We start from the raw sequence: 72,089 nt of genomic DNA on the forward strand, positions 1-72,089 counted from the left end.
ATGACTGGAGAAATACTGGTGTTTTGCCAGTCGTATTGCCACAGAGTAGCCCTGATAATGGGCTCTAAGCTGTGTTTGGTCATAGTCGCAGCAATATTTCCTCCATCTGCGCTCAAGCCGTCTCCCCAACCGTTTCATGGCCAAAAGCTCCTCTGTGTACCATGGAGCCCTATAGGCTCTGCGGGCAGGGAGAGGGCGCCTAGGTGCGATCGTGTCAACCGCCCGGGCCATCTCCTTGTACCACAAGGCGACCTGGGCTTCGACAGGAGCGCCGACCATATCAGCTGGAAACTCCCCTAGAGCATTCAGGAATCCTTCAGGATCCATAAGTCTCCAGGGGTGGATCATTTTAATTGATCCCCCACCCCTGCAGAGGGTAGTAGTGGTAGAAAGTCTAAACTTTACCAAGAAATGGTCCAACCATGACAACGGGGTCAAAGATAAATCCACCACATCTGGACCACCATCCCCCTGTCCTGTTGAGAATACTAGGTGAAGTGTATGGCCTTTCTCATGAGTCGGGCCGATGACATGTTGAGACAGCCCCATGGTTGTCATAGCGGCCATGAAGTCCTGAGCTGCCCCTGATAAAGTGGCCTCGGCATGGAGGTTGAGGTCTCCCAGTACCAAAGGTCTGGGGGTCCTCACCACCAGATCCGAGATCACCTCTGTCAGCTCAGGTAGGGAGACTGTTGGTAAGCAGCAGGGTGGGCAGTACACCAACAGAATCCCCAGTCTGTCTCTTGAGCCCAACAGACAATACAGGCCCTCTAGACCAGTGGTTCTTAACCTTTGTTACTCGGATGTTTTTGAACTGCAACTCCCAGAAACCCCAGCCAGCACAATTGGTGGTGAAGGCTTCTGGGAGTTGCAGTCCAAAACTCCTGAGTAACCCAAGGTTAAGAACCAGTGCTCTAGACCATTTCCCAAGGGGACGGGGGGTCTGGAAAACTGGAAGGAATCCTTGTAGACTATTGCTACACCACCTCCCTCTCCATCCGGGCGACCCTGGTGTTGGACCAAGTACACAGGGGGACATAACTGAGATAGAGGAACTCCTCCTTCTTCTCCCACCCAGGTCTCAGTAATGCATGCCAGGTTGGCCCCCTCATTCAAAATTAAGTCATGGATGAGGGCAGTCTTATTTTTTGCTCACCTGGCATTTACCAACAGTACCATGTGGCCCGGAGTGGTGGTGGTGGCTGCTTCCTCTAACAGAGTCTTTACTGTATATTCACATCAACGGGAAACACTGGTTTTGCATTTTTTTTAAAAAATAATGTCTTTATTCAGCCTCATGCAGGGTTCCTCCAACGTCCAATGATGTTTATTTGTTCTGAAGTTGTAATAACTGGAGAGCACCACCAGACGTGTGGTTTTTTTTTCTTTTGGGAATGAAGGCACACCAACCACTCACTATTAGAGTATTTATTAGTTATAGATACACGTTGTGGTGGGTATTCAGTGTGGTGTAGTAGATAGAGTAGGTTTGATTCCCTGACCATGACATGGAAGCTCACTGGGGGTGTGAAACTGGTAAATCCCCTTCATAAATACCTCACTTGCCTTGAAAACTCTATTAGAGTTAGTTCTGACTTGATAGCACATAACACAACAACCATTGTGGTACAAGGTAGAAGAAAAGTGTTGCTTATATAGTTAGAACTAGTAATAGCTCTATATATACTGCTCCTCAAGTGTGTACAAGAAGTGGTGAATGCCTCTGGCAGCAGGATAGGATCCCAGCATGCTTAAAGGAGGCAGTAGTAAGACCGCTGTTGAAAAAAAAACCTCCTTGCATCCCCCAGGATTGGATAATTACTGTCCAGTCTCTAATTTTCCATTCATGGGAAGATGCTAGAACAGGGGTCTCAAACATGCGGCTCAGGGGCCATTTGTGGCCTGCCGGATGATAGTTTGTGGACCCTACCTTGCCTGCACCCCCGAAGCGCCCACGCATCCTCTGCTGTCAAGAGTCAAAAAAAGGCCTCACCCCGCTCGCCGGCTCTCTCCCAAGACAGCGCCTCTTGCACCCTCCATCTGGAACTGGAGCCTGCCAGCCAGCCCGCCTGCCGGCCAGCTGGCAGGCTGTAGTTCCAGATGGAGGGTGCAAGAGGTGCTGTCTTGGGGGAGAGCCGGCAAGCAAGGCGTGCTGCTGGCCCTTTTCCCCGAGAGTCCAAGCCGCCGCCGCGTGATGCCTGAGAGCGGAACTCGCTCCTGGCCCATCTTCGAAGAGCACCTCCAAGCCGCCAACAGCAGCTGCCACAGCTGTCGCCACTTCCAGGGAAGCGGCTCTCTGGCTCTCTCTCTCTCTCTCGGTACCCCCAGAACCAGCCCAGCCAATGGCCACCTCAGCACCCAGCGGTGCTTCCTCCTCCTCTTCCTCTTCGTCCTCCTTCAGCCACCTCAGCTCTGGAGGCTGCCTCGGCTCACTTCGCACAGTTTGCTCCTCTGTCGTGGTGGGGGTAGCTGCTGCTAAGTGCACCTCTTTTTGAGGGGGCCCTCAGAGGAAGGTTGCCGGACCTCCGTGTGTGTTTGTGTGTTTTTTTGTGCATGTGCACGCACCTGTGGGGGCCCCGCCCCATTCTGTTTAATTTCACAGGTACCGGTGGGGGCTTTTCTCCTTTCGCAAGGCTAATTCTGTGAGAGATTTTTAAAAATTTTATGTCGTGCCCTCCTCCCCCTGGCTAGGCGGTTGCCGGCACTCCCTCCCTTCTCTGCTTCTTCATTTTGCTGCTGGTGGTGGTGAAGAAGTAGCCGGAGGGGATCATGGCCGGGCGACAAGGGCTCGCGCACCCCCTCCTCCTCCTTGGAGCCCCAGCCAGGCTAAGGAAACTCCCAGGCAGCTTCCTTGGGCTCTTGCTCCACTTGGTGGAAAATCTGATGCAGCCCAGCCTCACCCAGCCTCTGCTTCCAGTGGCCCCCAGGTAAATTGAGTTTGAGACCCCTGTGGTAGACTGAGTTGTGGCTTCTGAGCTCCAGGGGTTCCTGGATGAAACTGGTTATCTAAAGTCATCTTATTCTTATTCTTAGCCTAGTTATAGGACAGGAACTGCTTTGGTCACCTTGGTGGATGACCTATACCAGGAACTGGACAGGCAGAGTGTATCCCTATTGGTCCTCCTGGACCTCTCAGTGACTTTCAATACCATCAGCCGTGGTATCCTTCTGGGTCATCTCTCTGGGATGGGACTTGGAGGCATGGAGGGGTGAACTCAGAAGGTGATGCTGATGGAATCCTGTTCAGCACCCTGGCCTTTGGCCTCTGGGGCCACTCAGGGTTCTGTTTTTTCCACTATGCTATGAAACCACTGGGACAGATTGTCCAGAGTTTTGGGAGTCGGCGTCACCAGTGTGAGGATGACACTCAACTCTGTCTCTCCTTTCCATCTTGGGGGGCAGCGTATGTGAGAAAATTGAATGTGGCTTTAAAATTAAAATAAATGTTTCCTCTAATTATACAGTGGATAAAATGTTAGAAACCTACAGCGCAGATTGGCTTCAAGTCTCACTCAGCAGATGTCTCTTACAGTATTTGTATTCTCCAAGGCTTTCATGGCCGGGATCTGATGGTTGTTGTGGGTTTTTCAGGCTATTTGGCCGTGGTCTGAAGGTTCTTCTTCCTAACGTTTCGCCAGTCTCTGTGGCCGGCATCTTCACAGGACAGGAGACAGAACTCTGTCTGCTCTGGTGCAGTTTGTTTGGATACTTGAGTATTTATAGCTGTGGGATCAGCTTTTGTCCTTTTTCAGGAGATGGGTGTTTATGGTGATCAGTGTGTTTTTGTTGTGGGTGTATTGTTGTGATAAGGGAGAGAGATTATCTATCACTGTGATTGATGGGTGTCATTAGCTGGTCTTTTGTGTGCAGTGTTTACCGGTCCTTGTGGCTGGGTAGAGCTCGTTGACCTTTTGCAGGCTGTGTTTTTCAGTGCTGGGAGCCAGGCTTTGTTGAGTTTTAAACTTTCTTCTTTTTTGCTGAAGCTCTGCTGGTGTTTATGGATTTCAATGTCTTCCCTGTGCAGTCTAACATAATGATTGCTGGTATTGTCCAGTACTTCAGTATTTTGAAATAGAATTTCATGTCCAGTTTGTCCCTGTAGCGAACAGCCCTGCCCTCACCTGTTCGTCACAGCAGAACAGTGGAGAAGGAGCCAATGAGAGGATGGAAGGCGGAGCCAAGGGGGGAGGTGGCTGAATATAAAGGCTGGTATATGGAGTATGAGGGGAGATTCTGGTAGAGAGCGACTGTGTGAAACTTAAAGGTGAACTAAGAGTGAGTTAGAGATCTGTAAGACCGATGAACGGAACAGAGAGTTAATGGAATTTTAAAGTTAAAGTAGAATTGACTTAAATACAAGTGATTAGCAACTTGTGATTGACGTATTGATTAATAATCCTATATGAACTTCCCTGATCTAATAAATGACTTAAGTTTTAAAAGCACACATGTCTCCGTGATTAAATGGTATTGAGGCAGCAATACCTGGTGGCAGCGAAGAAAGAAGAAGGGCGAGAATCTTGTGAAGACCTGAGGGGATAGGGGCTTCAGAGGAAATCACCACAGTCCTTTATTTGTTAACTTACCTCAACTGGCACTTGTTGTCTCAATATATTCACTTAAAAACTCTGGTAATGATAAAGAATAAAATGTTTCCATTTACTTACAGTCCTTCATAGATACAATCAAACATAATTTTGTGTAAAAGTGTTGATTTGTTACATCATGGACCTTAACTGTTTAACTAGCTTCATTGCTGACTAACTGATTTGTTACATAGTTGAGAACACTTCATTCTAACTATTCATTTCTGACAGAATCCTGACTAAGGCAGGAAAATGAAGGAATCTGAGGTAGAGAGGGAACTATTGGCTGTTACTGAGTTGACTGACATCCACCTCAGTCCCAGCCAAAATCTCTCAAAGCCTTCATATGTAGGTTGCAATATATCCAGCAGCAAGCTGTTTAAATTTTATATCATTTTCTGATGTCAGTAATGGACCAGATGAGAATGAATAAACCAAAACTTAATCCAGACAAGACAGAGGTTCTCCAAGTCAGTCAAAAAGCAGATCGGCGAATAGGACTGCAGCTGTGCTGGATGGAGTTACACTCCTTTTGGAAAACACAGGTGCTTAGCTTAGGGGTGCTCTTGGATTTGTCTCCAAGCCTGGATGCTCTGATTTCAGAGTTGGCCAGGAGTGCATTTGAACAATTAAAACTAATGTGCCATCTGTGCCCATTCCTGGAGAGGTCTGATCCAGCCGTGGTGACACATGTGAGATTTAATATTTCTGTTTAGTGCTTTTTGATGTTGAAATAATTTATTATTTAGCTTTTAACTTTGTTTTTTTTAATATTGTAAACTGCCTTGGATCCATTAGGAGAAAGGTGGCATATAAATATTTTAAATCAATCAATAAATTTGTTTTTATATATTTTTAAAGCCGAAAGTCTTGTTAAATGTCACTGATTATCACCAGAAAGGTAACCTTGCTTTTCTGGGCCTGATGGATCCACAGTCCTCCCCTGACATATGATAACATGTACACAATAAATTAAATGATATCTGGGGCATGCTTTTCTTTTCACACCAGCAGTGGTTAGTTTTGGATTTGGAGCATGAGGAAGGTAGCAAATGTAGACAACAAAAGTATGTCTGGGAAAACACTGGATATAACAGTGGCAAAATCTGTATGCCTACTATACAAATTTGCACAATAAGCATGGGCTTAAGGTGCAAAGTGATTTGTGCATTGATTTATGGTGACATTTGTTGCATATACGAGTGAACCATGAAGATTTTGTCTACCTCTTGAGCATGGAGAAGCTTACTGCATTTTCTAAAAATCACCACACTATCAGGAGAATAGTGGGAAATACTGCCCCTAGTTTTGAGAGAGAGAGAGACATCTCTACATGGTGAATGAATGAATTCTATTCATACCAGCAAAGAGTCTGGAGGTACTTTTAAGACTAACAAGTTTTATTTAGCCTGAATTTTCATGGATTTCAGAGTGCAGTTGTACATCATAATACTCCAGTTTTTGTGTCAGGTTATCACACTTGAAATTGATTTATCAGTTTCCGACTATACATTGCAGAGCTAAGCATGCAATTTTGGGGGAAGGGGGGCTGGAAAACAAGTTATTTCAAGCAATCACAAGGAGGTTGTTTCTTCTAAATTGATAGTGAATGTGATTAATTTTCTTATTTACATTCATTATGGCCTGTGTTGGTGTTGGTGTTGGCTGCCAATTCCAATGAGTTTTGTATACCTTGCCGTCTGAACTCTTCCTTTTTCTCCCTATCTGTTTCTATTTCCAATCTAGTGCTATGTCAGTTTACAGGTCAAAATTATATAAAAGTAAAGGATGCTGAGGATGCTGTCATCCCTCAGCTGTATTTTGTTGCAGGGAAAGATAAGAGAAACCCACGCAAAATACTGTAGTGACGGGAGTGGGGAGCAGACAAGAGCACCAGGGGCTGGGACCAGAAGGACAGGTTGCACTTGCCTGGCACAGAAGCCAGTGAGGAGCCAGGTCACTGCACTGGGCAAGGTGGAGTGGCGTATTTATTTACAACAACAAATTGAAGATCTTGGGTGCCCTTTCTAGGCAAGAGAGAAGCTTTGCTCTTTCCCAACTGACTAGCCTTTCTTACTGCTCAAGCTCATAGGCCAAATACAGCCCAGGATGCTACCACTACTACCACTCTGGGTGACCAGGAAGACGCACATAGTGGAACCAAAACCATGTAACATTAACTCAGTTTATAAAACCCCAGTCCAGTCCTTGATTTACTGTATTTCAATAGTGTGATCGCACCCTCAATCTCCTTCTTGAGGTGCATGATCTATAGTGGAGTACTTCTTCAGCTGGAAATAAACCACAGCTAAATCCATCTTAAAAAGCCAGCTATGTCTGTGTGAGTTTATGCAAAATAAAACTTGTTTTAGAAATGACACAAGACTCTTTGTGAGGTTTGTTACAATAGAGTAAAACGGCCACCCTACTGCCTTATGGATGGTAAACTTTTGGAAAGTACTGCTGCCACCTATTGGCATAAGTCTGAGAAGGATAGGGTTTATATTGCTGTTGTTTGTGTTACTGTATGTTGTTGTTGTTTAGTTGTTTAGTCGTATCCGACTCTTTGTGATCCCATGGACCAGAGCATGCCAGGCCCTCCTGTCTTCCATGCCTCCCAGAGTCGGGTCAAATTCATGTTGGTAGCTTTGATGACACTATCCAAACATCTCATCCTCTGTTGTCTCCTTCTCCTCTTGCTTTCACATTTTCCCAACACCAGGGTCTTTTCCAGGGAGTCTTCTCTTCTCATGAGATGGCCAAAGTATTGGAGCCTCAGCTTCAGGATCTGTCCTTCCAGTGAGCACTCAGGGTTGATTTCCTTCAAAATGGATAGGCTTCTTCTCCTTGCAGTCCAGGGGACTCTCAAGAGCCTCCTCCAGCACCACAATTCAAAAGTATCAATTCTTCGGCACTCAGCCTTCTTTATGGTGCAGCTCTCACTTCCATACATCTCTACTGGAAAAACCATAGCTTTGACTATACGGACTTTTGTCGGCAAGGTAATGTCTCTGCTTTTTAAGATGCTGTCTAGGTTTGTCATTGCTTTCCTCCCAAGAAGCAGGCATCTTTTAATTTTGTGGCTCCTGTCACCATCGGCAGTGATCATGGAGCCCAAGAAGGTAAAATCTCTCACTGCCTCCATATCTTCCCCTTTGATTTTCCAGGAGGTGATGGGCCAGGGGCCATGATCTTAGTGGGTGTGTTTGTTTGTTTTTTGATGTTGAGCTTCAGACTGTTTTTTGCACTCTCCTCTTTCACCCTCATTAAGAAGTTCTTTTCCTCCTCGCTTTCTGCCCTCAGAGTGGTACCATCTGCATATCAAGAGGTTGTTGATATTTCTTCCGGCAATCTTAATTCTGGCTTGGGATTCCTCCAGTCCGGCCTTTCGCATGATGTATTCTGCATATAAGTTAAATAAGCAGGGAGACAACATACAGCCTTGTCGTACTCCTTTCCAAATTTTGAACCAATCAGTTGTTCCATATCCAGTTCTAACTGTTGCTTCCAGTCCCACATACAGATTTCTCAGGAGATAGATAAGGTGGTCAGGCACTCCCATTTCTTTAAGAACTTGCCATAGTTTGCTGTGGTCCACACAATCATAGGCTTTTGCATAGTCAATGAAGGAGAAGTAGATGTTTTTCTGGAATTCTCTGGCTTTCTCCATAATCCACACCTTCTGACCTGAGGGGCTCATCTTCCAGCGTCCTATCTTTTATCCTTTTGTTTCTGTCCATGGGGTTTTCTTGGCAAAGATACTGGAGTGGCTTGCTAGTTCCTGCTCCAGGTGGATCGCGTTTAGTCAGAACTCTCCACTATGACCTGTCCGTCTTGGGTGTCCCTGCACAGCATAGCCCATAGCTTCTCTGAATTACTCAAGCCCCTTAGGCACGACAAGGCAGCAATCCATGAAGGGGCAACATCCAATTACTAAGTTCAATTTAGAACAAAATAGTAGAGAGGTCTATTATTTTTGCATTATCTTAGACAGATTGTGAAATTTGTAGCAAAATATTCCAAAAGGCACTAGTGAGCTGATACTGCATGTAGACAATGTACATAAGGATTATAGCTTTTACATGTGTATAAGTTTAACACAAGGCAGTGGAGGTTTGGCAGCATGTGTCATTCTGCCAACTCCTGCGACATTGCTGGAACCAGTTGTATTGGCTCTTGCCTTTCCATTGGACCATTTCAGCAATGTTGAGAGGGGGGATCTGCTGCTTGGGTAACAGCCTATCCTCCATATTACCTTACCCGGCCTTCATGCTCTGGAGAGGACACTCCTCGATTCAGAGCATGTTACCATAGTCTCTCGAGACTGAAGGATGCCTATGCAAGTTTAACAGCTGTGCAAGCTACAGTATCTCTTTAATATGAAAGAAAATACCTTAAGAGTCAAGGAAATTCCTGCTTCATCCAGCAGGTGCCATTCTAAGCCTTATGAGTTAGTTTTTGTAATTGTTATGTGGAACAATGCTGGGGATGTCTGCAATCTGGGTGAACTTTTCCTAACTGTTTCTCATTAGATGAAATGATAAAATTCTGGAGCTGTTGATGCAAAGCTATGAGATATTAATAAAAATTTAAAAAAAATTAAGCCAGTTTAAACCATGTTTTTATTTTCAAATCTCATACCACAAAATTGATTCAAATTCTTTATCAAGTTTATCTCTGATTTTAAATTAAAGGTTGAATGTTCTGATAAAAAAAAAGGACTGGATCATGGTAGAGTAGAGATCGTGAGGCAAGAGAATTTTAAAAAATCAAGAAAGCACCATGATGCTGAACACTACTGCATGACATGGAAACAAAGAACATAAGGTGGGAATAAAATATTTGATATGTGCTCGTATGTTAATCTTCTACAACTTTAATAATGGGGCCAAAACTTTGATTTCCTTCTCCAAATGCCATTCAAGGCCATAAAAAGAACAGATCCTTATAGAAACTGAAATGTTGCAGTCCTATAGCCACGTTCCTGGAAGTAAAGCCTATTAAACTAAAGGAGACTTACTTCTAAGTAGACATGTACAAGATGGTGTAAATATCAAATGTAGTGTGGTATAGGTTTTGAGAGATAGAGGCTTCCTCAGCAGACCCGTTGGTCCAAGTCCTGTTACTTAGTGTAACCCAAAAGTAGTAACTTTTGGTCCATTCCTCCCAATGTGATTCTTGGGGCGGGGGGGACATGCACACGTGCCAAGCCAGCACGCATACACTCCCTCTCTGAGAATTGCAGCAGAGACAGGTTGTTTACTGGGGTGGAACACAACTGTAAAGTATTATTTGGCTTACGCTAAGCAACAGGATTTCAGCCATGATATCTTATCCTCAGTTGGTAGATGCACACATGTGTGTGCATATACATATGTGTGCAGAAATGGTTAATTATAAATTGTTAGCAGTGGAACTAAAAACGCATGTAAGAAACAGCAGCTGGTATCTGACATTTTGTACAGGGCCAAAATTAATGCAAGACTTTGTCACATCTGTAATGTTGCAGGTCATAAAACAGAATGTTTATGATTTCATGACATTCCCATTGTGAATGGGCAAAAAGACCCCAAACCCTAAATAACAACCATAGTAAAGGAAATGTTTATCTGCAGAAAAACTAGCTATGCCACAGTTGTGTGCCTCTTTAATTTTACTGTATGAGCCAATATAATATCTCTAAAGCACAGGAGAAAGCATGATCAAAAACCGACACCCAGCGATCCCAAGGCGTTTCCTATTGCTCTCAGATCTCTTGGTCATTATGCCATTAGGAAAATCTTCTGTATGAAAACTGTAAATGCAGATCCTGTTCCTTTCCTTTAATTTTACCTCCATGACACTTGCACCTCTTTCAGAATAAAATGCCTCCAGTTATTCACTTGTGCATGAAAACATATAAATATAGGAAATTTCCCAGACAGTTGGTGTGAGGAGGAGGATACATGATTGTTGCCGATAAAGTGGTCCTTTCTACTTTTATTGTTCGAATGCCTGACTTCATTCATAATATTTCACCCAGATAATGCATCGTCATATTTTTCTCATCTCTTCCAACTCTCTCTTTCTCTCTTTTAACTAGAAAAACTCAGCTGAAGAGGGACATACAGTATGATATATGCACACTGCCTGTAGGCTGCCAGTCTGGAAACATCCAATGAAAGAGTTGTACAGTCTATGTGTCAGGTATCAAGGCAGTCCCTAGACATTGACTGGATAGATTGTGAGATTCATAGATCGGTGAGTATTTTACCTGTACAACCAGCAGGTATCACCTTCCTGTTGTATTTACACATGTTTTTCTAGAAAGATTTTTGTACAGTTATTAATGGAGATAAATGTCACAACAGCAGCCCTCCTTAGCTATGTTTTGTACTAGCAATTTTTTTTAATTACCTTCTGATCATTGACTGGGGTCACAGGTAGACTAAAACAGCTAGAAAGCACTTGCTTGAATATGGCTATTCTGTAACAATGAGCTCTTGTTGATGAGAATCCTGCATGGAAAGGGGATATCCTACTGGGTGTCTAAGTGCATGCCTACCTTCCTTCATCTTCTAGTCTCTGTTTCTGATCCACTCTTTCTGGTTAATGTGAAGGGGGAAGAAGAATGGAAAACGAGAGCTGGATTCTTGTCCCGCTGTTAATCAATAACTCCTGCAGTCATCATGCCATGAGAAAAGATGTCACTTTATGAGTAGATTAACCAAGGGAAGCTAATGGTAGCCAGTAAGTTATTTGACATTCAAAACGGAAAAATTCAGAGAGCGAATCACAATTCAGTTGTGTGATGCAAGTCCCACTGAAATTGAGTCGGCCACATCCAAACCCTCTTATTTTGCTGTCAGTAGGACGCAATGGCGGCTAACTCTTGCTAAATGCTAGCACGAAGAAGGAAGAGAACAGCTGGTAGAATCCATGCTGGGTGTCTCATACCTACAAGTGTTTCTCATAAAGGAATTCTCATTTACACCTGGTGTCCCTTTGTCCCTTCTTGTTACTTTCTTAGTGTGGTACAGCCATTGCTACGTGCTTCCCAATTTAAAAGCAGCAGTTAAGGAATCATGCCTTCCTGATGGGTAGCTGTGAAATGTACTTGTTAGGTAGAACAATTCTTGCTTCAGAAAGTGAAACTAATGTTTTTATTGTCATAATAGCATGTTTATTGTCGTATGAGCTACCCATCAGATTGTTGTATGAGCTACCCATCAGTTTGTCACTGACATCACTGAACATTTTTCCTGTATACAGTACATGCTTCATCTTGAGGGTCCTGACAGTTCAAGAAAACAACAAAGATTCCTTCAAAAAGGGAGTGGAGAAATAGTCCATGAAAATCTAAGCCAGACAAAACATAGAGGTGCTACAAAACATCTTTAGGTGCAATTACACTGCCTTGTACCCTGCGGTTTGTGCCACAGTTGTCATAGTTAAATTCAGTGTATTTCTTGCTGGTTACATGATGTAAAGCTAATTGTGTGAAAACCTGCTCTTTTCCCAGAGAAACCCGTTTCTTTTTGTTCAGCCAGTAGGAGGTAGTTATTTGGCACCAGTTCTGCTCACATGGCTCCCCCCCCCCATTTTCTGGCTTATGTGACCAGCTTGCCTCCATTCAGAAGGGGAGTTGTGGGCATGTCCTATAGTGATGATGATGTCTTCAGTGAGTTATGGTATGTCATTACAGTGAGATAACCCCCCCCCCAAGTGAGATCCTGTTGTCTTTCCTCCTCCAACTATTTTTTAAAAAATCATTCTTGCCAAATCTAGCGCTGTATTAGATAAGCACCACACTGCTAAGGCTGCTTTGTTTGCTCTCTAGTCTCTTTATTTAGGGCTTATCCATATGAGGTGTGTAGCTGGGGCTGATATGGGCTGGAACTGTGGTTCCTTTCCCCCATACATCTGGAATCACTCACTCCAAGCATCCGTACCTGTATTAGAATCAATCTGGGTGGAAAGAACCCCTCCCCCTGCTTTCTTGCCATAATTTGAAAGCCTGCTTGGGGACCCACATGAAACTGACAACACTAGTCAATTTAATGAGAAAGCAACAAGAAGTTACATTAGGCTGATAAACTGGTAAATCAATTTAGTGTTACATCATTGCGGGGGGGGGGGGGGAGTGTGTGTCCAAGTAAGCACACTTCAGGGATATGACTGTTAAACCTCTGCACTATGTTGAAACACAAAAGTTACCATTTGCATGTGGAAAACAGGGATTAATTCTTCCATCTATGAGTACAGCCATAAATACTTGCTTATCTTGTTCCTTCCTGTCTCAAAGTTAAATGCTCCATGGAAACCCAGATGAGACAACAAATACAGATTCGAAAGTACAGTACAGTATATCTAGCAATTCTGCCAGAGAAGATATAGATTATAAGCAATGTACAACCAGGATTCTGTACCAATGTTTGACATTTGTATACCACTATACTGATGGGAACTGGGTACTAGCAATTGATTTAATCACATGAGAAATTATTATGGTGAATTATTAGGGTTGCCATACCACCTTTTGGCTGGGTAATCACCCCTCCAGATTTTAGAAGTGCCACCTGCTGCTTGTCCTTCTGGCCCAGAGTCCTAGCTTTCGTTTAAAAAAAAGTATATAGCCCATATGCTATCAAAGATAGAAGGTAAAATGTGGAGTCAATTCCTTGAGCTAGGTTTGTGAGAAGCAGGTCTTTCTGTGTGATCAGACAAGATGTGAAGCCATTCACAGGTTCATGGCTAAATATTGCAAAGTCGAGAATTATATGCCCTTCTGGAGTTAGCTGATACCTATAGAGGTGCCTCTCCTGTTTGAATAAAGCAATTAACCCATAGCAATGAATGCCAGCCGGGGAGTTATGGGAACTATCATCCAAGAAAAGGAACTATTCAAAACTTTGACATTCTGGATCTTGTGGTTTGGCAGGGAGTTGAACTCAATGGGCCCTGCATTCCCTTCTAGTTCGAGAATTTTATAGGTGTACAAGTCTATGGTTCTAGGAACTTCCAGTTTACTTCTCCAAGGCCTCTGGAAGCTTAGCTAGGTGTTGCCCCAGGGGAAAGAACTCTGTGTGTGCGCGTGTGTGTGGAGTGGAGTGAAACTGTGGGTATAAATTATTAAAAGAGTTTGCTTGTAAATTTTTATAGTTGTTACTGAGCTTATGGTTGCTATGAATCTTAAATTTATGGAAAAAGGTTTCGGACATTGAGAAGGGATTCATTCGATGTGTATTTGTCTTGGCATGGCTCTTTGAACGGCTGATTAAGACAAAAAGTCCTACTGCATGAAATGAGTCGTACAACTGAATACATTTGCATTGGGAATTGATACCCCTGTACTGATTATAAAGCAAAGTTTGGCAGAACTACTTTCTGGGAATGCCGCTCACAGAATCTTTTAGCCGACATGATAAGTGGCTGTTCTGGCTACAGGAGTCTGGATGCTGTTCTTTATTTATTGAAAACCTATTCAAGCTCTGCTATGAGTCTCATTCTTCTCACAGCCTGCAATGAAACAGCATCACAACTAATGAGAGTGGGGATTTAGGAAATAAGTGGCACACTGGCTTGGCACTTGCATGTGAGTGTGGGTAGGGAGGAGTGGGTGTGAAAAATAAGTTTAGCAAATAAAACTAAGCTAGGATATTTTCTAGTTCTAACAAAATATTCAGTCTGCATCTTGGAAGGAATGACAGCTTATTTTTCCTCTGATATCTGCTGCTTGCCTTCATTTTCACTTGCATTCCTTCCAGGTGACAGGACATCACTTGTGGGGGATTTCTGTGGTATTCTCATAGATCATGAGAGGCGATTCCTCATCATCATAGAATCATAGAAAAATGAAGTTGGAAGGGACCTACAAGATCATCAAGTCCAACCCCCTGCTCAGTCCAGGAATATAATCAAAGCATATCTGCCAGGTGATTATCCAAGTTTTTCTTGAATGCCTCCAGTGTTGGAGCACTCACCAACTCCCAAGGTAAATGGTTCCACTGTCATAGTGCTTTAACAGTTAGGAAGTTTTTCCTGATATTCAACCAAAGTCTGGCTTCGTTTAATTTGAGCCCATTGTTGTGTGTCCTGCACTCTGGGATGACTGAGAACAGATCTTGCCCCTCTGTATGACAGGCTTTCTGATATTTCAAAAGTGCTATCATATTTCTATTCTCAAGGCTAAACATGCCCAGTTCTTTCAGCCTTTTCTCATAAGGCTTGGTTTCCAGCCCCCTGATCATCCTTGTCGCCCTCTTCTGAACTGGTTCCAATTTGTTAGCATCCTTCTTGAAGTGTGGTGTCTAGAATTGGACACAGTACTCAAGGTGAAGCCTAACCAGTCCTGAATAGAGGGGGACTAGCAGGATTTGAAAACTATACATCTGTTCATGCAGCCTAAAATAGCATTTGCCTTTTTTGTAGCCACATCACACTATTGGCTCATATTTAGCTTGTGATCTATGACAATTCCAAGATCCTTTTCACTCATAGTTTTGCTGAGCCAGGTATCCCCCACCTTGTAACTGTGCAATTGTTTTCTTTTTCCAAGGTGCAGTACTTTTCACTTATCTGTGTTGAATTTCATTCTGTTGCTTTCGGCCCAGTGCTCCATCCTATCAAGGTCATTTTGTATTTTGTTTCTGTCTTCTAGGGTATTCACTATTCCGCCCAATTTGGCATCATCTGCAAATTTGACAAGCATTCCCTGCACTCCCTCATCCAAGTTATTAATAAAAATATTGAAGAGCACCGGGCCCAGAACTGAGCCTTGGGGCTCAATAAAAACAGATGACCAAAAATACTAGCCATTTTTGGCTAGTATTCCATTCTCGTTTCCATTAATGCTAGAATATTAATGTGTATGGCAAAATGTCATTATGTGTTCATATGTACCAGCCATGTACATGGCTCCTTATTGTGGTCCTCCTCTCCCCATTTTATTCTGAAAAAGGCCCTGAAAGGTAGGATTGGTTTGGAAGTATTGATTGACTGAAAGATACCTGTTGTATACTTAGAGTGGCATAGCAGAAATGACGTCCTTTGGGGTGCACATGGCTTCCTCTCATTGTGTCTAAGTCACAGACATCCCAGAATCAAAGCAGGGGCTCCACAAGCAAGCTGTCCTTCTGCAAGCAGGTGAAGACCTTTGGCTTCAGGCAGGCTTTCCCTTTGTGACTAGCTAGCTATCTGAGAGGGGTTTTAAAAATGAATGCTGTGCCCTCCAGTTTTTAAGTGTATTTTTAATATTGATTTTATTTACCATTTTTAATATAATACTTGTTTGATTCTTTAAAAATGTCTGTATACATTGTTTTTAAGCTTTTAAATATCATTTTTAAATGATGTAGGCACCCTTGAGTTCTTTTAAGGAGAAAAGCAGAGCTAAAATAATGTAAATAAATAATAAATAAATTACGGCTAGACTTTGTATAGGTGACTGTAGCGTTCAGCCCTGCCCTAAAGGCCAACAACAGCAAGCTGATGAGATGGGCCATGATTCTTCAGGACTTTGATTTTGAGGTACGTGTAATAAAAGGGACTCAAAATGGTGCTGCTGATGCCCTCTCAAGAAGACCCGAAGATTAAAGAAGGAAGAAAAGGACTATGGTTTAATGGTGTAAGCAATAAAATGTGTATGTACATAATGTTGAATGTTATATGCTTTGTTCAGAGGAAATTGCATGTAAGTATTTTTAAATGTTGTCGTAAGTTTTATGATATTGTTGGGTTGATGTAGATTGTATTGCTCCTCGGTGTTCATGAGGGTAAAGCACCATAGCTTTTCCCCCATGAAACAACTTGTTAAGGGGGGAGGTATGTAGCGTTCAGCCCTGCCCTCACCTGTCCGTCACAGCTGGGCAGTGGAACAGCAGCCAATGAGGGGACAGAAGGTGGTGCTAAAGGGGGAGGAGCTGGGATATAAAGGAGTGTGTATAGGGTTTGAGAGAGGTTTTTTGGAGGGTTTTGAGATCTGTGAAAGATTAGTGTGTCTGTGGGCCTGTGAGCCAAAAGTCAGTGAGAGAAGAGTCTGTGTGTGTCAGCAATTGAGAGCCTTTGATTAACTACTTGTGATTTACCCTTTTTAATTTGTTATTCAAATAAACACATTTTGGTTTTAAACAACACTTGTCTTCTTAAATATTGGATACTATTGGTGGCAGCAACTGAGTAGGGAGAGTGAGCCCTTCTGAAGGCCTGAGACAATAGAGGCTTCAGCGTGCTCGCTACAGTGACAAAAATGGTTTACAAGATTTTTCCTCACCATTTTTTTTTAAATTTACATCTATATATTTAGAAGACTGATAATGCAGTTTGTAGGGGATTTGTATGCAACTGGTCTAGCAAGTATAAAAACTATGTATCATAACATGTGCCACGCAATACTGTATGGGAAAATTCATTCATCATAATTGACTTCAATATTAACATTAATATTAACAGTTAACATTATTGGAGGCCTTTATTAAAGATAGCAGTTCTTTTTAAAAATGCACCAACAAATAGGTATCACATTATGGTTTTATCTTTCTAAATAATTATTATAGAACATGTACGTTAAGTAACCAATATGATTAAATGTTAATAAATCTCCCTCTCTCTAACTGGCATCTCTGATCTCCCTCTCTCTAACTGGCATCTCTGATCCATCTTGCATAAAATATATTAATCTTTTGTCTTCCTTCTTCAATTCAAACACAATTTGTCAACTTTGCTTTTGAGACACATTATTTATCCATACTTTGATCACCAAATATCTTGTCTACAATATTTCTCATATTGTTTTCCTGTTGTCCCAATTGTATTAAAGCTCAAGTCCCAAACCTTAAAAAACAAGCAAGGGTCTTCAACATAAGTGAGTAAGAAAACCATAGAATCTATTATTCATTAGCTTTTTTTCATTTCTTCTCTGTTATCAATAATTCTTAGCTAAAGGAGAATCAATTATGCAGTTGGACAAAATATTTTTCTTTTTGTCACCACCATCAGTTATTGCTGTTCTTAATCACCTTATTTTTTATGTAAGTCACCTTGGCGGCATCAGAGTATATAACTATATTATTATTTTGAAGCTGTTCTCTTGCAAATGTGCACATATAGAGTGGTAATGTGTTAATTTAATATCAATCTTTAAGTGTGTTTTTTTAGTCAAAAAAGAATTGCTTAGTATGTCTCTTGATGTTAACAGAAGCGAATGCATGACTTTGACTTTTATGTTAAAAGCTGGAAACCAAGTATTACTTAACAAAAAGATAATAGAAGGGCAGCCAAAACTGTATGGTGCTAAAAAAAAATGCTGACTAGACTCCCATGATATTTGCTTAAAGTTTGTGTATCTTGTCACAGCTAACTGATGAGCTAGCATTGCACATCTTGATTGTGCTCTTGGAAGCATGACCAAACAGATGACTGAATTGCATCCTAGTACCTCATCAATTTCCATGTGAGCAAGAGAACTCTTGAAATTTGCCACGGCTAATTGAATGCCAAGCATATGCCAGAATGTAACTGGCCATGCAGTTCTGCATGTGACTGGTATGCAACTGGCACCTCATCAATTAGCCGTGGCAACTTCCACTATCTCGCTTGCTTGAGTGTTTAACTATCCAATAAGATTCTATCTATGGTCAACTATTTTTTAACACTTAATCACACATTTAGGCTGTAATCTTGCATTCATTTATTTGGGAATACATGCCATAAATTGGGCTTTACTTGTGAACACACACATATCAGATTGAGTTGCCAACTTCATACAAAGGCATATAAAATGTTTTGGTGCATCCCCCCCCCCAAAAAAATTACATATGATTTACAGTAGATGCAAAGCCTTTTTGATATGTATACTCTCATAGTTTTTAGCTGTCTACTATGAGATATCATAATTAATCCACTTTTACAGATGGGCAGTTTGTGGTTGAGGGAATTAAACAGATTCAAGGCCATTGGGTACAGCCATAGCTGAACTGGAAGGAACCCTTTACTCTCAGCTCCAAGTTTATCCACCGGACCATAATGGTGATGTTCTCATATGATTAAACACTGGTGAAGAAACCAGTTGACTTACTTTGGGCCTATTTATTTGATACAAATAGTTTGTCACTAGAAGGCATTGTTTAAGAGCAGATTGTGTGTGCCTGGGATATCAGAAAGTTTTATCATGTCTCATAAGGTGTAAATGAGTTTTCTTGCTTTATAACTAATCTACAGATCATAAGGATGTTCTTCATTTGTAAATCTGACTTCTGAGACATGAAAGACTGCCTCAATCATTTCTTTTGGATACAGGTTTAAGTGATTTCAGCTGTAATTATGGGATATATCTGATGTATAGCTTGTTTCTCTCTTTCTCCTTGTTTAACACACTTGTAAACAGCATCCTAGCTTTACTCCTTGAACAGCTTCTACCAAAACTAATTTACTCTAAGACAATACTTCCAGCTGATGAGTTCTGCTGTTGATGGAAAAATCTGATCTCTGTTGGTCCAAAACTAACAGAAGCAGCACAGAAAAATAGTCACCACCCAGCCATTATTGCTTACAATGTCTGTGATAAAAATATTTCTCCTGTGAGTCACTTCTTGCTATGTGTGAAAGATGTATCTGTTAAATTTCTCCTTGAGGCACTTGAATGCCTCTCCCCACCCACCATTGCATTGGTTCTGAACAAACTACACTACAATGATAAGTGTACTGATTATAAGGACGTCTTAAAGCCTGTTTTCTGTCAGTTTTCTTCCCGGGGAGGGCATGATTTGTGCCCAGAGCACGAAGCTGTACATTTTCCTTCTTGATGAATTCTACCCATCCCTTTGGCCAGAATAGCACAGTTCGGCAAACAGCTGTAGAAACCTAATCAAGAAGTTATGTTAAAAACACATCCCTCTTAAAAAGTATCTTGGAAAGGCCGTTTCACTTTTTGCCAACTTTAGAAATAAATGTCACTTGCTTCTCCGTCTTCTAGAACGTCGTTGATGGTTTCTGGCAGCTGAGCTCTTCCCATTACAACGGACACATCGCTGCCACCTCTGCCACTATCGTTATCTTCATCATCATCATCATCATCACCACTACCATCCCTGTCGTCAGCGTTGTCACTGTCACTCTCATTCCTCCTCTGTTCTACCTCACTGTCTTCATCAATCACCACAACATCATCTTTAGCTTCTGGGTCGATGTCTTTTTTAAACCAGACTGCCTTGTAGCCATCATCCGCCACCCGCCTCTCCTTTGTGAGGATGGACCTCACTTCTTTTTCATTATCCAGGCCCTCGTTCTCTTCTTCAGTCTCCGCAATGGCTTCAGGAGCACTTGAGGTGTGGCTGCTTTCTTCTGGGTCCTCTGGAGGAGATGGGGGTCCCGGGTTGTCACCCGCCACCTTAGCACTCAGAGGCAGCTTGTCGTCTTTTCTGTCTGAGTTCAGTTTTTCATCATGTCCAAACATGGCATTGGAAAAGCCTTGCACAGACTGCAAAAGAGAGACACAAATTTATACAGTTGCAGAAAAAAGGGAAGGGACTGAGATCGGAGCTTAGAAGAATTCCTTTGGGGGCAAAACTGCCAGATTGCAGGAATTTGTAAACAAACTCTTCCAAGCTTGGATACAGATATGCACAGCATGATCACCTGGATGTTCATTATGTTCATAACAACTATGAATTAGTGTAAGCAATAATTTCTGAGATACACAGGTTACTGGAGTTTATTTCTCCTCTCAGTTTGGATGTCACAGAATACCCTCAGGAAGGCTCCAACCTGGCCTGTGATCAAGGCCATAAACAAACAGGATGTGTGGGAAGGAACGAGGCTCAGGTTTCTGCCATTTTAATTTGGAAAACCAGGGAGAAAATGCTGGCACTTTGGGTGCGACAAAACTAATGCCACATTATAGCAGCGATGGTTCACATCAACCCTTTCTGGGACATCAGCACATCACCTTGCAATGTCAAGGAAATGCAATAGTTTGTAAAGCAGTGGTTTTCCTGGTGTTGTGATGACCCCAATGCATTAAAAAGGCTAATACAGCCCCACGCCCATCATTGCAACAGTGCAAAATGGAAGCCAGCATAAAATTTAATATAAATCCATACACTGCTTTTCTTTGTATCAAGACCACTCTTTGGCGTTGCATGGGCTGCCTCAAGATGAAAGCATGGCAAATGCCCCCTTACTTTGCTGTTGTCTTCTCCAGGTGTATGCTTCATTTTGTAGTACTTGTAGGAAATCACTCCAAGCAGCACGACGGCAATGACCAGTAAACTCCCCAAAGTTCCACCCAGAGCAGCCATGTTTCTCACATATTCATCATATGGAACAGTGCCACCTGCAGAGAGCATAAAATACATCTTACGTGCCTTGACATTCCATCCAATAAGAGCTGCTTCAGCTGCTCTATAGCAGTTCCAGAAGAATCCTAACTTAAATCATTATAAAAAGAACACCAGCTCCTGCTCCTGGACAGCCTTTTACACTAGCTTGGCATTCAGAAGTGTATTAAATGACACACATCCATAAAGTGAAACTATTACTTGCACATTAATTGCAATTATATTTGTGTTCATGGATCTCTTATATAACTTGCTATGGCAGATACTTCCCTTTTGCGGGTGTGAGTCTCTGTTAACAATCAGGAGAATGATCAGATATGTGATCATCCTCCTTAGGACCTGTCCACCCTAAGCATTTGTTCAACTGTCTTTGCACTCGTGATACTGGTACTGCATCCCAATAACCACATGACAGAAGGCTGAAAGCAATGTCAATCGGGTCAAAGCAGGACAAAAAACAAAACAGAACAAAATCCCACCTTGCTTTCAGTCCTTTTTATGCCACATTGGGTAGTGGTGTATTTTTGTTCTGTTTTTCTCCCCTTTTTGCTCCAGCAGAGGATCACCTGGTATGAACTCCAGTATCCTGTTGATGCATGCTGATCTGTACACTTTATGGGTGTGTGTCACTTGATCATGTTTCCTTATGGGTGTTTTTTCTGCTGGTCAATCTCTACCCCTCCATGCCTTAACTGTCAGTCCTGTGTGGTTTCCTTGGGACACCAGCTGTTCCTGGGTCTGGGCATTGTAATTTTTAACAATTTTTAATGCTGTCAATTTTGCACCATAAGACAAAAATGAAAACTAAAAATGAAAAAGTTAAGAGAAACCATGAAGGTTTTAGAATGGTGGATAGGTAAAAACAAGAATGGAATAAAAGCAAGATTGGGGTATGCAGGGACAAAGCAAAAATACTAGTTAGTGGATTCTGTTTTTCTATTTTTACAAAATGGTACTGGTTTTGAATTTGACCCAACTCCAGGAGGGAGTAGAAGACAAGAGGGCCTGGCGTGTTCTGGTCCATGGGGTCATGAAGAGTCAGACACAATTTAACAGCTAATCAACAACAACCACTTTTGTATACCATAGTACAAAAGTAAAAAATCAAAAATGACAAACATTAACACTAAAAAGCACTGAGACAAACCTGACAGTTTGGTGGACAATCTATACTGAGAAATGCAGCTGGAAAGTGTGTATAGGTTGGTTCTGCTGGATCTATTGACAGTCTTTGATAACATCTACTATCACATGGGGTCATAAAGAGTCGGACGCGACTTAACGACTAAACAAAAACAACTATCACATTCTTCTGGGTTGCCTCTCTGGAATGGGACATGGACACACTGTTTATTGGTGGCTGTGGTCCATCCTAGAGGAGCAAGTTCACAAGATGGCACTGGAGGATTCCTATTCATGGCCACTGAGCTGCGGGGGGCGGTCTCTTCACAGCTCTTATCATGTCCCTGATGCAATTTAATATATAAATGAAATCACTGGGAGACTTTGCTTGGTGTTTGAAATTCATTGCTACCAGAATGTTGTTCCTCCTTTCCACATAAAGAAACTATTTGGAAATAAGTTTTTAGGATCAGGAAATGTATTCCAGAACTTTTTCTGGAGATGGAAAATCTTACAGATTGTATGTCTTTCTACAGTTAGCAGGACAATAGCTCTGATGCGAGCCAACATTTATACAAAGCTTAGAGCCCAAAGGAGAATGGAAAAGATCAATAACTACAGAACTAACTTTTAGGTTGGTTACACATCATAGCCTTTTAGCATGACTGATGCATTGCTTTGCTGGCATTCTCAAAACTGGCTTTTCCCTCTTTCTGAACTCAAATCACATAAACATTAGACAGCGAGACATTCTACAGAAAAAGGCATATAAAGTATACATTTTGACATTTTAAAGATATCAACTTTTGTGTTGATGCTTTTGAAATAAAACTTTGTGTCAATGCTTTTAAGATAAGAAGAGTTAATTTATTATATGACAATATGTAGGGAGCAAAGATGGGGAGGCAACAGCCTCAGCTCCCCCCACCCCATCCCTTTAGGAGGCCTCTTTGGATAAAATATACTGTATGAAGTTTTCATTCCCCTTCTTTCCCTGTTTTCCAGTTTCCTTCGTAAAATAGAAGCCAAACTATCCCAGGTCTTTGAAACAGCCCAGTGACTGCTGAACTGCTCAGAACTGACCAGCTGTGCTTTGCCTTCACATATCCATCCCACTCAAATTGCAAGCCAGGGCTTTCTTGCTTGCCCATGGAATTTCCACTTCCTCATTTCACACTTCACATCCTTGTGCCCTCACTATCAGGCAATCTCCTGTTTTATGGTATTAATATAAATGTGCCAACCATCAATGTCGTATCTATAATCGCTGGCATTATGGACTTTGATTATTGCTTGCAAGTTTTGAAAATTCCCGAGTTTATCATTAACACAGGACAAAATGACATTTGCCTCCACAAAAAGGATCAACACCACAAGTAGAGAGGATTCTAATAAGGCACAAAATTACTGAATCACCCATCTCTAATACTTTGTGGCTTAAGCCCTAGTGACAAGATACCTATGCACATCTTTTTCTGTCCAGAGTCAATACTGACAGGTTAGATAAACCAAGGATCTTGACAGTAATGTGCCTTCAACTGAAGTGACCGTGGGCCTGTTTTATAGAGGACAGTCCACTTGTTGAAAGGTTATCCAGTCGGAGTCCAAATTAAAGATCAACAAGTGTTAGAAAAAGGATTGAGAGTTGTTCACTGTGCTTAAGTGAAAAACCATCTTCTAATAGTCTCTAGATGTCTATCTAATTTAAAGAGTTTGATGAGGGGAGTTGTCCTTTTTGGGGGGACATTTTGTCTCCTCATTGGAACTGCAAAAGCAGTTACTGTCAAGAGCCTAAAGGCTCAGCTAAATATTCACCCAGTTTGGTAAAACAAAATAGCAACAACAAGAAAACCTCCCATCAACTTTTAGAGGACTGACTCTAAACCCAGCTGCACTCATGCACTCACTCCGGGTTTGGGGGGGGGCAAGTTCAGTACTATTGTTTGTTTTCTCTGTCATCTCTTAAAAGCCACATTAAATGTCTTCCTTTAAGTGGCAATCAAATGCACACCAAGATTACATGAAGACTTTTATTAGTAGTAGGATGATTGCAATAAGTTTGTATGGAACTTCAAAACACATTGTAGTCCTTCGCAGGTGAGTCCCCTGATACTACGCATTGGAAACATGGATGATAGCAGCTATAAATAGAAGCAAATATTAGATTCAAGGCCATTCCTGACACATTGTTCTCCCTTCATGGTGTACTCAAACCAACTCCCATCTGAACAATAATCCAGCCCTACATAATGGACGGACAGCTTGCTTTGCTGTGCTTGGAACACCAGTGCATCCTTATAGAATCATAGGGATATTTACTCAGAAGTAAGTTCCCTTGTGTTCAGTGGAGCTTACTCCCAAGAAGGTGCACACAGAATTGCCGCTTTAACTACTTTTCGGGGAAAGGTATTTGGTATAATCCTCAACCTATTTACTCAGAGGCCAGTCCTGGTGTAGTAGCATAGTACTTGCCGGCTGAATTAAGTGTTCCATCCCATTCAAACATCTCTGAGCCTGCAACACTTCCAACCCAGCATTATGCGTGCTTTTCTAACTGGTTCCCCCTCTCTCTTTCCCCCTTGCTGTCTGCATAGCTATCAGCTTGGAAGGAAATATATGATTGTACAGATTTGGTGGAAGGAAGGCAGCTAGGTTATGTGTAGCTACAGCAAGACAAGGCAGCTGGGTTCATACTCAGAGATATTTCACTTATACTCAAGGATAGTGGGAATGTATGCCGCCCCTCATATGCTGCTGTATCACAGCTCCCATTATCCCTTGCCCCTGGTTTTGCTTGCTAGGGCTGTTGGGAACAGCAATCCAAAAGCTGCTATCTAGCGACTTCCACAGGGCCACAAACTCATAATCCTGAATGGAAGAGGGATGGAAAAGACAAACAAACAAATAAATAAAGAATAGTGTAATCATTTGTTGTTTTTAGCTGTTAATATTGTTTCTTTCCATGCTTTAAGCTGCCTTGGGTTATTTTTTTAAGGAGAAAGGCAGCATAAAAAATGGCCTGAATCCAACTGGTAGTCTCAACAAGAAAAGTTTCAATTTACCAATAGGGTTTATGTATGCGATAACTATTGATTTAATAGGCCGACTATAGATTGGGAGTAGCAACAGGACAAAGGTCAAAGTTTTTTGTTTTTTATTTTAAGAACTGGTAGAGGAAAGGTGGTGGTCCTGCAGGTTAAACTGCAGAAGCCTCTGTGCTGCAAGATCAGAAGACCTGCAGTTGTAAGATCGAATCCACGTGACAGAGTGGGCCCCTGTCACTTGTCCCAGCTCCTGCCAACCTAGCAGTTTGAAAGCATGCAAAATGCCAGTAGATAAATAGGTACCACCACGGTGGGAAGGAAACAGCGTTCAGCGTCTAGTCGCGCTGGCCACGTGACCACAGAAACTGTCTTTGGAGAAATGCTAGCTCTATCGGTTGGAAACGGAGATGAGCACAGCCCCCTAGAGTCAGACACGACTGGACAAATTGTCAAGGGGAGCCTTTACCTTTACCTAGAGGAAAGGTTGTTCTGTGGAGGGGGACAACCATGATCTGGTTGTAAATATGCCTATAACAATCTGCTCTCCAAAATGCCGAGATTTGGAATGTTTGGAAAATAGGACATTGTAGTAATGATAAATATATATATAGGTATTTTTAGTAGCACATACATATTTTTATGCCTGTTATTTGCATCACAAGCCTGTCTCCTGAGCTTCATTCCCACATCACCTCTGAATTCCCTTGATTGTTATAATTATTTTCTATCTAGCTTTCTTATTCCTTAGCTTCAATTACCCTCTCATTCTGCCTTTAATTTCATTCGTCTTATTCCATGTTTTATTTATCATTCTCATATTTCTGGTTGCTCAATATTAACTTACATCTCCCTATAGGATTCAGATTAAACTTGTTTCTTGAACATACATATGCCTTTGTGCCATGCATCCTTCTTATCTTTCTGCCATCTCTTTTATCCTTCTTCTCTCTCTAAAAGTTTCTAGTCAAACTCCAAATCTCTTGGGTTTATCTGGCTTAAATCTTTTCCACATTGTCCCTTATCTCTGGATTTCTTACCTCCATATACTAAATGCTTTCTGTCTATCCCTGTCCTTTTTCCTGGTTCTCCAGGGAGGCTGCTGGAGGAAGGGACAGTTCACTCTTGTAAGTTTCGAGAGATATGAATCACAGTGTGGAAATGCTACTTTTAAAAAGTAAAAATTCTAGCAGTCCTTGCATGCTATTGCAAGCTCTGAATTCTGTGCAATAATTAGTAACAAATCTACTGTGAATATTTTTGGAAGTTTCTTTCATTGTTGGCCCCAGTTCATATATGAACAATGGCTTGTTGTTTCCACCACAGATAACACACAATGACATTATCACCTGGGCTTGTTTCACGTTGCGGTATGTCATGGGTTTTATTAACCATGGTTTGTTGCTTAATCCATTAATTGCACGACAGACAACTCAATACCCTATCACCCATTTCCCCCATTTCTGGCTTGCTTCTTTTTCTCTTGACTCCTTTTTAGCTCTTGTTTCAGAGCAAGGGACAAATCACATTTACAAGTCTGAGTGTCATAACAAGCCATGTTTTAAATAAACAATGGATTCTGGTAAGGGCTTGCTAGAAGCATCAGGCTTGCCAATTGCCACAAACTAAATGAAACTCTGGACTTGCATGGTGAAATTGTGGGTTAGCATGACTTTTCTTGATATTTAACTGCTGTGTGAGCAGATGTGTGCTGAAAATTTTCAGTTTAACTCAGCTTATGAGGGATGTCAATGAAAGGGGTTCCAGAAAACAAATCTCTCTTGAGTTTAGGGAAAAAGTAAAGGTAAAGGTAAAGGTTCCCCTTGACAATTTTTGTCCAGTCGTGTCCGACTCTAGGGGGCGGCGCTCATCCCGCTCTTCAAGCCATAGAGCAGTGGTTCTTAACGTGGGCGATAATGCCCCCCAGGGGGCAATTTCATTTTTAAGGGGGGCAGTAGAATGAAAAGAGGCAGCGTGGGGGCGCTGGAGCTGAAGGGGGGGCGGTAGGGGGGCACTGGAGCAAGCCAAACCTGTGAAGATGGCTGCAGCCTTTTTACAGTGTGCATGAATATATATTTTCCTCCAATCTTAATTTAGTTTCAGAGTTTTTGTCTTGAAATTTTTAATTCCTGCATTGTGGTTTGTTTTTATGCCCTTTTTATATTTCTTTTTGCGTCTTAAAATTCACTTGCAACTAAATCATTAAATGTTACTTTTTTGGGGCATTTCATTCTCTTGGAATTGAATTTTGTTTTCAGGGCTCATTGGATTTAAGTGTCTAAATAAATAAATAAATAAATAAATAAATAAATAAATAAATAAATAAATAAATAAATAAATAAATAAATAAATAAATAAATAAATAAATAAATAAATAAATAAGATATCATCACCGTGGGGAGGGGGGCGATGATAACTTCCTCAATGGCTCAAGGGGGCATTTCTATCAAAAAGGTTAAGAACCACTGCCATAGAGCCAGCGTTTTGTCCGAAGACAATCTTTCCGTGGTCACATGGCCAGTGTGATTTAGACACGGAACGCTGTTTACCTTCCCACCGAGGTGGTCCCTATTTATCTACTCGCATTTGCATGCTTTCGAACTGCTAGGTTGGCAGGGAGCTGGGACAGGCGACGGGGGCTCATTCTGTCAGGTTAATGGAAAGTCTGGAGAATTTGTACGGAAAGTCTACAGCTGGTAAAGATCAGTATATTGACTGCCACTTTCCAATTCAGTGCCTCCTCACAAGTTAATGCAGCATTGTCATGGGACGATTGATGATGGATGACACCTAAGTACTGAAAAACATATGTAAAGATTACTTTATATTGGATATATACATTAAAATGGAGGTTTATGTATTAGGTCTTGAAAATTAAAATGAACCTCCCAAGCAGGCCAGCTAAGAATGCTAACCCTAAGAGAGGTCTGGATGGAGAAGGTGAGAAACCAGGCCTTCTCAGAAGTTGCTCCTCCGCTGTGGAATGAACTCCCTCCTGTAATATGTCTGGCCCCTTCACTGGTGATTTTTTTAAAAGTTACTTAAAAACTTTGCTATTCAGGCAGGCATTCCAAAATATTATATCTGTGGACTCAGTTGAATTTGTTTAGCCTCAACATAAATATGTCCAGTGTTTTAAATGTTTTTATATAATTGCATTTTAATGCACTTTGGTGGTACCATTTTTGTATTTTATTATTTTCTATTTGCTGTATGTCAAATTATTATTTTGCTGCATGTCAAATTATTATTTTGCTGTATGTCAAATTATTATTTTCTTTTTGCTGTAGGTCAAAGTGATAATTAATTATGCTGTTGGATGTTGTGTTGTAAAGTGCACAGATGGGCAATATAAATAAATAAATAAATAAATAAATAAATAAATAAATAAATAAATAAATAAATAAATAAATAAATAAATAAAAATAAATAAATAAATAAAGGAAGAAAGGAAGGAAGGAAGGAAGGAAGGAAGGAAGGAAGGAAGGAAGGAAGGAAGGAAGGAAAGCCAGAATTCCATTGATTGACTAAGTCGGAGTTAAGTGTAGGGCATTAATTACAGGAGCAAATGGCCTTTGGTTAACAAGTTGGTACTTGTATCCCTTGTCATGCACCAGCTTGCACACTGAGGGACAGAAACAGCAACTTGTTAACAAGCAGCAATTTGCCCCTGCAGTTCATGCCACTGCAGTTATACTGGTTTAATTCACCAACATGATTCTGTCCATCAGCTCAGAATCTGGTCAGAATTATGAGTGATGTTGATAATGCTATTTTGGGAAGAAGTCAGGGAAGCAGAATAGGCAGTCCTACTTGATATATCATAGATATACCTGTTATGGAAGATGTCTCATTCTGATTTGTCCCAACAGTAGACTGTGTTTTATGACTTGTAGTTGGATTTTCATCTGGTGTGGGAGATTTCGTGGTTTGAATTTCAGAAGAAGACAGTGAAGTAAAGGAGACAGTTCTACTGGGTGTCGTAGATAAACCTGTTGTGGAAGGCCTAGTGGTTCCAGACTGAAATGTCTGAGCAGTAGACTTTGTATTACGACTTGTAGTTGGTATGGGAGATTTGGTGGTTCGAGTTTCAGAAGAAGACAGTGAAGTAAAAGAGACAGTTCTACTGGATGTCGTAGATAAACCTATTGTGGAAGGCCTAGTGGTTCCAGACTGAAATGTCTGAGCTGTAGACTGCGTATTACGACTTGTAGTTGGTATGGGAGATTTGGTGGTTCGAGTTTCAGAAGAAGACAGTGAAGTAGAATGAGCAGTTCCACTTGCTGTCCCAGATACAATTGTTGAAGAAGAGTTGGTGGTTCCAGATTGAGAAGGCTGAGCAGTAGACTTAATAGTCCCAGTGGTTGGCTTCACAACTGGTGGTAGTTGGCTTATACCTGTTATGGGAGAAGTGGTTGTCTGAGGTTGTGATGTGTTAACTGTGATGATGGGAAGTTTCATAGTAGTTATAAATGGAGAGATAACTGAGCCAGATGTAACTGTCAAAGGCTTCCCTGTAGTTCCCATAATGTCTGCAGTTTTGGTTGTAACTGTAAGAGGTGTTGTGGACTTTGTAGACCCAGAAGAAGCTATAGGCAGCGTACTGTTTATCCCAGGTGGTAAACTGGAGGATGAACTTGAAGGCCTTGAAGTAGTTGTCCCTGTCCCTTTGTTGGCAGAGAAGGCAGTAGTGGAGGAGATGGAGGAGGTGATGGTGGCAGTGGTGGTGGTTGATGTTGTGGTAGCTGGAGTGGTAGCAGCTGAAAACACATCAGGTGTTAGTAGTAGTCACGTTAATCTGTCATGCTTTTGCATTTAAAAGCCAAAACATTTACTGTATAGGAGGGACATCCAGGTTGGACAATTTGTAGCCATTACAAAAATAGGAAAAAATTGTAACTGCCCCCAATCTACAGAGGGCTTCTTGCTTGCAAATGTAGATGAAGGCAAAGGCTGGCACATGCCATTTTTCAGTGACAACAGACCCTTTGTCAAAATCTTAGGCTCTTCCCTTTTTTTGTTGTTGGGAAAAGGGGGAACTTGGTTTGTAATGAAGAAAATATTTTGGAAAGACAGATAGGGAATCGTCAAGCTTCCTACTGATCTTTACTAGTTGAGAATGAGACAAAGCCACTTTCCTCCCTGCCATACAGTACAAAATATTGTCTTTCATTTGTTATCTGCCCAGCATAAAATTACAAAAATATTCCCAACATACCTGCCAAAGGTGTGACATCAACAGCGATCACTGTGCTTGCCTCTTCCAGAGTCACTTTATCTTCAGCAATAGCCTGTGCAGATATGAAAGGAAATTTAACTGTTTACATGTGTGTTGAATTGACTCTTTTAAGAGTGTAACAAATTAGTGTTGACGTATTCACTTAGTGGTACATGTAATCATCCCATGTTCATCTGTATTGGGCTTTAGATTTGCATGGGACTGGCACTGCCCAGTTCAGGCCTGTTTACACTGCGGCCAATTGAACATACTGATGATCTATACAAATTTTCAGAACATACAGCTGATGTCTGCCTATGAAGACTCCTATACAACGTTCATATCCATTGCATGACTCACTCCACCAAGAGGTAGCCAGCAAGCAGGATTATAACCCAACTAAACTAGTATAACCAGAAGTACAGGTGCTTCTGATAATTTTGCTGAGAAAGAATTATCTTCCTCAAAACATACATTAATAGCTAAACTGAGTAACTCCAGTGTTTACTGAAAACATGATGAGACAAGTAATTGGAAACAGCAGTAACAGCTAGTAAAAGAAACACCACACTTACTTTGTATCTCCTGATTTTCTGGAACAGAATTTGCCAATGGCAATACTTCGGGGGGGGGGGGGGGGAAGAGTCAATAAAATAACCAACCAATAATTTCAAAGCCTCTAATGCTATTACAACTTTATTCAAATATATGGAATTATGGCCATCATGGATAATCTGTAGTAAATAATTTAGGAGTTGTCAACATTTTTTTAAAAAAAATAGGAGAGTAAAACATCACATACTAAATAGCTATGTGTATGGCCAATATATCACACCTACACTGTAGGATGTCAGAGACTAAGTATTAAAATTTGCAAAGTTAGTGGACAATAATACACCTTGCAAGCAGATGTCTGCTTCCACAATGGGACCTTCCCCTCCTTACTGCTTATGTTTATTTATTTGCTTATTTAAAACAGTTTACTGTGCCTTTCTCTTTAAAAAGGAGAACGTTCCTCTAAATCTACCCCAGCCTGTCACCAAATGAACTCAACTTAAGGGTGTGGGGGTACACAGGAGGGAATGTTTCTGTTCTGCTGGCCGTGCATTATTCTGGTAATAGGAGGAGTTAATTGGGTGCAACCACTTGTTACTAGAGTATGGAAATGTTATTTTTGGGGACTCAGAACGTTTGGGAGTCCCAGAATGTTTCAAACAGCATGGATGTGCTGGCAGGGGATTCTGGGAGCTATTGTCCTTTTTTAAAAAAAATAGGACATTCAAGCAGTGTTTAAAACACATACACACGGGTTGCCGTGCTGTTATGCAGACATTATAGAGCAAAGTTTAGTTTTAGTCAGGAGTCCGTTATCAAATGATGATAAGTTAGTGCCAGCTTTCAGAAATTTTTCTCCACTAGAATCTAGAATACACATGTACTGTGTATGAACAACTGCTTACATTTTAAGTTGGTTATGATCCTGATCAGAATGTTAAATGTTATCATGTGGTTTGCACATTATTTTCTCCAATTTAAATTATCCATAAGCCGTTTGGCCATCGTCTACTTTTTCAAATCTTCCCTGAGTCATGAAACTCACTGGTTGAATGTAGGTCAGTCAAACCCATGTAGTCTAGTCTGTATAGTCACTGGAATAATAAAATGGGGAAGAGAGGAGCCTTGAGCTTACTGGAGGAAACCAATACACCTAACCAATAAATACCACAAAATAAAACCAGGATGTCAACCATAATTTTAGGAAAGATGACCTACCCAAAGCATGACAGTGGAAGCTACCTTCAGAACTTCAGTGGTCAGGAGAAATCCATCTGAAGTGACTCTGAAAGCAGAGCTGTTTTGTATTTTGTATTGGATGTCAGGATTGAACCCCTGAAAATAATGAATAAAGATCTACTTTAGACATTAACCTGTGTACAAACTTCAGTAGGAAAGCTCTACTGCTGCCCAATCCATCCTCTGTAAGTACAATGCCCCAGTTTCCAATGTCCAAGGTATGGTCATAACTGGTTGTACTCATTGTGTCAATTATTGTAAATGCTTTCAAGCTGTCTCTTAACAATAGATCCACTTGTGTCAGCCTGCCCCTATTACGTCCTCCAATAATGTAACTGTGTAATAGGATATGCGCCTCTCTAATTCTTTCCAATCCTTATTCTGGTGTGCCTTTCAACACTGTTTAGGAGTAGAATACAATTAAATTCATATATTTGCCTTCACCCAGAAATCCTGAATTACCCCATTCCATTGGGGACCTCTACGCTCCCCAAAAGTAGACCAAAGAAAAAGCATTGTGGCACCTCGCAGAGGGACAGATTTATTTCAATGTGAGCTTTCAGATTACAATCCAGTTCTTCAGATGTCCTGGGAGATTTGTACTGAAAGCACCAGAAGGCTTTTCTTTCTCTGTTTGCTTCCCCGTGTGCTTTTGCTTTTGTTGAAACAAACCTACCATGGCTGCCTCTCTGAAAATCATTTATCTGTGTTTTTTTAGACAAGGTTCTAAACTGAACATTTAAAGACATTTTACAGAAACACTTATGAAAGAAAAATGTGTTTTAAAATCATAGCTGCATGTGTTTGTGTGTTATGTATATTGTAAAGTAAAGGTTCCCCTTGACATTTTTAGTCCAGTCGTGTCCGACTCTAGGGGGCGGTGCTCATCCCGTTTTTCAAGCCGTAGAGCCAGCGCTTGTCCGAAGACAGTTTCCATTGTCACGTGGCCAGCATGACTAGGAGCATCTTTTTACCTTCCCACCGAGGTGGTACCTGTTTATCTACTCACATTTACATACTTTCGAACTGCTAGGTTGGCGAGGAGCTGGGACAAAGTGACGGGAGCTCATTCCGTTGCGTGGATTCAATCTTACAACTGCTGGTCTTCTGACCTTTAGCCCGCAGCGCCACCACATCCCAATTATGTATAATGTACTTTTCACAAAACATTTTTCAAGATTTCTCTTGTCCATGCAAGAGATTCCTTTAACCATATCAAAATCAGATGAGTGCTCTTATTGTAACACACATACACACAGAAAATAAATCATATCACTGAAAGCAGAATTTCGAAAAGTCACAGAAAGCAGAGGCTGAAGAACCTGGCCATGCTGGCTGAGGCTGGGGGTGATGATTGGGAGCTGTATTTCCCCCCCCCCCCAAAAAAATATTTTCCAAGCTCTGACTGAAAAGAATCTAAAGTACATAACTTCCAATCCAACCCTCCATCCCCAAGTAAGAGTCTCCATACCCACATCAACTTCACTTGATAACCCCTTGTGACATCGTTCATGGTGTTATTCGTATCAGCTACTTTTGTGAGACTGACTGCATCTTTAAGTTGCTTACATGAGGTGGGAAGTCTTCATCAACTGCAAAGATCATGATGGGTACTGAAGGATTGCCAGCCTCCATGACTATACTGGAAACAGGTGACTGCACAGATATTGTTCCCGAGTAACTAGTGTTGAAGTAGGGTTTATGATAATTTCTATGCACAACCTCAATTTCCACTGTAGTTTGAGAATATCTAAATGGATTGTTTTCTTGGGATGCCTGGAAAGAATGAGAGAGGGGGGGGGGAGAGAGGCAACAAGTACCATCATTCTTCTTAAGGCCCAAACAGGAAAGAGAACAGCTCTTTTGAGTAGAGGCTTGAGAATGTAGGAGCAGAGGAGACGTTAGGGAATCTCAGGGTCTTGTGCTGCTGAATCTGATCCTTTGGACTTCCCCAGATGGCGATGAGAGCATCTTCTCCATGATACCACTGGTTTGGTGGTTTACCAGCTTTAGAACTGGTTTTCTCCCAATCCAAAATCTCAGAATATCTTTCCTAAGGTTAATTAATGGCAGCAAGAGTTTGAAATTAAAATATCCAGGTAGTGGTGGCTTGATCTCATTATTTTGCCTTTTGCCCAGTCAACCATTACAATGCTCCCCTAAGAACTTCGTTGGACAAAATCCTATTACTCAGGTATGCTGCTGGAATTGGCACCAGTTAAGGAGTCAACATTTGTATCCTTCATCATACATCAGCTGGACTCTCATAGGAATCTTATCAGAGCACATTTTCACCATGGAAGAGCACTCCTGCATAGGGACCCATTGCAAGAGAAGCTTCTTCCCATACAAGGAATCACATATTTCATGGACCTGATTTGGACTGATATTGTACAGTGTAAATACATTCTTATTAGTCAGTTTTTGGGAAAATGCCACCTGGAAGTAAATTGCTGCATTTCTCACAGCCTTCTGGCTGAATAACCATTTTTACTCTGTTACAGTGTTGTGGGAATTGCTTTTCCAAAAAGTTCTATGTCATATCTGAACACTCACAACAAAGAACAATGTAGCTATTTGCTTTGCATTGGGACTTTGCTATTTGGGAAATATTCTGCCGAGGTTCTGCTGAGTGGAAATTCCCACAACTGTGCTAGTGAAGGATAATGCAGACACAAATTTTTCTTGAAAAAATCTGCTCTATACTTGCACAATGGAAGCCTTTCTGCAAAGATCTCGATCTCATGTTATTATGCTGGGGAGACGCAGTAGGACTCTGGGTTTTACTGGTATTGTATATTTATTTGGTTGCATTCTTCACAGAGCTTGGGACAGTTACACTTTGGACTGCAGCTTCTAGAATGCCATATAATCTAAAACACAGTTTTTCTAGCTCTAATTTTCCACTGCAAGTTACCCTGAAAATCTTATTGTATGATAGTTTAGAAATGCAAATAAGAAATGCAAATGATATTGGTGGCAGTAACAGCAACAGTAACAGTAACAGTGATTAATTACACGTACTTACCTCGACAATCAATGCCAGGTGGTTGCTGCAACAGGCTCAGAAATGTAAGAATAGGAAATGACCACATTTTGGATGCCCTTTCAAAAGTATCTTTATGTATTATAATGGGAGGAGGCAACAGAACTGTCAGATGTTTCAGAAAAGAACTGCCCAGCAATTTCATGTGTATATATGCCAAGATAAATGTCAACAAGGCATACCTCCAGTTCCACACATGAACGCTTGGTAGCACAGTAGGATTCAGCTCTGGACAAGCAGTTGAATGCAGCTTCAACACCGGCTGTGGGACAGTGCTCATAGCCACTGTGTCCACCATTATATTTAAGGGGTGCAGGTTGGATCTCACAGAACATGTAGCTCTATTCTCCAGCATACGGGACAGCCACTTCGTCACCTTGCTACCCAAGGCAACCACCTCAGTCTGCTTAATGGTAGAGCTATATTGAGTGAAATATTGCATCCTGTTTGTCCTAGGTCTCCTGTGTCACTTATCATGGCTGAGTTCCTTTCTGCTCCCTAAATGTATGCTCCACACCCACAGTTGACTTGTAGAATATTGACACTTATCAAGAGACTCACCACAACATACAATGTGAATGTCTTCAGAATGTCAACAGTCTTATTCATTGTTATGTTTCCGGTATATTTGCTGATGAAGAATGTATTGTTTTCATTTCCTAAAGGCAACAAGGAAAAAAATAACACTTCTGATTACCACAACCAAGAGCAAAATGGGAGAGTTGTGCTATGTAATGCAGTGGAGATAGAATTGTGTCTGGTCTTGTGAGGCCTGGTAGAGGCCCTAATTTGTTCCTCATTAATTCTCATGGGGATCTAATGGGGTGGTGGTGGCAGGGCTGCAAAGAAACACTGCAACCAAGACTGTTGAACCACAAGTCTTTGCCAAATCAAGAGATCTGTCTGGAGAGTTGGAAACTGAGTAGGATGAGGGATATGGGAAGACAGGCAAAGAGAACAGGTATAGCAAAAGCAGACATAGTAATCACAATTCCACATTCAAGGCTGTCATGGACCCCCAGCCCAAAATATCTCTGCATGATTAAGAAGGTCATCAGGTGAAATCACTGTTTCTTAGGCTGAGTTACTCCATGGATCTGGTGTGAAAGCAGGTTGGAAGCAGAGTAGAAGGCACACTGCAGACTGAAACCTGCTGAGTAAAAATATGAATAGCCTCATACTTAGGCACAGGGGCTGTCCACAAATGATGGAAAGATAACATTTAACATACACAAAAACTAGGTCAAGAGACATGTTCACTTAAAAGAAGACAAAGGAAAATTGGATATTGTCAAATCTGTCAGTCAAAACATGGGGATTAATGTCTAATATCCTAAACCAACTGGGGTGGTGAAGAAAGTGTGCCTGTCCTTTTACAGACAAGAATCTCTTGAAGGAAGTGAAAATCTAAAGCAAAAGAATGGTAGGAGCAAGCATTTCCCAGCCCATTTGAAAGAACTGGTTTTTAGATTTTAAAGTCCTTTCTAGACCTAAAGGCAATTGCTAGTCCCAACCAAAGAAGACCACTGGATCAGTAGGATTACAGACTGTTGCTTTAGCAGCGGCTGAAAGCTTGTTGCCTAGCATAGTAAATTGCAACTAGTGTAGACCCATTGAATCAGTGAAATCCCCACTGATAGATCAACTCCTCTATAGCTATTAGCTATAGGCATCCTTCAGTCTCAAGAGACTATGGTAACATGCTCTGAATAGAGGACCTGGAACAGCATCTAGTGTGGCTGAGAAGGCCAATTCAAAAGTGACAATCCCTTCCACTCTGAAGACAAATACAGCCTGTCCCCTGTCCAGATCTCTGATTCTGCTGGTTTGGGGACTGCCTCTTTGCCTCGGCCTGCTGGACAAGGCTCTCTTCAAAATGGGAGAGGCATCGCCTGCCTCCAGGCTGAACACTCAGATGTCAAAGTTTCCCATCTGTTGAGGTCCATTTCTAAGGCCTTCAGATCCCGCTTGCAGATATCCTTGTATCGCAGCTGTGGTCTCCATCTGGGTCGCTTTCCCTGCACTAATTCTCCATACAGGAGATTTTTTGGAATCCGACCATCAGCCATTCTCATGACATGCCCGAGCCAATGTAGACGTCGCTGTTTCAGTAATGTATACATGCTAAAAATTCCAGCTCATTCTAAGACTACTCTATTTGGAACTTTGTCCTGCCAGGTGATACCAAAAATGCATTGCAGACAACACATATGGAACGTGTTCAGCTTCCTCTCCTGCCACGCACAAAGGGTCCAGGACTCACTGCAGTACAGGAGTGCACTCAGGACACAGGCTCTATAGTCCTAGATCTTGGTATATGTCATCAGCTTCTTATTAAGCCATATTCTCTTTGTGAGTCTAGAGAACATGGTAGCTGCTTTGCCAATGCATCTTTCCAGCTCGACATCTAGGGAGAGAATGTTGGAGATCATTGAGCCAAGGTAGACGAAATCATGAACAACCTCCAATTCTTGCATGGAGAGAATAATAGAGGGAGGTGAGTCCATGCCCTGGCCCATGACTTGTGCTTTCTTCAGGCTGACTGTTAATCCAAAATCTTGGCAGACCTTACTAAAATGATTCATAAGTTGTTGGAGCTTTTCAGCAGAATGGGCAACAACAGCTGCATCAACAATAGCTGCATCATCGAACTCCTCTATAAGTTCTATTGATTCAGTAGGCCTTACCTCGTTGTGACTTATTACACTAAGCAATGGGATTTGAATCAGAAACTGATTCATTGGATTTAGGGCCTGTCCAGACTGGTTGTTTGGGTGTGCAGTGGATCAGGCTATAAAGGGTCTGTTGGGTCAGGGAGAGGATCAATATGCCATTTGGCGTGCTGCTCCCATCCAAACAGAAAAAGACCCCAACTGTCATTTAAGTGCTTCTCCTGAACATATGTGGAGGAAAGATATATATTTTTATTGTTTCTCTTTCCCTCTGTCAGTGCCCTTCCCTTTTTTCTCTCTCAAATTCTCTCTCAGAATCTGCAGATGCAGGAAGCTGCTATCTCCTAAATAACAAGCCTGCCAAAAAGAAGGTATGCCCTACTGCTGGGCCAGAAAAGTATGTGACAGCTCTTAAAGGAGAAGGACAAACCGTTCTAAGTAGCAACACCTGTAGATGTTATCTTTATATATATCAATCATTAAGGGCAATGCACATTTCTTCCATTAAGTAATTTCCTAGCTTACAATGACATGACCTTAGACATTCTATCATGCATGCAAATTATGTCTGTGCTTACCTTCCAATGACCAATCATAAAGCAAACTAAATGCAAAATACATAACTGATGAAAATCAGATATTAGGACAAACCAAAATCTGCCACCTCTTGGGAAACAGCTCTTCTAAAACTATGCAAAAGGATATAATCAGGATCAAACTGGTCTATACAGTTATCACATTACAAGAAGTGGTGCTTCCTAAGCTTTTCTTACCTTCTGTATCTTGCAAATCAGTTTTGTGACTGAACATTGAAACAGAGACTCACTAGATGCTTGACAGTTATATTCCAATTATAAATTCCACTCACCATCAACAATATCGTAGACTATTGTTGCATTCAGATCTCTGTCTCCATCAATAGCATAGAGAGGTCCTGGCTTCAAGATCACAGGTTCAGTCTACAATAACAAGGCATACAACTTTCATAAATCTGCGATGCTTCTAAGGCACTTACTTGGTCATTTGGGGGTATTTTCCCATGTTGCAAATTTTGGCCCTCAAATGAAGCGTCTATTGGGGGCAATTAAAATTTTATACAAAGCAAGTAAAATTACAGCCATTGATGCAAGAAGAAGAAGAAGAAGAAGTGGATGAATTTACTATGGCTATTCTGGGAATGATGGCTCTTTGAAGATGTAGTATAATAAATGATAGTGATATGGCATGTACTGGCTTCCTCAAGTAAACAATCTCAGGTTGGTCTCCTGGTGAACAAGTCAGTGAGGTGGAAGCAGCTCTTGTGATTGCAATGTCTTAGCCTTGATATGCCCTCATTTCATGATTTAGGGAATCACAGAATAATAGAGTTGGAAGGGGCCTGTGACGCTATCGAGTCCAATCCCCTGCTCAATGGAGGAATCCAAATCAAAACTGATCTGACTGATGGCTGTCTTTTGTCTTGAATGCCTCCAGTGTTGGGAAGTACCTTTTCATGTCAGTGCCATTTCCTATATTTAAAAGGATCATTATGAAAAGGTACATTGCTCATGGGTATATCTGCCTCAAAAATATTACTAGCTCCAGTCTGTTTCTAGACTCCCTGAGCACCCAAAGTATTTGGAAATGATACAAGCTCTCTTGCTATTGCCACTCTCTGCAATTTCGTTGGTTTGGCTTTAAGTCTCAAATTAGTTGGTTCTGGCATAGATAGAAGCTGAAAACACTATATCAGCTGTCCTGCTAAGAATAAGAGGGTTATCTGTGGGGGTTTTCTCAAGATGAGGACCCAAATATGGGAAGGAAAGATATATTTTAATGGGGCCTGAGGGGTCAAGTGAGGGAAAAGCCAGCAACCATGAGGCGCGCACACGCGCACCCACCCACCCATCAGTTTAAACTGCAGCTTGTGCATAAGGATATGTATGGAAACTTTTCCATACCCTTTGTAATCGTTTTCCTCTCAGCCCACTCTTGGTAAAGGGAAGAGATTGCTCATTCACTAGAAAAACTGCTGCTACTGCCTCCCTTCCTTACTTCAATACAGAGGAAGGAAAACTCTTTTTATCCAATCAATGGGAAGATTTCAGTTTGTGGGATATGCATTTCCCTCCCAAGAACTATTTTGGTGACTCAGTAAATAAAGCCATAAAAGGGTGGTTTCTCCCTTAAGTAATTGGGGAAATATCTGGTATGCAAGCAGAGCACATAATTCAATGGGTATGGTGGATTTTATCTAAGAAGTTATTAAGCTTTATTACACATCAAAATTGGGGGAAGGATTACAACATATTTGTCACAAAAGGTGAGTCATCACAGTCTTCCCTGGACAAAATGTAATTTACCACCACAACAACATGTAAATAGTTCTGAGTCACCAAATGGTAATGACACCAATGTAAATTTCTCCTTGTCACTCGCTGCTGTGCCTCCTCTTTCACCAGCCCCGGGCATACAGTTTCATCACTCCCTCTCCTTCTCCTTCTCTACGCTCTGTCTCCCTCTCTGTGTGTGTCCCTCTCATGGCTGAATAAAATACTGTACTTTGCTTTCCAACCCCAAAACACACTTCCTGGGTGAAGAAAATCTATGCTTTTCTGTGTATTATGTAATTAGCATTTTTAAATTGATTTGAAACTTGCAAAACCCTATTCAAAACCAGGTGTTTTTTTTTTTTCACATGTAACTGAGCCCTTTGTCTTTCAGATGCCATAGCACTCAGATTAATACACCTCCTTCTCTTGACATTCAGGAAGACACTGTGGAGTGAACAGAGCAGAGAGCCCTTTGTGCATACCATTCTCTCTGAGATGTTGACCTTGCCAGTGTAGCCGTGGTTGATACACACTATGTGGCCAACGGTGAGAGTGCACGGCTGAAACCAAGGAGGCCTGCGATCGGCTTGTAGGATGTGTATAGTTATTTCTGCAGTGGCTGTGTGCAAAGCCGTTGCACTATTATTCCCATCCTATGCAAAAGAAAAACAATCGGCAACAAGTACAGCAGGCTGAACTCGTTAGATAAAACTGCAACGGAAAATAATCCCTATTACTACTCTTGCGTAGTTCAACAGCATAAATCATCACCATCAGATGTTCCAAATCCAAATAGCTGCATTACTGTATACCATCTAAATGAGGAACATCTGACTCCGATTGTTGCTAGGGTCAGCCCTTCCCCCCTAACTATTAATTATGTTAGCTAAGAATTATGGGAATTGCTGTCAATAGTACATGAAGAACAACATGCTCCCCATCTCAGATCTAAATAGAAGCCATCTTTCATGAAAATCAATGTGGCTGATCCAGAAACGCTTGCATCCTCTAATGCAGGCACATTGTCCTCTCTTCTGACCCTATAAATTTCATTGCGTGGGGCAGCTCTACAAGCCCATTTATCCATACAAGTGGATAAAGGTTTGCCCCTGAAATGAATGAGGGGATCTCTTGCAGGTAATACGGCTCCATGTAGGAACCAGAGCTCTCACACCCCACCCAGGCTTCTTGAATCTCATGGTGGCCAGGACTGCCAGTCTTAGCTTAAGCCCTGCACATAGACAGTAAAGCGTTTATTCTGTCAAATGATAAAAAAGGCACGGGCATATACAATAGGGTGTTTTTGGTCACAATAAAACAAATGTTTTGGTTATAATAAAACTCACCATGGCATATAAGATAAACTCCATGAAATTAATTGTTTCATAATCCAGCGCTTTGTACAAGACAATTTGTGGGTTATTAATTCCTTGTATATTGAAATATTCCAGTTCCTGGAAACCATCAAGAGAGAGACAGTCTAAAACACAGTACAACCTTTTAAGAGCTGTGTTAAGCACTTGGTTTGATCAAACTAGGTTATGAAATGTCTGAGGTCTCTGGCTTCCATCCCACTTATAAAACGGAATGTTCTTTTGCTCCTTAGAAGGTACTGACAGATACTGGTCCAACTTAGTTTCTTTTCTAAGTGGCAGGGAAGAGGGACAAACAAAATGAATGATAGCAACATATGTGACAGATTTTTTTTAAAGTGACTTTTTGGATGAGAGCTCCCCAGATCACCCAGCCAGCATGCAGGAAAAAATACCACGCAGAATGAATGACATTAAGTGGCCCCTAGTTGTCAGCATTAAGAGGATTAATTCAAAGGGGGAGAGAAAGTGATATTAATCGTAATAGTTTACATACACAAAAGAAAATGTCAACAGTTTGTCCTCCTTTTATTGCTATTCCTTTTATTGCTTTAAAGGAGCAAAGAACTTTTAATATCCTCTTTGTATTTTATTTAGCAATTGAATTACACCCCTTTCCAATCAAAACATGATACTGACCGTAGTATTTCCAGTAAGATTATAAAATATGATGTCTCCATCAGCATCAGTGGCAGTAACATTAGCTTGGGGCACGACAACTGTGTTCACTTTTGTATCCTAGGGTGAGGTAGGGATGGCAGAAAGGCAATTTTTTATTTTTGTGTGTTGCATGTAGTTCAAATGAATTCATATACAGTACATGTGCACATGTGTCACTATTATCGCAGAAGAACCAAACATCTCACAAAAGGCATTTTAAAAAGCAGCAACAAATTTCATGTACATTTCAGAGATGGAGTAGAGCAATTAATATGTATATTTTAGAAATGGATTCCACCCCATTTCTTGTGGAATCTGTAGGGGACCCTTTGGGGTAGATTTGAGGGTTTGTGGGTAGAAGAGGGAGAGGAAATCCCATTGTGTGACCAGAAGCTCCACTCTGCAAATGAAGGTCCATTCATAAAACTCTGGACATCATCAGAAATAAGATTATACTAGCAAAGGAGATAATATTTGTTGGGGATACAGGAGAGGGCCTTCTTTGTTGCTGCTCCCAGTCTTTGGAACTCCGTCCCACAGGAGGCCAGGCTGGACCCTTCTTTGCTGCCCTTTCGCAGGCAGACAAAGACCTTTCTTTTCAGGCAGGCTTTCCAGGATTTGCGCCTTGCTGCTTTTAAATGTGTTGCATTTAACTATGTTTTTACTACTGTTTTTATTTACTTTTTTCAATATAATTGTTTAATTCTTTTAAAATATTGTAATAATGTATTGTTTTTAACTTTTAATATTGTTTTTTAATGATGTAAGCTGCCTTTGGTCCTTTAGGAGAAAGTTAAGATATAAATACTTCAAATAAACATATATTTATAAGAAACACATCTGATCTGTTGATTGTACAAATAAAATTTAATTTATAAGCAACAACCTATGGAGAGACGAAGTTCTTTGTTATATTTTTGACACTGAAATAGGTCTCATTATTTTCAGTGGACTTACTCCTACATGGATTCGAGAAGCTATTACTTCAGAAATATTGCTTCATAAAAGTAAATAAACCCATTCAAATATGCAGAGAGATTTGAAATATTTCCTTGAGAGAAGACCAGCTGTTCCAATTGTTTGAATGATCTTCTAACATTACCAACAGTCTGAGGTGTTTTGAAAGATCTGCAGTGTGTTGTAACTAATTATAGGGGAGGACATGGGAGTAGAAATGCATTTGACATTTTATATAGACCTTTTCTAGATGACTCTATTAATTTGCATTGATCCAATATCTGACTGTCGCTGTGATTTATTTATGTGTTTACAGCACTGAGATAGGTTTCCTGATAAAATTGATCTCAGGTGAGGGACTCACAACATAAAACAATCAAATACAAAATTAAAATATAGTATCGTAACTCAGATTCCAGCACAAACATTTCTAGTAAAAAGAGCAAATAAAGCTAGGTTGTATATATGCAGAGAGCGATGACAATGTGAATATGGATCAGGGCAGATCATGTCAGAAGGTCAGGGAGGAAGTGGGGAAGAACTTCCTGCTCTCACAATGTTTGGGAGTAGGACACAAACTGCCTCATGTGCCCCAAGGCAGAAAGAATGAAGCCAGAAGTGGCTAGAGGTTCACTTCCAGTTTTGAAAAAGAAAATATTTATTTAATGATAAAATGTTGGGAAGGGTCCTGTGACCCTTAAAATATTATTGTCATGAGAGGAGTCTTCCCAGAGCAATAATTTGCCTCTCCTCCGCCCCCCCGAAACAGAGAGGGATGGGGGATACTTGCAGACAGCATAAACAGCCGTCAGAAATTACACATGGCCCAAAGGGTGCACTTTGCTTACTCTTGATATACATGTATTGGCAGTTTGTATGAATTTTTAGAAATGTATGTAATGGCTTTAGGAGCTCATCAATATGAACAGGCATGATGATGTTCAGTCTCTAGTAGGAAAGCAGCAAGTGGAAAAAGAAATGTGAATATATATCCTTCCTTCCTTCCTTCCTTCCTTCCTTCCTTCCTTCCTTCCTTCCTTCCTTCCTTCCTTACTCACTTACTCACTTACTCACTTACTCACTTACCCACTCAATACATAGAATTTTGACTTTCTGATGTATGTGTGCCATTGTTGTTGGACATAAGTGTGCTTTCTCAAGGTTGTGCTATCTTTAGATTTAAGTATCACAGGCTTTGGCAACTTGTAGCTTATCCCTGGCTAGGGATGATGGGTGTTGGGTTTGAACACATCTTGAGGTTGCCAGGATAGTGAAGACTATCATGCATCCATCTAATTGCTGCCTATACAAGATTTTCCTCCTCTTGAGAATATGAGCCAATGCACTGTGGTGGATAAAGTGACAGACTAAGACCTGGATTTAAATCCCTGCTCAGCCATGAAAACTAACTGAGGTGCCAGTGGTAAAACCACTCTTTAAATATCTCACATATCTTGAAAAGCAGCTCTTCAGTTCTAAGATGATGATGATGGTGATTAGAGTTGCCATAAGCTGGATGTGACTTCCCTACACATAACAACAGTTCATTACCTTGAATTGACATTATATATTAATAGAATTGTTTACCTCACTAATATGGACTGTAATGTTTGTTTCCTTAAAGACAGGAACATTATCATTCACATTTTCAATTGTCAACACAACAATCAGATTATTTACCTGGAAAAACAGAGCAGAGTTAGCAGTTTCCTGTTGATTCAAATGCTGACAATCCAAAACACAATAGAACTTCAAGAAGATATATATATCTTGTTATATATATATATAACAACTCTGAAACATGGGATCTGTTGCATTCCAAACTGGTCATGAAATCCAAGTTGAGATGGCAAGCAGTTGTAAAGCAATGGCCAAATAGGCATGTCAAACAGCTTCCCTTTGTCTGAAAGGGTTCTTTAAACAGCAGCCAATGTTGCGTCTTTAGGGGAGAGCCGGAACAATACTAGGCCAAAAGGTAAACCTCCACCATTGGTCCTTATTGGGTATTTCTCCTTCTGCATACCTGCCACTCACAACAGCTCCTGCTAGCATATGTTCATAACCAGTTTAGCCTTAAGTATCTGCTTGGTCTGGAAACAAGTACTGTACCTAGTTTGGACCAAACTAGATGAGTTGTTACTTTTGTTATGAGACGATGATACAATGTTTTCTCCCCAAAGACACTATCTTTCAAAGGAGGGCACCATCTCCATCCAATGTGTCTGTGCAAATGAGACCCATGCTTATATTTCCCAGTGACCAATCACCAAGCAAAAGCAAGCTAATTTGCTATTGGCGAATTAGCAATCTTGCATGCACATCTAACACATGGTCATGCAGCCCTTCCCCAAACTAATCTGCATGTTTATTTGTTTGCAGTACTGATCAGTTAGATGGTTTCATCTTCCCTAACCCTAAAATAAACCCCTCCTCTTGCTCCCTCTTGCTACACCTGTTTTCTGTTTTTGGTTGTCAGCTCTCTTCTTCCAAGATATCCCTAGGAAAGGATGAAGATAAAGCCTTGCCCACTTATCCCGGAATAACCACACGAGACCGGGTACATGGGTTAAACATGGGCCCCACTTTATTAATATCCATTCCATTTTCATGAACATGCCAATCTTCCGGGGGAAAGGGGTCCTGCTGTAGTGCGGATTCAAATTCCTTGCTGGGTATTAGGTTGGCTCTTGTCCAGTTGCTGGGCTCAGGCCTCAGTTATTCCCTTCGTTATCAACATGGAATAACTGACTGCCTCTGAATTTCCCCGGACCCCTTCCTTCTCTGTGTACCTTCCGGGGTCTGGGAGCATCCCCAGTGCATCTTCACCCCCCAGCACCGCGGTTGCCTGCCAGGGTGTGCTACTGATCCAAATGCACTGGAATTCGTTGCCCCTACCCAAGAAACCAATATCCAGTACCTTTGAATCCACACTACCCGCCCCGTGTGACCAAATGTTACCATCTTCGCTTGGCTGGCGCTCCTAGTCCAGTGTGGGATAGGCAAAAAATCCCTGCCCCCAATTGGGTGACGGGTCAAAAATTCCTATCCAGCCCCCAACAGGGTGACCAGCTAATCTCACACTAGAAAATAGGGCGGGCAGGTGGGTTGCCAATTCAGCATGGCCGGTGGAGGACAATGGGAGAGTGCCCCTTTAAATGTTAATCTGGGCAAGTTGGCAAAGCCCCACCTCGATAATTGGATCCCTTTGGTCCCTCTATCCATGTGACCATTTTTTGCACAGTATGGGTTTCTCCCGCCCCATGGGGCTGAGAAATCCATCTCTTGCCACTTTTAATTTTCGTTTCTTCCTTTAACTTCTGAAGATTGCTGAATAGTGAGCAAAACATTTTTCCTACCTCCTGAGTAGAGATGGGCACGAACAGGTGTTCTGTGATTCCAGCGTGGTTCTGAGCCCCACCTCCTCTGGGGGACACCCTTCAGAGGCAGCGCCCTGGCTTCCCTCCTCCCCCTCCTCTGAGTGCTGCCTCTGAATGGGTATCTACCAGAGGAGGTGGGGCTCAGAACCACATCGGAACTACAGAACACCTGTTGGGTCAATGACCAAACTGGCATGAACCGCCAAACCTGTGATTCTTGCCGATCTTTAGTTCTGAGTATTAATTGTACAAAGTGCTGCTTATGGGAAGAGGTGGTTTAGTAAAGGCAGATTTGTCATAAATTCTAACCCTGATTAGAATAAATTTATTCATCTGGACATTTGCAACTTGTGGCTCTCAGAAACACCATGTTAGGAAACAAAAACTGCTAAGGAAACGAACAAATTTAAGCTCTCTGCTTCTACTGTCAGGCTTCTGGTAATGTCTGCTTTAATCCTCAGTGAACATTCCTTCTTCAAATGTTGTCTTTATGCAGTAAATCACACTTGAACAGCTGTGTAACAAAAAGGAAATGGTTCTATTTCTAACAGTAGGATGAAACAGCTGCAACTTCAGTTTTCATCTCTGATTCCAGACAGTAAGCGCTGTGATTTCATGGCCAGGGCGACTCCTAGCACATTTCACTTGCTATCAAGAGAATTTTCGACCACCTGCATCTCAACATAACAGAGATACAACAGATGGGTGCTACAGGGCTAACTTATTTGAGTGCATCATTTTTCAAAGTAGTCCTATCTGACCTCTGTGTTTTCTGCCGATCTGGAGGAAGAATTCATATCTGTGGTCTACATTAATTCTGTGATATCTCCTCCCTCCATAGACCACTTTTCTGGTTTCTGTAGTGGAGGAGTTCGCAAAAAAGTGGGCATTGGGTTGTTGTTGAACTACAGCTTCCATCATCCCTAGGAAGCATAGTCAGTGGTGAAGGATGCTGGGAATTACAGTCCTGTGACATCTGGAAGCTGGGGCAGCTGCTGAATCCAGTCCTAGGGACACTATAAATCCAGCCCAGTTTTTAGTCTGCATTTACAGAAGATATCCAAGGTGCTGAACTCTTCAAACAGCAAAGACTATAACCTGGAGTGGATTCACTGCACTCATAGAATTGGTCACCAGCTGCCCCTGGCAGGAAGACTGCAGTATTTCCCATCTTTGCAATAATACCTCAGCCTGGATTGGAGCAAAAAATAAATAATTAAAAGCCTTTCAAAAGGCAAGTAGCTCTGCTACAAGACATGAATGCAGATTCGGAATGGCAACTTTGAATATCCATTTTACTTCTGTTGTGATACATAAATTTTTCCAGGCCCAATGCCTGGAGAACAAACACAAGAAACTTTAATGGGTGAAGAGACATCCAGTGTTCTTGACATAACCTAGAGGTACCACCAGACAACCACTGACCAAGAGAATCACTTTCAACAGTCATACAGTGACCCTGCAAACACATTTCTTCCATTAGGATGGCGCAACAATATGAAGGAAGATCAGAGATGTTACTCACGGTCGTTCCCATATCTACACTCCAGCAATTCAGTTGCACAATAAGTACAGTTGTATTCTGCATTGGGAAAAAAATGTTTCCAATTAAAGCATGTTTTTGTGGCACAGATGCATTTCTTATGCACAAGGTGCTTTGAAGCATTTGCACTGCAGTGGGTTTTTACTCATTTTATGAATACACATCTATTACCGAAATTGGCTGCTAACGTACTGTTCCAGGCCCAGTAATATATAATTAAGTGCTGTGTTGCCTTATGGACACTTTGCACAAGCATCCAATGCATCCTGCCTCCAACTGAAAATTGCCAAGGTTTGATTTGATTACACAAACACAAACATTTTTCTCTGCAGAAGCCAAATGAGATTTAAAACTGCATTGTATTTTGCCTTGTTTGGGCATGATGCTTGTTTGCTGCATGGGGTGAACAACTATAAATAAGTGAGAGGACAGTGCATCTTTCTTCTTCCACAGGTGTCACAAAACTCCCCCCACCCCATATGGGACAGATGAAAGGACTCTTCACTGTGTATTTTCTTTCTTCTTTTACATGTGCTAGAACTGGACACAGTCAATTTGGAGTACAATATTTAATGAAATATTGTGTGCTTAATTGAATTTTAAGCATATGTTTCCTCCTAAGAAACCTGACAGAACTTACTTTCAGATAAATGTTTGTTGGACTGCAGTTTAGAGCTGCCATATTCTAGTTTTCTAAACCCAGCATCCTAATTTGCGTTTTTTGAAAACAAGATTGTATTATTCACATGCTATGCAAATGTATATTTTATACAAATTGCACATGCTAATTGTTGCATCATCTTTCTACCAAAATGTTTCAACCTTTGTATCATTCATGCAGTAATCAATAATCTGAGAAAGACAGTATAATGTAATATGTCATGTCAGACTTGGAACAGGGAGACCCAAGTTGAAATCTTTGCTGAGCTGCATATTTTACGTGGCGTCCTTGGCCTGATCTGTACCTCTCAGCCAAACCATCTTACACAGTTGCTTTTGGAGTAAAACAGGGAGAGGAGACCATATGTAAAACAGCCTTGTGTATTCTTGATGTGTACAAATAAAGATGAAATGACATTTTGCCAGGCTCATGGGTTTCTGGTGATAATCTCATGAGATGGCTGTTGTTTTTTGCCATCAGTTTTCAACAATGGCAAAAAAAGAGAGTACACAGAAAATGTCTTGGCTTCACATTCTTTCCCATATTTAACTTTATGTGTATGAACATCAAAGCAAGTGACAATTCAGTGTGGCACTCTGCATAATTTACTGTACTTCACCATCTGCTCGGTATAAATCCTTAAATCTCCACTCCCACTAGATGTAATTTTGTTTCAAGGCTTTAGACTATATGGTAGTGTAATAAAATTTGCAGCAAAGCTCAGAATTTTTACTTTTTGAGCTGTGCTATCCAGAATTCCTCAGTCAGAATAGTAGCTGACCATATTGGCTGGAGGATTCTGGGAACTATAATCTAAGAGTGTAACTGTCAATTACTGTTTCCTAATCAATCAGGCTCTTGTGCACATGTACTGAGGAACAAAATGCATTCACATTAGTGGGACATATATTTGAGTAAGCAGTTTGAAGGAACATGTCGTGCTCCCAAGACAAATACATGTAGATCTAGTTCTTCCAAAAGGACAATATTTCCTTGCCATTATCTGAAACTTTTTTCTGGAAATTCAAGGTTCACAGCAACCATGAACTCAACAAGTTTAGTAAGTATAACAAGCCGAAGTTCCTGAAAATCTATCCTGTTCCTCCTGCTCCTGTCCTCTTGCTTTTCCCAACTTTTCCATTCCTCAGGGCAGCACCTAAATAAGAACCTGCTTAAACATTCAGAAGTTTGTGAAAAGGGAAAGGGGAACCTGATATTTCTGGAAGCCCTGTAAGGTGCAGTCCATCAACTTTTAGAAAAGTTCCCTTTTTTTAGACTACAGCTCCTGTAATTACAGTATATATATATATTTTTTAGATGTTTACCTCATAATCCACTGAATCTTTCAGGATAAGTTGTGAGCCATTTATCTCAAACCATTTGTAGTCCATTGTTGGGTCAATTGTCACTGTAATACCAGCAGCTGTTGTAATGTTGGTAACCACAACTCCAGGATCATTGTTTTCCTTTATACTAGGGTTGTTATTCACCACAGAACAGTCTAAAGAAACAAGCGGCAATATATTTTGTCTGCAAAAGCACTGAAGAGAAGCCTTTGTATCTGACACCATAAACTTAGGTGCTTCGTGCTCTAGTTTGGTACTTTGACAAAGGTGTCATAGGAAGGTTCATGTAGTATACTGTGACCTCTATGGACTATTTGGTTCAACTAAGGAAGCGGATGAGATTCAAAAGTTTAATGTAGAAGGTGAGAATGGGAGCTAAAGGGTGGAGTAGCTGCCATTCCCCTGGAGAATGATTTAGGCCCTTATCATCTTGGTTTAGGTACTAAAAAATCAAACATATTGTGCAGAGGGGGCATTGGAAGGATGAATCAGTTTCACAATCTTATGTTTTTGCATCAAAGTTTCTATTTTATTTTAGGGCTTTAAAAAGTGTACACCTGGAAGTGTTTCCATTGTGCTGTGGATTTTCTGCCTTAGATGATAAAGCTATCTGGGACAACCAGAGGTGTTGCACAGAAATTGACAACCAGAAACTGGCCTTTCTCAGCATTGGGGTCTTCTTTGTGGTGTACTTTCCTGCAGGGGGTATAGCAGCCAGCTTCCCTTCTCACATTCAAAAAGCTCTTTAAAACTGAGCTGTCCCACAGAAGTTTTAGGGGAGGTTCTCCCAAGTAGCTGGGACAGTAGACAAAGGAGGAGGAGAATATTATAATTTATTATTTGTAATGTTTACTGCCACCTGTCTTTTCTTTTTTTTATTTGTCTAATGTTTATATTAATAATATAATTTAGGTTTTATCATTTTTCTTGTACACTGCCCAGAGTAGTGATTGGTTAGATAGACAGTGAATACAAACTAACTAACAAACACATTTCTTCATGACCCTTTGTACTTCAAAGAGATATTTGCATATTTCATTTTTCCTACAAGCAACTCCAGTGGTACAAAAGCAGTAGGCAGGTGTATGAAACAATATTTCAAATAAAAATATTTTTATCCGACCTGATGTTTAAATCTAGGGTGTTTCAACATTTAGCACTATGTTGCAGCTAGATTAAGCCCATTGAATCAACAGAACTTGGAGACGAGGAAGATTCACAAAATCCTCACTCAATGGGCTTCCGCTAGTTGCATCTTACTACTGGATTTCAGCCAACACCTTCATTGACACAACATTCTTATAACTTGGGACAAATCCTACATTGGCAGAGGCTAGACTAGAAAACCTTTGGAATGCATTGCAATTCTATTCAATTTAATTGTGAAATCACTCATAATTAATACAGAGACTCGGTTCCTTGATCCAAACATGATATATAACACAATTGTTATTTAATTCTAAATTAATTGTTTAAACAACTTAAATTTATAAAACGCTACATTTTGAAAGTTATCTGGTGAAGGTGGCAGTACTGCTCCTGAAGATTTGATCTATGTTCCTAAAGCCTTTCATGTACTGCTAATCTGACCCTTCAAAGATCGGCTAAAAGTAGTTATTTTACTAGAATACTAGTAAAATCATGTAGATTCTACCCCTGGCAATGAGTTATGCTTGAAATAATCAGGGCACTTAGGCTGCACTCCTGTGTACACTTACTTGATAGTGCATTTAATTTAAAGTGTTAAAGCTTTAGGAAGTATGCCCTGTGTTTTCAGAGTCCTTGTGGCTTTTTAAAAATTCAATGTTTATGTTAACTTTAACAACTATTTCTATCTCTTTGATGTTGGTTTTTTAAAGCCCAGACCCACATCACAGTCTTTGATCATATCCAGAAAATGCGCTTACCTTCATGTTGACCCTGAGCTTGAAGTACTGACACCAAGAGGAGGAGCATACAGGTACAAAAGCGAATTAAAAGAGCCATCTGGCTGTTGGAAAACACATCCAAAATTTAAGGAAGGCAGGCCATCTAGTTTTGTTGGGTGGATGCTAACAGGAATCTCTCTTTTACTGTTCTATAAGGAAATAATGTTGCAAATGACGTTGAGCTAGTGCAGTCGTTCAACCTTTGCATCCTAGTTTATTGATTTACTTATTTATGACTTATTCACTATCTCCAGCTGCTGAATGTCTCTGTGACAAGCTGTTCATGGAGGTTAGATTGTGTCTGTTGCACAGTCAGGGCCAGTCCTATGTTTAGGCAGAGTGGGACGGCTGCTTCAGGCAGCAAATTTGGGGTATCATGAAAGGCCATTATTTAGTTGCTATTTAATTTTGTTATTATAGTATTTTTTTTTACTACCAGGGATGGAAAGAGCCACTTGCAGGGTTTTCTGCCCTGTGTGGCAGAAGAACTCGGTTTGTGTTTCGTTGGGTGCTATGTACTTTGGATGAGTAGGAAACATCATTTGTAGGTCTACCTCAGACAGTAGAATATCTTGACCTTTCACTGTGTGTGGTGCATATGGATGAGTATCCACTAGGAAGCTTCACTGCATGTAATGGGACTTAGTCCCTAGCAGGTGTGCCAGGAAGGGAGTTTCTGAGATCCTGCACATGGCCAGAACCAACTGGGAAAGAATGGCACTGACTAGAACAGAGGGACCTGTTCATCTCCGTGAAATATTTAACTGGGCTATGGGAGCCAAAAGATTCAACTAAAGGAAAGTTTGGAAACCAGGTAATTGGTTGCCGTTTAGAAAGAGTCACAACCCGGGTTTCTATATGCAAGCACAGTGTTGACTTTAGAACTTTAAAATTAAAAATGAAAATGAACATCCTGCTGGTCATGCACAGGGTGCTTTTGGTTCATTACTGATGAAACCATGACTACCTCTGGGGAAAAGGGGAAAGCCTGTGACCAAGGGTTCATGACTTCAGGGAAGAGCTCAGTATCCCACCTTTTGAGATTCTGAAACCAAAGGAACAATTATTCCACAGATCCTGAACAACAACCTGTTGTGCAAATTGGCGGGGAAGATCTTGGCAGCTCCAGACCCTAGCATCACTTTGGCACTGCATAATGAATAAATTAATGCTCTAAAGTTCTCTCTGGTTGAGAATGTAAGATCAGCAAACAAAAGGAGACAATCCAATATAAGCTGGTGTAATAAAGCATACCAGAGTACAGTATGAAAAAGCAACTAATATGTGCCAAAAGGCAATATAAGGGGGGGCACTGATCCTACCAAGATCTTTTTCTGCTCTTTTTATAAACAACTCCTTAAAAGGAAACAACTAGCCCCAACAAAAGAATCACATCAGGAAGTTGCTTTGGCATTGACTCAGAAGAACATGGTGAGATTCTGGCAGCTATTGGCAGCAGCAGAAGAGAGAATCAGCCATGATCTTAACTCCTAGATATCTTAACTCCTAGATGTTGAGAGGATTACTCTTTAAAATTATTTATTTGATGCAGTCTGAGTGGTAGGTGAGGCCCAACCTGCGAAGATACCTCTCCCCAAAGCTTCTAACAAGGTGGCCACCAGTTATTGTTAGCAAAAATAAAATTGCTAATTTCAGCAATCAAACATAATAAAGCCTCACGGGGGTGGGGGGTGGGGATTTCATTGCCTCAGATCCTTCCAGAATTGGTGGATACCTATTTTAGGCACCCTATTTACCATTGTGGTATATTTGGAAGACTCTCTAGGAAATGGACGTCCTTACTTGTTGTGCATGCTTATAAGAAAGGCAAGCTCTATGCAAGACACCTCCTCCAGAAACTGGAGGTATGGGTAACTGAAAACAATTAATTAGCTCCCAAACAAATTGGCTTTAGAATGAGACAGTCTATTGTGGGCCACATTTTTCTATTACAACATAAAAAAATAAACTGAAGTGCTATGTGGACAGTTTTATATCTCTTTTATTTATCTTAATGTGGCTTTTGATTCTATTCCAAGATATCATTTAAGGAGAAAGCTGACAGATTTTGGTATAAATCTCAAGTGATTAGAAGGAATTAAAGGTCTGTAGACTGATAATTCTTTAAAGGTCAAAGTTGGCATCTCAGGCCAATTGTCTAATATGATCAAAGCTGTATCTTAGCCCTGTTGCTCTTCAATTTATACATAAAGAATGTGGTGGATTATTTAGCATAATGATTCCTAATCTTAGGTCCCCAGATATTCCTGGACTAAAATCCCAGAAGTCTTCACCACTAGCTCTGCTGGCCAGGATTTCTGGGAGATGTAGTTCAAGAACATCTGGTTACCTAAGGTTGGGAACCACTAATTTAGTTGTTCTCAGTGAGAGTATGTGGAAAGGCTATTTCAATGCTGCTCCATGCAGATTATACTGTGCTAATATCTCACATTCAAATTTCCCTTAGACAACAGCTGAAACAATTCAGCACCTGCTTGAAAGAGGAATCTGCTCAGAGTAAATAATGAGAAAACCAAGATCATAGTGTTTAACAGAAGGTCCCAGCTCCATAGATGGATAATGGATCATAGGATATTAACACAGTTATTTACTTCAAGTACCAACAGGAAGCTTTTTGTCAGTCAGGTTCTTGGACAACCCATATTGAGTTCGAGCACAGTTACTCTATGAAAATGAATCAGGAGACTGATTCGGAGGTGGGTGGGGTGAAGTTGATTTAAAGTTATGTCCTAGTCAATAGTTTTTGGGTCAGTGTAGGTGTCTTCTTGGGAAAACTTTAAATCTATTTTTAAACTGTATTGTATATTAGTTGACTGAGCTACGTGGGCCTTTAGAATCATTTGAAGATTTGTCTTGCATCTGCCTGCTCTCCTGTTGCTTGCCTCTTACAGACACTGTTTACTGCTGCTGTGGTGTTATTTTAAATATGTTTAATTTTTTATTTCTTGCTATCTGGGATAGTGCTAGTTCAGTATGAAAGATAGAAAATTTTTTAAAAAGATCACACACACACACACATATGGGATGGAGTAGGAGGTGGGGAGCTGGCTGACAGGGCTGGCAGAGGGAAGGCACACCAGGGAGTAGCAAAGAGAAACTGATTAGAGAAATTGACAAGACTGGAAGCTTCTAGGCTTGCCAAGGAGGAACCTCTTTCCCCCACCCAACTTTTCTCTCTACTGGCTCTCTTTTCAGATTGGACTGTAAGATTTTTCTATAGCCCGAAACTCCTCATTCTAGCATCCATTACTTGACAAACCTTACAAACACAATCTACACTGCCAAAAGCATTCAGATATGCCAAGACAAAAATAAATCAATTTCATAAATGATTTAAAATAAGCAACCTTCTTGTGGCTGAGTATAATATCTCTCTTTCTAACAACAAAAACACACTTCTTGGGGAAAAAACATCTGCACTTCCCTGTATGTCCTGTAGTCAGGTTTTTAAAAATTGATTTCAAATATGCTAAACCCAATCCAAAAACAGTGCCCCTCCCCCCAGTGTAACTGAGCTCTTTTCTAAGCAGAAATGTGAAAACACCGTGTTTGGCAGATTCTGTGCAATTCAAGCAGAGTCTTTGGTTCCTTCCATTTGTGAAACATTTGAAACAAAACTACTCCCTCAGATACTGAGTGGAGCAGCAAATTGGGGGCTTGGAATATGAACTACAGTGAAATGAAATCTGGTTCATGGAGAACTTTTGTATTGAAACTTGCTGCTAAATTTTGATTTTCAGAAAAGCCTACACTGAGGCAGGATTGGATATGCTGCCTCTTGCTGTTTTACAAGGCCTGTATAAAGGGATTCCACACAACAAAAGAGTTTGTTCTTGTGACCCTAAATCAGTCAAGGACTTGGCGTATGTAACATTTCACAATCCCTTGTCTGCAGCAACGCACACAATACTACCAAGGTCCAGTTTAGAACACTTACCTGGAAGATACGATTGAGATAAATTTCAGATGCTACTCTCAGATACACTTAAAATTTGTCACATTCCAAATGGCAAGTTTTATTATCCTACTTATAAAAACAGAAGGCTATATATTCTGCGGCTAACAAAGCCAGTTGATTAATTGCTTTAGGGTTACAGTTCATAATTCATAACTGGGTTAAAATAAACAAGACTCTAGCAGGTGTTTAAAGAAACTTGTTTTCTGAACAACAACAACAACAACAACAACAACAACAACAACAACAACAACAACAACAACAACAACAACAACAACAACAACAAGTTTCCCGGCCAAAAAAAAGTACATTGTGTAAACAGATATTTTAAAATTGATTTCCAGTGTGCTAAACCCGATGCAAACCCAGGAGTATTTTGACGTGTAACCGCACCCTTACTCAGGGACCTTTGTAACTGAATCACCATTTTATGGTTAAGCTTATGGTATGCTGTAATCATTAATGCTTTGTCCTTAGAGTAAATTTGCAAAATGTATTTTAAGCATTAATTGAAACCACCTTTATATTCCATTTATACTGTATTATACTACATTTTTATTATGCCATAGCCTTTGTGATAAAACAAAGAAGAAAGAAAGAGAAAAGAAAAGAAAAGAAAAAAGTAAAACAAAGGAAAAAATCAATGTGTGTTGCTTATATACCATCCCATAGCACTTAAAGCACTCTCTGGGAGTTTATAATTATGGAAGCTACACATAGTATCCCCCTCTACTGAATTGGGTATTCAATTTACCAACTTTAGAAATATGAAAGATTGAGTCAGCCTTGAGCTGGCTACCTGAGCCAGTCAGGACTGAGCGCAGGTCGTGAGCAGAGTCTTGGCTACAGTACTGCAGTTTAACCACTGTACCACAAGGCTCCTTCAAATTGACTGAAGTTCAATTACTCTATTTTTCCCTTCCTACGCTCTTAAATATATTGTATCCTCTACAATGCATTTCACAGCTGCGATACAAGGATACTGTATCTGCAAGCGGGATCTGAAGGCCTTGGAAATGGATCTCAACAGATGGGAAACCCCGACATCTGAGCGCTCTGCCTGGATGCAGGTGGTGCATCACGGCCTCTCCCAATTTGAAGAGACCCTAGTCCAGCAGGTTGATGTGCAGAGGCAGTCACGAAAGCAGCAAAATCAGGGAGCTAGACGGGGTACAGATAGTATTTGTTCTCAGTGTGGAAGGGATTGTCACTCTCAAATTGGCCTTCTCAGCCACACTAGACGCTGTTCCAAGACCTCTGTTCAGAGCACGTTACCATAGTCTCTCGAGACTGAAGGATGCCTATGCTACAATGCATACATCCAGTCTTTCATAAGATAGTGAACACCTTCTTAGTCTGTTTCACTCTAGTTATCCTGCAAGCATATATCCTCATGGTAGGCTAAGACCCAGTGAGTTTATTTCTTCACTAATTGCATTGTTATTATGTTCTCTTTTATCACATCTGTTTCAACTTTATTTTCAAAAAAAATTCTGTGACACTGAATCTGCATAGCAAATATAAAATGCTTTGGGATTCTGAGCTGATGAGGATGTGAGAATAGGCAGGGACTTTCTATGAAGACTGTGAGAACAAAGGTCATCATTACATGACTTGTGACATCAGCATGGCAAAGTATCTTCCCTATTTGCCAAATGCATCTGAAGAAATAGATTGTAATCCATAAAAACTCACATGAAAATAAATCTGTTAATCCTTAGAGTGCCATAACATTTTTATCCTTTTTTGTTGCCCATGTCATTCTGTATGCTGAAATAGACCAACACATTTTTTCTTTGAAAACTTCCTTATGTAGAGAGTTCTCCTATCCCCCAGCAGATCTTTTCCTGAGGGAAATTTTGTCGGTATTTTGTACTTAGGCATTATCATGTGGTGACCCTCTGTAAAGGCTGATGCTTTTAAAACTGCTGTTTAAGGCACATTTTAAATGGTTCTTCATATCATGAATATTGATAAAACAAAACAGAACAAAAGAAAACAAAATTAGCATTTTCTCCAACCTGGCATTTTCCAGATATATCAGACTACAACCCCTGTCATCCCTAAAAGCATGCCCACTTGTTTGTTTGGTGAAGATAATGGGCACTGTAGTCTAACACATCTGGAGGACCTACAAGTTGGGGAAGGACAAATTATAGGCAGGTCTGCTTGGCCTACTGAAAATATCAACAGCAAACAATACTTTGTGGAAAGCTAGTCCACTACCCCTTCTTTGCCTATTTCACCACCTGTTCTTGCATGCACACCTTAACATGGTGAAGAAGTAGGGATGTGTCGGAGAAGCCAAGAGCAATGCCGTCAAAAGGTCAGACTCCATTATGAGCCTGGGTTCCTATCAGGGTCCCTCAAGGCAAAATGGTCAAAGCTGAGACACCACACTAAGATGCATCCGCTGTTTTCAGGATTAGCGGTCACATCAGCAGACCAGAATGTATAGTTCCAGTGGTGATCGAGGTGGCTAAACATCTGGAGAGCTGCTACTAGGTGGGAGCAGTTGCAGAAGGTGGTGATGGTGTAGGATCTCTCACAGACAATAGCAGTGATGATCAAGCTAATATTTGTTATTAGCCTGCGCAGAAGGCAATAGTAATTGTATCTTTGTTACCTTGAAACCCTATAATGGTGTTGGGGTTAGGAAACATTTGCCCAGACATTGAAGGAGCTCACTGGAGACTGATTATGTTTTGTAATACAGTATTTGCACTTATCTGTAAATGGACAAGTATGTAGGTCTGATCATAGATGAGATTTTACAAATTAAATCTACTCCACTAGACACTTGCTTTTCTGATAGATTTGGGAGAGGGGCTTATCACACAAAGGTGTTTCCAGAACCCAGTCTGAGCTATATCTCTATGTGATTCCAGCTAAAACAAACTCTGCCTGCCTTTGTGGTACTTAAACTCACTCTAAATTCCAAGTCTTGGAGGGTAAGAGCCTTCTTCCAGAAAGACCCTTGCCAATTCCTTGATCATGCCAACAATGGCTGTCTATTCCAGGGCCACCAGTAAAGATTCCTCTACAAAAGCAAAGCTGCCTTTGGCCTAAAACTCTCACTAGACCCACTCAGTCTGAGCGATAAAATAGGATTGTGGGATTTGTAATCTAAAACGTCCGGAAAGCCAAAGGTTTCCACTGCTGCTTTACTAGTTTCATAGCAAATGGATGTGAGATCCTGCAGGATCATTCAGACTCATCCCAGAGAAAAATAAAACTCCTGAAATTAGTAGCTTGCACAATAGGTTTCATTACCCAGATCAGCAACCTGATGTAAAAGTAAAAAGAGGCAAGCTCAGTAGGTCAGCGTACAGTATATTGGCATCCAGAGAGATGGCTACATTAGTTGTTATGCGCCATCAAGTCACCTCCAAGTTAGGGCAGCTGTAAGAATAGGTGACCTCCAAAATGTCCTATCACTAAAAGCCCTGCTTGGCTCTCGGCCATGGCTTCCTTTATGAAGTCAATTATTTTCATGTCTTTCTCTTTTCGTATTACCCTCCAATTCTCCCAGTATTATTTTCTTTTCCAGCGAGTCTTTTCTTCTCATGATGCATAAAAAATATGACAACCTTAGTATTAGCATGTTGCAGTAAAACCAACAAATAGTCTTGGGGTACATCGGGTGGAGTAGAAGGTGCCATGGAAGCTTACACTAAAATAAATTTATCAGTTTATAGGGCACCGCAAGACTTGTTCTGGTTCCTTTATAATGAATGTCCGCATGCATGCTTCCACCATGAACTATTAAATGGGAAGTGATAAGACTATTCTGCCTCTGATGTTCAGACATTCCGTTGTCTCCCACTTTATCTCAAGTATTTCAATGCTTGCACTTCCTACAAATGCCTATTTTCTAGTGAACCTTTAGTATTCTCTGCTGCATTCTTTTCTTTCCTTTCCTTTCCTTTTTCCTTTCCTTTCCTTTTTGTGCACTTCCCGGTAGATGATGTCTATCTATGGAGGGGTATGAATTAATTTGCATTTGATAAGAATTCATCAAACGTGGCAAGTTTATAATATTTGGGATAAGTATGAAAAACAAAAAAAGTGACAAATCAATTTGTCCATCAAGACGCAAGGCTTCTAGGATTTAATTCTTTAAAAAATCAGGATCTGAATCCCTGTGCATTCAACCATTTTGTGCTGAAAGTAGGGTTGCCACCATTTCCCTCCTCGTTTTCAATGTTGGATGACAGACAGGTACCTGGCTGTGGAGCCAGAAGTTGAGAGTTCAATTCCCGGCTGTGTCTTTGGGCAGAAAAACCAGCCTGTGTGGCCTTCAGCAAGCTGCATAGTCTCAGGATGCTCTCAAAAGAAGCTAATTGGGGGGGGGGGGGGGACAAAAAACTTCAGAGTACTGTTCTACCCAGAAAACCCTGGAAAGGGTTGCCATAAGTTGAAATCAACTTGATGGGACACACTTTTTATTGTTATTGAAGAACTTACCAAAATCTGTGAAATTTGTCATAATAGGAATCAAAGAAGTGTTTACAAAAACAAGAATGTGTCTGTGGGGAGGGGTTGAAACTGACAGATCTCCAGCATCCATTCAAGGCATTGTGCAGCTAATCCATCTTTATTTGTTTAGCAGATCTTTTGTAGAAGAGAGAAAAAAGCAAAGCAGTAAAGGGAAACATGGGAGAGGGTTACAAAGGGAAGTCCGAGTGTGGAGTTCTTGTAAAATTTCATGAATGAGGAAGCATGACTGAAGGACGAAAGCCATAGATGCAATCACCTTTTACCCATATTTGATGGCAGGATACATTCACATACAGCAAACTTTCTCAAAGTCTGTTTTAAAGGAAATGTATCTACCTGCAAGTTAGCTTTATTTCCCTTGTGGCCCATTTTACCAATAAGCAACCAATTGTGGTATAGGTTTTTTTTTAATTAGATTTTGGAGAAGTTGAAGACAGGATGAGAATAAGGAATTCAGCTTTCTGCCATGAGATTTGCTCCAAATGTCTGACTCTGCTGTATTTCCCTTCCTTTATCTACACTGCCAATGGTATTTCCATGATTGCGCTATTTGTTTTCCCTAGCACATTTCATTTCCACACAAGAGGGGGTGGGAGAAGCAGAAGCAGCCGTTTCCTTGGAGAGGAATCATCCCACTGTTGGATGCTTCAGTTTTGGTTTTCATCAGATGCTGCTCCAGATGCTGCTTCACTCATTTCAGCAATCTGTTGGCAAACAGAGTGGCTAATCACTCGAGCGGCATCATTGACTTCATTGCCTAAAAGACTGTCACCAGAGAAAGGCAAATAAAATACCATGTGACAGTAAGTGATTGACATTCCTGAAACAATGGCCACCATGGTTAATCAATGTAACAATCCCAATGCCATCTTGTCCTAGGGCTTAGTTGGCTTTTCCTTTTGTCAGTTCCTGTAAACAAGCTCGGTTCTTTTCTCCCTCTGCTTCAAGCCCCAGATCTGAATATTAGTTCTCACCCCCATTTTTTTCTTCCTTAGGATTTCTCCTCCCTCTTCTCCATCATTTCCCCATTATTCTTCCTACAGCCCCTTCCGTTTCTGACCTGAATGGGCCTTCCCCCATGCAATAAACCACTGCTTCTTTCCTATTGTGAAAATGCTACTAGAGAGCAGATCTCTAGAGAAATGAAAAGATTGGCCATGGTAAACAATGTAATTCTCATAATTTGAAAAGTTAAGGGGCTTCAGAGGCTGCTGAAGAAATGTTACTGGCTGGAAATGTAGGTCATTTCTGTATTTACTTGGGACATCTTATACTATTTGGAGGGGTGTTCACTCAGTGTCAAAATGCCCACGAAGCAACCATGGGAGGCCATGAAGAAGAAAAAAAAACCTTGGCAGGATTTTAAATTTATTTTTATTGTTTTAGCAATGGACTCTAATGGAGATGGGCAGCTTTAACTTGCCTCATTCTACCTGTTTTTCTCCTCAAAAAAATAACCCCAGACAGCCTATCCTTATTTGGAATTCCAGATACCGTATTTTTACGTGTGCAAGATGATACTTTTGTGTAAAATATTTAGATTAAAAATTGAGGGTCGTTTTATACATAGAAGTAAGGAGGGGGAGGGATCAAAGCGGTTTGATTCCTGCTTTTCCCCTCCATTTTTTGCAAAGAAAGTGGAGGGGGAAAGCACTTTCTTCCCAAGAAAGTGGAGGGGGAAAGCAGGAATCATCAAAGCACTTTGATCCCTACCTTCCCCCTCCACTTTCTTGGGAAGAAGGATATTTTGAGTTAGAAAAGGGGGGGGGGAATCTTATACGTGGGGGCATCTTATACATGGAAAAACACGGTATATGCTCATCTTCAGTTTGCCCTCCTCTGCAAATTGCATTGGCTTATAGATACTGAAACAGCCTATACTGTATAGTTAGAAACAGTCCACGCAACTCAATTAGCGGTGGGAGAAGCAGGGACAGAATTTGCCTGCTGATGTTACAGATGTTGCTGTGAGACATATAGCTGGACTGTGCATGAGACCATAGACAGCTATGGAGGGAAATAAACCAAAGAGCTATCAGAATTTATTTTATGTTTTTGGTAATATACAGTAAAGGAGAAATTGGGAACAAATAAATATGCAAGGACATGCTGGCAAGTGAAACACCTAGCATCTCATAAATATTTCTGTGCTAAATAATTTATGGTATTTGCTACTGTTGCTCCATTTTTTAATATGCCAGCAGTGGGTGGGAGGGAGTAAGGATTCCAAAACACACCTCAGTAATTCAGCAGCATGTTTCAAGCAAATAACATGTTTAAGATACACTCCACTATTAGAAGCTGCTTCCAGTGTTATTTTCACAGGGTAGAGGAGTCAGATATGGGTAGAAAACACACACGTTTTGCGTTTTTAATTCATGTTTCAAATGGCATTGTTGTAGATTCCAGGAATCTTGTATTGTGACCGAACAAAATTCTTGCTGCTTCACTGCACACATTCTAAAACATCAGTAGGAAAATGCTACATCAGAAGTGGCCAAGCTTTTTATGCTGCTCTTACCTTGTATCAAGGTTCTGTGCAAACTGGAGGCAGGTTTTCAGCTTAAGAAGCTTCTCCTCCAAATTCCACAAGTCAAGATTGTTTTTATCAAACAAGCCAGATGCATCCTTTTCTTCAGATGTATTTGGGACACTAATACACAAAAACAGGCAAAATAAATAAATCTCTATAAGGATTAAAACTTCCCTGATCAGATCAGAGTATTATATTTTAATTATCCTTTTATATATGTATACAGTGGAGTGTTCTTCTGGCAGTGTAGCATCCATCCATCCATCCATCCATCCATCCATCCATCCATCCATCCATCCATCCATCCATCCATCCATCCATCCATCCATCCATCCATCCATCCATCCATCCAGCTATCCATCTATCTATCTATCTATCTATCTATCTATCTATCTATCTATCTATCTATCTATCTATCTATCTATCTATCTATCTATCTATCTATCTATCTATCTATCTATCTATCTATCTATCTATCTATCTATCTATCTATCTGTCTGTCTGTCTGTCTGTCTGTCTGTCTGTCTGTCTGTCTGTCTGTCTGTCTGTCTGTCTGTCTGTCTAATCTATTGTATATCAGCTCATAATACAAATTTATCTGAATCAGATATTTTCTATATACTCATATTTTTATGCAAATTGCCCAAGGCACAGTTAAGAACTTCAGGATTCAAATGCCTGTTGCATACAAATATATGAAAAGAAAGCCGACGTGTTTATATTGCAATGCAGCAGAAAGAGAAGAATTTAGACCAGAGAAGAGAGAGTTCCTTATGCATCTTTGGCTTGTTCTCTGTGTTAAACTATCAGAAAAGCAGCCTTGAGAGGCACCCATTTAACACAATAGCAGGACAGGAAGAAGCACAGTTGGATATTGCATAGCCCTCTTCATTGGTCTCAGTTTGTCGTTCCTTCGGATTGTGTGTGTGTTTCTGTGTTTGTAACTTTAAAACATGAATCTGGAGCCCTGCAACAGAAAAGCAACTTGCAGAGCAGGAAATGGAGAGACAAAATTGTGCCTAAGGAAAGATTATATGTACTCCCATCTCCAAGTGTCCAAAGTGAGGCTCTGACCTAACAAAAACATAGTGATGTAACTGGGATAAACACATGCCTTTCCCAGACAATCATTTGTCAGGACATGCGGAGGACATGAGAACAAAAGCAGAAGTATGAGACAGAAGGTGTGAAAGAGAACCAGCTCCTAGAACAGAGTCCAGTGAAGGCCCGAGCAAAGAGGGAAGCCTATGGATACAAGCAAGCATGGTTAGAGAGGAAACATTGATACTGCTTTCTCATTATGACAAAGATTTTCAGTGTTGATACTACAGATTAGATATTGTATCAAAACACATTTAAGAACACTTTCATCATTACCAGAGGGAAGCAGAGCTATAATAGAGTAACAATGGGTTATATTCCTTTTGCTCATTAGTCAAATGCTTTGAAGATATCTGATATCATTTTGCCAGTTGGTAAGATATTTTCATATCATAGCATTAGTTCATAAGTTTATTTTTTGTCGAATAAGAGGGAATACATTAGATATGGGAATTGGCTGTGGGTATTTCTACTTGGTGTTCAAGTGCCTACAGCAGTGTGTTAGCGAATAATATATAAGTTCCCTAAAGTCATTGTTAAGGGAGCTTCATTCCAGGGTTGGTGCTGCCTACTCACTTGGAACCACCCCTGTCCTTATCCAGAGGCCTGATGGCAAGCAGAAAGGCCATGTCTTAGCTCTTATTTATTTTGCTTTTATTTTATGGTCAACATTTTGTTGCTTGATATAGTAAATCACTAAACGACTGAACAAACAAAACATAGTAAATCACACTTGAGTAGACCTATTGAATCAATGAGGGGTTGGTGAGTTAACTCTTCTGTAAATTCCACTGATTAAAATAGGCCTACTCCAGTTGTGACTTATTATGCCAACATTCTTCTTGACAGCAGTTTGGGGCTGGCTGCGTCTCTCCCACATACAGCAGTTGGAAAAGATGGGTAAATTTCATTGGACTGTCCTACTCCAATGATGCTGTTCCGGGCTGCTTTTTACAATATCAGTTTTCCACCCAGAAAGGGCACTGGAATGTCATTCCTGAAGTTGATTTTTGGCTTGCTGCATCTGCATCATTTGGTCACATGTGTATTGTAAATTAGGTGGGTTATCATGCTCAGAAATTGCTGTTCTGGGCCATTGTGTTCCATTCTGGTGAGCTTTGCGGCAATAAAGGGTTAATAAAAGATTAATATTCATTGGATTTAAGGTCTGAAATATTGTTCAGATGTTTCTTCATCACATTGCACTATTTTTGGCATCAATTTTTATTAAAAAGTCCCCGTTTTGGCCTATCTGGCAGCCAGGCCAGAGTGGCCTGTCTGCCAGACGGTGTGGGGTATAAATCTAATAAATAAATACATATTCCATTCCATTTTGGCCTTTACTTGGTCCACCTATTAATCTGTATATTGACTGTGCCAAAAAATAGACTGGCAGAAGTTATCTCCTTGGCTTGTTTAGTGATAAGAATAATAATTTAAAAACTCAGTCTGGCTTTCTATAGCCCTGTATTGTTTAAATCCCATGCTCTTTTCATGCTCAGTATGAAGAAGTTTGACAAATTCTCATAAAGAAAAATAAATTTTCACTAATCACTAATTAAATTTAATAGGTACTGTTCTTCCCAACATGAGGAGGACTATGTTATACCAACTATCACATATGTTTAAAGACGAAAAGCTAAATATCATCTGTTCCTGATGACCTGATAGTCTGTTGAGTGGTATGTCCCCTACCCCCAGTCCCCTACTTTTATCTGTGTTTGTAGTTCATCAGGATTTGGACTGTTGTACTTCAGGCACATTATGAGAAGACAAGATTCACTAGAATAGACAATAATGCTAGGAAAAACTGAAGCAAGAAAAGAGGAATACCAGATACGAAGTGGATGGACTCTATAAAGAAAGCAACAGGCCTAAGTGCAAGAGCAGATCAGAGGGCTGTTAACGATAGGACATTTTGGAGGTTGTTCATTCAGAGGTTAGCTATAAATCAGAGGTGACATGATAGCACACAAATACCAGCACTGAAGATTTAACAGTCTATTTAAGGGTTTGTGTTTATAAAATATGCAATCATTTCTTTTCTTTTCTTTTCTTTTTTACCTGCGCTTGTAGTTCATCAGTGTCTGAAGTAACTTGGCAGCTTTCTCATATTCTCGCCTCATTCCTGCATCATGCATCAGTTTGAGCTCAACTTGCCTCTTGTTCCTGGTATGATAAAGAGTAAATTCTAAACCCAGTGTGCCATAGCTTGATGTTTGTAATTTCTATTAATAGCAAATATTGCAAGTGATTTCACTGACAGATTAAAGCTAGTCCCTTGGTTTCTGTGCTGTTGGTACTCTTCAGAAAATGAAAGAAGGGAATGGATGGAGGGCTGTGCAGCTTAAGAGCTGGGATGTCAGAGCCCTGCAGATTGTGGCCATTTTCCCTCTGCTGGTAATAGAGCTGGCTAGATAGCTCAGTGGTTTAGGTATCTGGATGCAGAGTTGAAGATTGGGAATTCCCAGTTATGCATCTTCAGAAGAGCCAGCCTGTATGGCCTTGGGCAAGCTGCAAAGTCTCAGAGTGCCCCCTGAAGAATGGAAGGCTTTGTTTTATTTTATTTTATTTTAAGTATTTATATACTACCTGATTTAGTGCCAGGCACTATTCTAGGTGGTTTGCAATGCAGGAAGATAAGAATTAACTAATGACTCCACCCCACAAATCAGAGATTAAACTAAGTTTTAATCAAACTTAGGTTTGCAACACAAACTAATCTAGGTGATGGTGAAATTGGGTGACTTACAGATTGGTTCTTGGGAGGATGTCCTTGAACACTTCTCTAAAGAGTAGTGTCTTCAACATCCCTTTGAAGGTCAGGAGGTAGGGGGCCTTGTGCAGCTCGAGCAGGAGCCTGTTCCATAAGGATGGGGCCGCAACCAAGAAGGCATGGTTTCTAGTAGTGGTCTTTTTTGCCTCCCTATGTAATCTTAAATCCTGAAATGATGGCAACCGAAGTCCTGAAACAGCTCAACTGTAGCAAATGGAGCACAACAGCAGTTAGGCTTATTAACCTATGCTTCTAAGTTATTACGTAAGCTTCTTCTTGTTGTTGTTGTTTAGTCGTTACGTTGTGTCCTACTCTTCGTGACCCCATGGACCAGAGCACGCTAGGCCCTCCAGTCTTCCACTGCCTCCCGGAGTTGTGTCAAATTCATGTTGGTAGCTTCGATGACACTGTCCAATCATCTCATCCTCTGTTGTCCCCTTCTCCTCTTGCAGTCACACTTTCCCAACATCAGGGTCTTTTCCAGGGAGTCTTCTGTTCTCATGAGATGGCCAAAGTATTGGAGCCTCAGCTTCTGGATCTGTCCTTCCAGTGAGCACTCAGGGTTGATTTCCTTCAAAATGCATAGGTTTGTTCTCCTTGCAGTCCAGGGGACTCTCAAGAGTCTCCTCCAACACCATAATTCAAAAGCATCAATTCTTCGGCGGTCAGCCTTCTTTATGGTCCAGCTCTCACTTCCATACATCGCTAGTGAAAAATCATAGCTTTGACTATGTGGACCTTTGTTGGAAAGGTGATATCTCTGCTTTTTAAGATGCTGTTGACGTTTGTTATCCCTTTCCTCCCAAGAAGCAGGAGTCTTTTAATTTCGTGGCTGCTGTCACTATCTGCAGTGATCATGGAGCCCAAGAAAGTAAAATCTGTCACAGCTTCCATATCTTTCCCTTCTACTTGCCAGGAGGTGATGGGACCAGTGTCCATGATCTTAGTTTTTTTTTGATGTTGACCTTCAGACCATTTTTTGTGCTCTCCTCTTTCACCCTCATTAATAGGTTCTTTAATTCCACCTCACTTTCTGCAATCAGAGTGGTCTCATTCCAGCCTGGGATTCCTCCAGTCCAGCCTTTCACATGATGTATTCTGCATATACATTTATTTTATTTTATTTTATTTTATTTTATTTATTTATTTATTTATTTATTTATTTATTTATTGAGCTTATATGCTGCCCATTTAGACATAGTCTACTCTGTTAAATAAGTTAAATAATCAGGGAGGCAATATACAGCCTTGTTGTACTCCTTTCCCAATTTTGAACCAATCAGTTGTTCCATATCCAGTTCTAACTGTTGTTTCCTGTCCCACACACAGATTGTGGTCCACACTGTCAAAGGCTTTTGCATAGTCAATGAAGCAGAAGTAGATGTTTTTCTGGAACTCTCTGGCTTTCTCCATAATCCAGCACATGCTAGCTATTTGGTCTCTAGTTCCTCTGCCCTTTCAAAATCCAGCTTGTACTTCTGGGAATTCTCGGTCCACATACTGCTGAAGCCTACCTTGGAGGACCTTGCTAGTGTCTGAAATGAGGGCAACATGTTTGAAACATGTTTATGAGCAATGGCTAGGCTATTCTATAAAATGTGCATTTACTCATTGCAGCATGCGTTGCCATTATGAAAAGATTCCATTTCTATAGCCCTGTACAGACATTTTCTAGCTGGACAAACTCACCATGCTTGAATCAGAAACTCTGATTTCAGTCTCAGCAATTTTAGAAGGTCTACTCTAAGCATGAAGGAGAACCAGTGCAATGCTTTTGGGAGAAATTAAGGGAAATGAGACATATCTATAAGATAGTTATAATTAGTGGGGCGATTTCTATGACATCACATTTTTTCTACCGCCTATGTTTGAACTTGTAACATGGACATGTTTATAAGGTAATCTGGTGAAAAGTTCCAGATTACCCATAAACATGTTTCAGTTTGCTTGTGGGTTCAAATATAGGTTGCAGAGAAAGTGTGAAATGTCATATAACTCCTCCCCCTCATTAGCTCAGAGAATTATAATGAATCCTTTGTAACAAACACCTTAGTGGCAGAAAATCCTAATGGCAATTGTATTTCCTATGTTCTGTTAACCCAGCATAACTGGAAGGGGCTTTCATATCATTCCTCCATGTTTTCCAAATGGACAGGTGCTAAAAAAATGAGCACTAGCTGCCAACTCAGCCTTGGAAGAATCAAATGAGTTATGCACCTGTCTTGAGAGACCTGTGTTGCCCTTGCTGTACAGAGTGCGGTGTTTGATGCAAAGACGAGTTCTAGAGTGACAGGCGGATCATGACTCAGAAGGCTGACTGGAAAGCCACTCAGTTCTTGCACAAATCACAAAATATGAGAGGTGTTTAAGGAAGAAAAGGAGAAGAGCTGAGTCACAAATGGATTTTACCTCCCCAGCGAAGGAAGTGAGGTTGAGATGTGTGAGAAGACCATCACTGCAATTGCAAGGTGCCACAGTCGAATCATCAGGAAAGCCATGGAGTCCCTTAAAATTCAAAGGAGTTTTTAGTAGTAGTAGTAGTAGTAGTAGTAGTAGTAGTAGTAGTAGTAGTAGTAAAATAATAATAATAATAATAATAATAATAATAATAATAATAATAATAATAATAATAATAATAATAATAATAATAATAATAATAATAATAATAATTGTCACTTAATTAGTATAGATTGCCTACTGTGTCAAATTCACCTGTTTCAGAACTATGCAAATAAAGCCAATAGTCCGCCAACAGCCCCATGGTGCAGTGGTTAACTTGCAATACTACAGGCAAGCCCCTGCTCATAACCTGAGTTCAATCCCAATAGGTTCAGGCAGCTCAAGGTTGACTCAGCCTTCCATCCTGCCAAACTTGGTAAATTGCGTACCCAGTTCACCGGGGAGGGGAGAGTTGTTTGCATAATTGTATTGAAAACTGCCCAGAGAGTGTTCCAACTACTATGGGGTGGTATATAAGGTCAAACAACAACAACCCTGACAAATAGACAAAGGACCACTGGCAAAAACTGGAGCAATAACTCTGGTCTAGAACTACATATGATAGATCTAATACATTTTTTCAAGTTTTGCAATCCTAACTTGAAAGATTCATAGGCTGCCAGGGATAAGAATAGTCAGGTGGCTTTTTGACTTCCAGAAATCCCCTTTTATCAACAGAAATGCGCTTGTGCTCAGAGAACCTTCTTCCACTAGTGGATCTTAAGGATCTGCCAACATAATGATCTGCCAGCAGAAATGCTTATGATCTGAGAGCAAACGATCCTCAAAAGGGGCAGAGAAGCTGGTGGAAGGGAGGGAAAAAAGTTATGCCTTATCCAAACCTCCTACAGCATGGAGATACAGCTACTATACCAGCACATGTTTAAAGATCAGACTGAGCCAGTCCTATGTAATTCCTAACATCCTTAGGCCAGGACGGGTTTGGATTCAACTCTGCTTCAACTGACCTAGTGCCGCCTCACTTGGCCTTCCCTGCTTTTGGTCACTCAAGATTGCACCTTGTTCAGCAAACAGTTGGCTAAATAATTAGGAATATTAATACCACTATTAACTATCTTAAAAATATCAAGAATAGATTTGAGTCTTGACCATTGCCAGATAATATCTTCAGTTCATGTGTGTCAGCACGTGTTCCCCACCTCACCTCCAAAATGTATGGAGATTGTGGAACAGAACTGCGTGATAAAATACTTGGCAACCCCTTTATAAATTGTAAGGACAGGGAAGAAAAGGAGGAAGATATTAAGGCCAGCAAAATGGTTTAGAAGCAGGACTGAGTTCTTAAATGGATATTTGCTGATCACCTTATCACTGGGGCACTGTTATCATTTCCCATATTGTTCTCCTGTCAGTCCCCCATCAGATCAGCAGAGTCGGGATCAGAGAAAGGAAGGAAAGAAGTGGGGCTGTGGGCTGGAATATGAATCACATTGCATTTCTTTCTGCAAGGAGATTGTAAGTCAAGAGGAACATCCTGAATTGTGATCCTCTTCCCATCTAGGCTCTGAAGTGGTACGGTTCATTCTACTGCTTCACTTTTCGCAACTATGATTTTGCAGGAGGAACCATGTCTTGATTTTGTTTCTGGTCAAATCTATTTTTTTCAAAGGTCATAATAAAAGACAAGCTTAAAAAAAGTTTCAGTGGTTTCTATCTACTATACATATTAGTACATTAGCAGAACTGTAAGGGAAAGAATCTCGCCACAAAGAAAAAAGGGGGGAAAAAAGAAAAAAGAAACCTGTGCAATTTCTTAGAAAGGTAATTAATCATTGTAACAAAGGTCTGCTATTGAAAACCTGGTCTTGGTGCCATTTTGGAGCCACTTGGCAGAAGACAGAATAGTATGCACTGTTCTTTCAGCATTCAGCTATAAAGTAGGTCCCTTCACCTGGCCCAACTTTGAATATACAAAACGTCTAGTATTCAGTTAAAAACCAGAGCTTGGCACACACCTCCACACAATTAAAAATATAAAAATCCACTCAGGTACGTTCTGTTGTGATAGGAAGGACACGAGGAAATATTGCTGAAACATTGGCCTGACATCAGGTTTATCTCCTTGCTGCTATGAATCCACACCTAAATAATCTTTGGCTTCTTTCCACTTTCTTTCCACCAGTTCAGTCCCCCAAAACATGAGCACCTGGACTTTGGCATTGACACTCGTAACTAAGGCTCGACATCATCAGTCCAGACACAAAGAGCAGTTGCTGTGTCTGGGATTTCTAGGTCCCCCTCCTGGGGGGGGTGTACAGTACCTGGGTGTTCCCACACACCACTGGTGTTTCCTGAGTTTCTATTTCAAAGGTCTGAAGGGACTCTTTGGCTCAGCCCTTGCTGTAGTGGAAAGCAGGGAAATGGCAATCATTTCCTCTGTCAGTGTGTATGGGCCACTACTTGTATTCTGGTTGTACGTAATGTATTGATGAAAGGGGTATTCAGAATTGTATGCCAATAGATGGCAAACTTTCTTATGATCTTGGAGACATTTACTGATTCATGTCCTGAGAAACTGTGAGCTGCAACTCAAATCCACAGGAGTAGAAAAATGTATGCCTACCTGCTGGACGCTCTTGAACCAAACCAAACAATTATACCATCTTGTTGGGGGGGGGGAGAGGAAACATTCATCAGTCCAAATTTCCACACTAATTTACCACCTTCAGACCTGCCCCTCCAAATATGTGCACAAAAATATGTGTATGAAGGAAATGTGCACAACAAAAATCAC

The 72,089-nt window shown here is 40.8% G+C and overlaps 1 protein-coding gene across 1 annotated transcript; it reads right to left on the reverse strand.

Annotated features, from left to right (window-relative positions):
- Positions 1-17,015: 17,015 nt before the first annotated feature.
- CDHR5 (cadherin related family member 5) lies at positions 17,016-52,107 on the reverse strand. The gene is made up of 15 exons (XM_020784075.3): positions 51,929-52,107; positions 50,001-50,176; positions 47,997-48,053; positions 44,682-44,774; positions 42,117-42,215; positions 41,451-41,558; positions 40,587-40,757; positions 38,661-38,751; positions 35,682-35,779; positions 33,644-33,850; positions 32,054-32,170; positions 30,281-30,353; positions 28,896-29,822; positions 20,744-20,895; positions 17,016-20,040 (listed from the first exon to the last, which is right to left on the reverse strand). The coding sequence occupies exons 1-15, from the start codon at positions 52,005-52,007 to the stop codon at positions 19,501-19,503; spliced, it is 2,988 nt and encodes a 995-aa protein (XP_020639734.3). The 5' UTR covers positions 52,008-52,107; the 3' UTR covers positions 17,016-19,500.
- Between the last annotated feature and the right edge of the window lie 19,982 nt (positions 52,108-72,089).

Source organism: Pogona vitticeps, chromosome 1 (assembly GCF_051106095.1).
Source record: "Pogona vitticeps strain Pit_001003342236 chromosome 1, PviZW2.1, whole genome shotgun sequence".
Lineage (NCBI taxonomy): Eukaryota > Metazoa > Chordata > Lepidosauria > Squamata > Agamidae > Pogona > Pogona vitticeps.

Bases quoted from the DNA above. Each gene is read 5' to 3' on its own strand.
- CDHR5 (XM_020784075.3), bottom strand. From the start codon at position 52,007: ATGGCTCTTTTAATTCGCTTTTGTACCTGTATGCTCCTCCTCTTGGTG. The intron at 50,177-51,928 runs GTAAGCGCATTT...TTGTTTCTTTAG, and splicing joins AGCTCAGGGTCAACATGAAG to ACTGTTCTGTGGTGAATAAC. The intron at 20,896-28,895 runs GTATATCTATGA...TGCTCTCTGCAG, and splicing joins TGAGACATCTTCCATAACAG to GTGGCACTGTTCCATATGAT.